Here is a 72,089-nt window from a genome sequence, read left to right as displayed (position 1 = left end):
AGCAAAAACAGAAGGGCTGTGATTCCTATTGCCCAGTTCTTAAAAACACTGCACCCCATTCTTACAATTCTCCTTAATCACATTATGCTCAAGCTCAGGAAGGTTATATCACCCTATCAAAAAAAAAGTCACTGAATTTACTCTCTATATTCTGCAAACTTCCGAAAGTGACTGATCTATACCTATATTAGTGAGATTGTGTTTACTGCTCAGACTATCCAACAAATACTAGCTATTATTAATAACACTAGATTATCCAGAGTCATGCTCCCCAGAAAATAAGCTGATTATGTTGGGGAGGGGACAAATTTCCCCTCTATCCCTCTAGGGCTCTGTGGTTGGATTCACAAGAAAGTCAACAAAAGTGAGAGATTAATGGGAGAAAAAGAAATTTTAATTTATTTGCATGGAGATCTTATGAAATGGGACATAAGAAGTGACCAAAGCAGGCAATTTTTATATTTTTTAGCCAAAGAAACAATACATTTGTGTGGAATTGATGGGAAAAAGAAACGTAGATTTGGATGCTTAATTGGCAAAGAATTTAACCATAGTTAGGACTGGGGAAGTAAATTAAAGTAGCAAGATTTTTATATAGACTTCTTGGCCCCAAATTCCTTATCTCTGCAATAATATTATTACTTTCCTACCTACAGACACAGCATGTACACCTTTCATATAAAAGATTTATTTTCTACTTTCAGGAAGAATTGGGGGGGGTGTGTTAAGGTGTCCCTCTTGCATTAGCTCTTTCTTAAGTAACTTTAAATGAAATAATCCATTTGCTATTAAGGCATATTTTGGGGTGGTCTGCCCTGGGTGCCGAGACAGTAGCATCCTGTAATAACTGCCTTGATCAAAAGGTTTGGGGTCAAAAAAATTGAGAAATGCTTAAAAATGTACCTCACCTTATGAATTTATTGCCAATAACTTTAAATTAAATGGGGAAAACTGATGACTCCTTGCTAGCATATCACTGAAGTTAAGGTATTTAAATGAGAAACTTTAACTACATATTCTATAGTGCATGCTAAATTACTTCAGTTGCATCCAACTCTGCAACCATATGTAATGTAGCCCACCAGGCTGCTCTATCCATGGGATTCTGCAGGCAGGAATACTGGAGTTCATTGCCATGCTGTTCCTTCTTCAGGGGATCTTCCCAACCCAGGGATTGAGCCCATGTCTCTTATGTCTTCTGCATTGGCAAGCGGGTTCTTTACAACTAGCCACCTGGATGAAGTCACTCTTATTTAAATACGTTTTTCAGAAACCACATTAGTTGCAATTCTATCCAGGCATCAAAATATGAATTTTTTTAAAAGGAGAAGTGGAACCTAAAATAATACTTAATGGAATAAGTTTATTATATCACTGCCCAAGTTACTATTTCAAAATAAAATAAACAATGCATAAAAGCAGAGTAACTTCTGGAACATATTCTCACAGTTTTCACTCCTTTAAAGTTGCTTTCCTCTAATAATTTCATTTAAGCAACATAATTATATATTATTTATATTTGATAGTGTGTATGTATGTGTGGGTATGTCAGTTCAGTTCAGTCACTCAGTCATGTCCGATTCTTTGTAACCACATGGACTGCAGCTTGCCAGGTTTCCCTGGCTATCACTAACTCCCAGAGCCTACTCAAGCTCACGTGCATTGACTCAGTTACGCCTTCCAACCATTTCATTCTCTGTTGTACCCTTCTCCTTCCACCTTCAATCTTTCCCAGCATCAGGGTCTTCTCCAATGAGTCAGTTCTTTGCATCAGGTGGCCAAAGTATTGGAATTTCAGATTCAGCATAGTCCATCGAATGAATACTCAGGATTGATCTCCATTAAGATGGACTGGTTGGATCTCCTTACTATCCAAGGGACTATCAAGAGTCTTCTCAACACCACAGTTCAAAAGCATCAATTCTTTGGTGCTCAGTTTTCTCTATGGTCCAACTCTCACATCCATACATGACTACTGGAAAAACCATAGTTATGACTAGATGGACCTTTGTTGGCAAAGTAATGTCTCTGCTTTTTAATATGCTGTCTAGGTTGGTCATAACTTCCTTTCCAAGGAGCAAGCGTATTTTAATTTCATGGCTGCAGTAAACATCTGCAGTGACTTTGGAGTCCCAAAACATAAAGTCTATCACTGTTTCCACTGTTTCCCCATCTATTTGCCATGAAGCGATGGGACTGGATGCCATGATCTTAGTTTTCTGAATGTTGAGTTTTAAGCCAACTTTTTCACGCTCCTCTTGCACTTTCATCAAGAGGCTCTTTAGTTCATCTTCACTTTCTGCCATAAAGGTGGTGTTATCTGCATATCTGAGGTTATTGATATTTCTCCCGGCAATCTTGATTCCAGCTTATGCTTCATCCAGTCCAGCGTTTCTCATGATATACTCTGCATAAAAGTTGAATAAGCAGGGTGGCAATATACAGTCTTTTTTTTTTTAGGTAATTAATTTATTTTTTATTGGAGGCAAATTATTTTACAATATTATATTGGTTGGTTTTGCCATGCATTGATATGAATTTGCCCCGGGTTTACATAGGTTCCCCCTCCTGAACCCCCCTCCCACCTCCCTCCTCCCTTTATCCTCCCTCTGGGTCATCCCCGCATGCCAGCCCCGAGCATCCTATAACATGCATTGACCCTGAACTAATGATTCGTTTCACATATGACAACATACGTGTTTTAATGCCATTCTCCCAAATCATCCCACCCTCACCCTCTCCCATAGAGTCCCAAAGACTGTTCTATACATCTGTGTCTCTTTTGCTGTCTCGTATACAGGGTTATCATTTGCATCTTTCTAAATTCCATATATATGCGTTAGTATACTGTATTGGTGTTTTTCTTTCTGGCTTACTTCACTCTGTATAATAGGCTCCAGTTTCATCCACCTCATTAGAACTGATTCAAATGTATTCTTTTTAATGGCTGAATAATACTCCATTGTGTATATGTACCAAAGCTTTCTTATCCATTCGTCTGCAGATGGACATCTAGGTTGCTTCCATGTCCTGGCTATTATAGACAGTGCTGCAATGAACATTGGAGTACATGTGTCTCTTTCAATTCTGGTTTCCTCGGTGTGTATGCCCAGGAGTGCGATTGATGGATCATATGGCAGTTCTATTTCCAATTTTTTGAGGAATCTCCACACTGTTCTCCATAGTGGCTGTACTAGTTTGCATTCCCACCAACAGTGTAAGAGGGTTCCTTTCTCTCCACACCCTCTCCAGCATTTATTGCATGTAGACTTTTGGATAGCAGCCATTCTGACAGGTGTGAAATGGTATCTCATTGTGGTTTTGATTTGCATCTCTCTGATTATGAGGGATGTTGAGCATTTTTTCATGTGTTTGTTAGCCATCTTTATGTCTTCTTTGGAGAAATGTCTGTTTAGTTCTTTGGCCCATTTTTTGATTGGGTCATTTATTTTTCTGGAATTGAGCTGCAGGAGCTGCTTGTATATTTTGGAGATTAATCCTTTATCAGTTGCTTCATTTGCTATTATTTTCTCCCATTCTGAAGGCTGTCTTTTCACCTTACTTATAGTTTCCTTTGCTGTGCAGAAGCTTTTGATTTTAATTAGGTCCCATTTGTTTATTTTTGCTTTTATTTCCAATATTCTGGGAGGTGGGTCATGGCGGATCCTGCTGTGATTTATGTCGGAGAGTGTTTTGCCTACGTTCTCCTCTAGGAGTTTTATAGTTTCTGGTCTTACATTTAGCTCTCTAATCCATTTTGAGTTTATTTTGGTGTATGGTGTTAGGAAGTGTTCTAGTTTCATTCTTTTACAAGTGGCTGACCAGTTTTCCCAGCACCACTTGTTAAAGAGACTGTTTTTTCTCCATTTTATATTCTTGCCTCCTTTGTCAAAGATGAGGTGTCCATAAGTGCGTGAATTTATCTCTGGGCTTTCTATTTTGTTCCATTGATCTATATTTCTGTCTTTATGCCAGTACCATACTGTCTTGATGACTGTGGCTTTGTAGTAGAGCCTGAAGTCCGGCAGGTTAATTCCCCCAGTTCCATTCTTCTTCCTCAAGATTGCTTTGGCTATTCGAGGTTTTTTGTATTTCCATACAAATTGTGAGATTATTTGTTCTAGTTCTGTGAAAAATATCGTTGGTAGCTTGATAGGGATTGCATTGAATGTATAAATTACTTTGGGTAGTATACTCATTTTTACAATATTTATTCTTCCAATCCATGAGCATGGTATATTTCTCCATCTATTAGTGTCCTCTTTGATTGCTTTCAGTAGTGTTTTATAGTTTTCTATGTACAAGTCTTTTGTTTCCTTAGGTAGATATATTCCTAAGTATTTAATTCTTTTCGTTGCAACAGTGAATGGAATAGTTTCCTTAATTTCTCTTTCTATTTTCTCATTATTAGTGTATAGGAATGCAAGGGATTTCTGTGTGTTGATTTTATATCCTGCAACGTTACTGTAATCATTGATTAGCTCTAGTAGTTTTCTGGTAGAGTCTCTAGGGTTTTCTGTGTAGAGGATCATGTCATCAGCGAACAGTGAAAGTTTTACTTCTTCTTTTCCAATTTGTATTCCTTTTATGTCTTTGTCTGCTCTGATTGCTGTAGCCAAAACTTCCAGAACTATGTTGAATAGTAGTGGTGAGAGTGGGCACCCTTGTCTTGTTCCTGACTTTAGGGGAAATGCTTTCAGTTTTTCACCATTGAGGATAATGTTTGCTGTGGGTTTGTCATATATAGCTTTTATTATGTTGAGGTATGTCCCTTCTATTCCCACTTTCTGGAGGGTTTTTATCATAAATGGATGTTGAATTTTGTCGAAGGCTTTCGCTGCATCTATTGAGATAATCATATGATTTTTATTTTTCAGTTTGTTAATGTGGTGTATTACGTTGACTGATTTGCGGATATTGAAGAATCCTTGCATTCCTGAGTTAAAGTCCACTTGGTCATGATGTATGATCTTCTTAATATGCTGTTGGATTCTGACTGCTAGAATTTTGTTAAGGATTTTTGCATCTATGTTCATCAGTGATATTGGCCTGTAGTTTTCTTTTTCTGTGGGGTCTTTACCAGGTTTTGGGATTAGGGTGATGGTGGCCTCATAGAATGAGTTTGGAAGTTTCCCTTCCTCAGCAATTTTCTGGAAGAGTTTGAGTAGAACAGGTGTTAGCTCTTCTCTAAATTTTTGGTAGAATTCAGCTGTGAAGCCGTCTGGACCTGGGCTTTTGTTTGCTGGGAGATTTTTGATTACAGTTTCAATTTCCGTGCTTGTGATGGGTCTGTTCAGATTTTCTATTTCTTCCTGGCTCAGTTTTTGAAAGTTGTATTTTTCTAGGAATTTGTCCATTTCTTCCAGGTTATTCATTTTATTGCCATATAATTCCTGATAGTATTCTCTAATAATCCTTTGTATTTCTGTGTTGTCAGTTGTGATCTCTCCAATTTCATTTCTAATTTTATTGATTTGGTTCTTCTCCCTTTGTTTCTTGATAAGTCTGGCTAGTGGTTTGTCAATTTTATTTACATTCTCAAAGAACCAGCTTTTGGCTTTGTTGATTTTTGCTGTAGTCTCTTTTGTTTCTTTTGCATTTATCTCTGCCCTAATTTTTACAATTTCTTTCCTTCTACTGACCCTGGGGTTCTTCATTTCTTCCTTTTCTAGTTGCTTTAGATGTAGAGTTAGGTTATTTAGTTGACTTTTTTCTTGTTTCTTGAGGTGTGCCTGTATTGCTATGAACTTCCCCCTTAGCACTGCTTTTACAGTGTCCCAGAGGTTTTGGGTTGTTGTGTTTTCATTTTCATTCATTTCTATGCATATTTTGATTTCTCTTTTTATTTCTTCTATGATTTGTTCGTTGTTCAGCAGCGTGTTGTTCAGCCTCCATATGTTGGCATGTTTAATAGTTTTTCCCCCGTAATTGAGATCTAATCTTACTGCATTGTGGTCAGAAAAGATGCATGGAATGATTTCAACTTTTTTGAATTTACCAAGGCTAGATTTATGGCCCAGGATGTGATCTATCCTGGAAAAGGTTCCATGTGCACTTGAGAAAAAGGTGAAATTCATTGTTTTGGGGTGAAATGTCCTATAGATATCAATTAGGTCTAACTGGTCTATTGTATCATTTAAAGATTGTGTTTCCTTGTTAATTTTCTGTTTAGTTGATCTATCCATAGATGTAAGTGGGGTATTAAAATCTCCCACTATTATTGCATTATTGTTAATTTCCCCTTCCATACTTGTTAGTAATTGTCTTACATATTGCGGTGCTCCTATGTTGGGTGCATAAATATTTATAATTGTTATATCTTCATCTTGGATTGATCCTTTGATCATTATGTAGTTTCCTTCTTTGTCTCTTTTCACAGCCTTTGTTTTAAAGTCTATTTTATCTGATATGAGTATTGCTACCCCTGCTTTCTTTTGGTCTCTATTTGCATGGAATATCTTTTTCCAGCCCTTCACTTTCAGTCTGTATGTGTCCCTCGTTTTGAGGTGGGTCTCTTGCAGACAACATATATGGGGGTCTTGTTTTGTATCCATTCAGCCAGCCTTTGTCTTTTGGTTGGGGCATTCAACCCATTTACGTTTAAGGTAATTATTGATAAGTACGATCCCGTAGCCATTTTCTTTATTGCTTTGGGTTCAAGTTTATACACCATTTCTGTGTTTCCTGTCTAGAAAAGATCCTTTAGCATTTGTTGGAGAGCTGGTTTGGTAATGCTGAATTCTCTCAGCTTTTGCTTGTCTGTAAAGCTTTTGATTTCTCCTTCATATTTGAATGAGATCCTTGCTGGGTACAGTAGTCTGGGCTGTAGGTTATTTTCTTTCATCACTTTAAGTATGTCTTGCCATTCCCTCCTGGCCTGAAGAGTTTCTGTTGAAAGATCAGCTGTTATCCTTATGGGAATCCCCTTGTGTGTTATTTGCTGTTTTTCCCTTGCTGCTTTTAATATTTGTTCTTTGTGTTTGATCTTTGTTAATTTGATTAATATGTGTCTAGGAGTATTTTACCTTGGGTTTATCCTGTTGGGGACTCTCTGGGTTTCTTGGACTTGGGTGATTATTTCTTTCCCCATTTTAGGGAAGTTTTCAACTATTATCTCCTCAAGTATTCTTTCATGGTCTTTCTTTTTGTCTTCTTCTTCTGGGATTCCTATGATTCGAATGTTGGAGCGTTTAACATTGTCCCAGAGGTCTCTAATATTGTTCTCATTTCTTTTAATTTATTTTTCTTTTTTCCTCTCTGTTTCATTTATTTCTACAATTCTATCTTCTAGCTCGCTTATCCTGTCTTCTGCCTCTGTTATTCTACTGTTTGTTCCCTCCAGAGTGTTTCTGATCTCATCTATTGTATTATTCATTGTATATTGACTCTTTTTTATTTCCTCTAAGTCCTTATTAAACCTTTCTTCCATCTTCTCAATCCTTTTCTCCAGGTTATTTATCTGTAACTCCATTTTGCTTTCAAGATTTTGAATCATTTTCACCACCAAATTTCGAAATTCTTTTTCATGTAGATTCCCTATATCTTCCTCTTTTGTTTGTGTTGGTGGGCATTTATCTTGTTCCTTTACTTGCTGGGTATTTCTCTGCTTCTTCATCTTGCTTATAATGCTTTGCTTGGGGTGGCCTTTCCCTCTTCTGGCCGTTTGTGGAGTTCTCTTTATTATGTAGTTTCCTTGCTGTGTGTGGGGTTGGACAGGTGACTTGTCAAGGTTCCCTGGTTATGGAAGCCTGTGTCCGTGTTCTGGTGGGTGGAGCTGGATTTGTTCTCTCTGGAGTGCAATGAAGTGTCCAGTAATGAGTTATGAGATGTCAGTGGGTTTGGAGTGACTTTGGGCAGCCTGTATATTGAAGCTCAGGGCTAGTTTCCTGTGTTACTGGAGAATTTGCGTGGTATGTCTTGCTCTGGAATTTGTTGACCCTTGGGTTTAGCATAGGTATGGAGACGTTTGATGAGCTCCTATCGATTAATGTTCCCTGGAGTCAGGACTTCTCTGGTGTTCTCAGGATTCGGCCTTAAGCCTCTTGCCTCTGGTTTTTGGTCTTATTCTTGGAGTAGTCTCTAGACGTCTCTATCTGTCATTTCCAAGGTGGTTCCCTCTGTTTTAGCTTCTGTCTGCTGGTCTCTTCAGTGTCTAATTTCCGCCCTGATACTAGGGGGTGGGTGGACACTTTTTAAGGCTCAGTTGTTCAGTCCTGTTCTGGGAAGGGAGGAACGTTGCAGTTGAATATCTCTGGCGTCTGTGGGGAGTGCTCGCAGCGTCTCGGCCACACTGTGTTTGCCCCCGCTCACAGCACGTATGCTGTCCCAGTCTACACTGCACAGGCTCTAGGTTGCTCTGCCGGGAACTGTCCGAGGCCAGCACCAGGTTGTATGCACTTCCCAGGTCTGAGCGGCTCAAGTTCAGGTTCTCAGTTACTCCACAAAGGCGCAGACTTGGTTGGGTCTGCGTTTTGTGCCTTCCCCGGTCCGAGCAGCTCAGGGGACCAGGTGTTTGGCGAGCGCGGTCTCTGAGACTTATCACCTCCCCAGTCCCCGCCACTCAGTTTTCTGGGTGTACAACCGGTGCACCTTCTCAGGGGGATATCGACAGGCCGGAGCCCAAGAAGTCCTGATTAGCAACAAGCCTGTCTGTAGTTTGTATCAGATGCCTTTCTGGGGCCGCGGTTGCCCGCTCCGGCTCTGGCTGCGCTCCCTGCCTGTCTCGGCAGGGGATGGGTGATGGGCCAACCGCAGCCGGCTCGCTCTGCTCAGTCCTTTATTCTGTGAGCGGGGCTGGCCGAGTCATAGGTTAGAGCTTTCTGCCTTTTCGTGGGGAAGCTATCCCACAGTCTGCTTTGCTCTCCCCAGTTCTCTCAAATTGTTCTCGCGGCATTCAAGCCAAAAAAAAAAGAGGGTTATGTGGCCCTCTGAGCTTCCAAGGCTCGCCACAGATTCGCCAGTGAGAGTGTTTCCTGGTGTTTGGAAACTTCTCTCTTTTTAAAGCCTCCCTTCCTGGGACGGAGCTCCGTCCTTACTTCTTTTGTCTCGCTTTTTATCTTTTATGTTTTTTCCTACCTCCTTTCGAAGACAATGGGCTGCTTTTCTGGGTGCCTGACGTCCTCTGCCAGGATTCAGAAGTTGTTTTGTGGACTTTACTCGCGTTCAAATGTTCTTTTGATGAATTTGTGGGGGAGAGAGTGGTCTCGCCGTCCTATTCCTCTGCCATCTTGTTCCTTTCTGTCTATACAGTCTTGATATATATTCCTTTCCCTATCTGGAACCATTCTACTGTTCCATGTCCAGTTCTGTTGCTTCCTGACCTGCATACAGATTTTTCAGGAGGCAGGTCAGGTGGTCTGGTATTCTTCTCTCTTTCAGAATTTCCATAGTTTGTTGTGATCCACACAGTCAAAGGCTTTGGCATAGTCAATGAAGCAGAAATAGATGTTTTTCTGGAACCCTTGATTTTTCGATGATCCAGCAGATGTTAGCAATTTGATCTTTGGTTCCTCTGCCTTTTCTAAATCCAGGTTGAACATCTGGAAGTTCACTTCACATATTGTTGAAGCCTGGCTTAGAGAATTTTGAGCATTACTTTACTAGCATGTGAGATGAGTTTGAACATTCTCTGGCATTGCCTTTCTTAGGTATTAGAATGAAAACTGACCTTTTCCATTCCTGTGGCCACTGCTGAGTTTTCCAAATTTGCTGGCTTATTGAGTGCAGTACTTTCACAGCATCATCTTTTAGGATTTGAAATGGCTCAATTGAATTGTCATCACCTCCACTAGCTTTGTTTAGAGTGATGCTTCCTAAAAGCCACTTGACCCTGCATTCCAGGAGGTCTGGTTCTAGGTGAGTGATCAAACCTTCATGATTATCTGGGTCATGAAGATCTTTTTTTATAGTTCTTCTGTGTATTGTCACCTCTTCTTAGTATCTTCTGCTTCTGTTAGGTCCATAACATTTTTATCTTTTGCATGAAATAATATCTTAATATCTCTAATTTTCTTGAAGAGATCTCTAGTTTTTCCATTCTACTGTTTTCCTCTATTTCTTTGCATTGATCACTGAGGAATGTTTTCTTATCTCTCCTTGCTATTCGTTGGAACTCTGCATCCAAATGGATATATCTTTTCTCCTTTATCTTTTGCTTCTTTTCACAGCTATTTGTAAGTTCTCCTCAGACAGCCATTTTGCTTTTTTGCATTTCTTTTCCTTGGGGATGGTCTTCATCCCTGTCTCCTGTACAATGTCATGAACCTCTGTCCATAGTTCTCTAGGCATTCTATCAGATCTAATCCCTTGAATCTATTTCTCACTTCCACTGTATAATCATAAGGGATTTGATTTAGGTCATACCTGAATGGTCTAGTGGTTTTCCCTACTGTCTTCGATTTAAGCCTGAATTTGCCAATAAGGAGTTCATGATCTGAGCCACAGTCAACTCCCGGTCTTGTTTTTGCTGACTGTATAGAGCTTCTCCACCTTTGACTGCAAAGAATACAATCTATCTGATTTCAGTATTGACCATCTGGTGAGGTACATGTGTAGAGTCTTCTCTTGTGTTGTGAAAGAGGATATTTGCTATGACCAGTGTGTTCTATTGGCAAAACTCCATGAGCCTTTGCCCTGCTTCTTTCTGTACTCCAAGACTAAATTTGCCAGTTACTCCCTACCACAAATGCAATAAGCATCAATAAAAGGTTCATTTTATTTTTATTTTTTGTAATTAATTTATTTTTTATTGGAGGCAAATTATTTTACAATATTATATTGGTTGGTTTTGCCATACATTGACATGAATTCACCCCGGGTTTACATAAGTTCCCCCTTCTGAACCCCCCTCCCACCTCCCTCCTCCCTTTATCCTCCCTCTGGGTCATCCCCGCATGCCAGCCCCGAGCATCCTATAACATGCATTAACCCTGAACTAGTGATTTGTTTCACATATGACAACATACGTGTTTCAATGCCATTCTCCCAAATCATCCCACCCTCACCCTCTCCCACAGAGTCCCAAAGACTGATCTATACATCTGTGTCTCTTTTGCTGTCTCGTATACAAGGTTATCATTTGCATCTTTCTAAATTCCATATATATGTGTTAGTATGCTGTATTGGTGTTTTTCTTTCTGGCTTACTTCACTCTGTATAATAGGCTCCAGTTTCATCCACCTCATTAGAACTGATTCAAATGTATTCTTTTTAATGGCTGAATAATACTCCATTGTGTATATGCCAAAGAACTAAACAGACATTTCTCCAAAGAAGACATACAGATGGCTAACAAACACATGAAAAAATGCTCAACATCAGACGCCCGGCTCCGGCGGCGCAGGCGCAGACGCGGGAGACGCCCGGCTCCGGCGCAACCGACCACGTGCACAATCGTGGCTGAGATGAGCTACCCTGCGCCCAGGGTTAGGGCGGTGGCCGAGAGGAGCTGTACCACGTTCAGGAGGCGGTGGCTGCTTGGGCACCGGAGGGCCGAGAGGAGCTGATCTACATTCAAAGCAGGAGGCGCGGCCTTGAGGATATACCCCTCGTCCAAGAGGACATCAGGCTCCCAGAAAAGCAGCCCATTGTCTTCTAAAGGAGAGAGAAGAAATCCAGCTCCACCCACCAGAACACCGACACATGCTTCCCTAACCAGGGAACCCAGACAAGTCACCCATCCAACCCCACACACAGTGAAGAAACTACGTAATAAAGAGAACTCCACAAACTGCAAGAAGAGGGAAAGGCCACCCCAAGCAAAGCAATATAAGCAAGATGAAGAGGCAGAGAAATACCCAGCAAGTAAAGGAACAAGATAATTGCCCACCAACACAAACGAAAGAAGAAGATATAGGGAATTTACCTGATAAAGAATTTCAAATTTTGATGGTGAAAATGATTCAAAATCTTGAAAGCAAAATGGAGTTACAGATAAATAACCTGGAGAAAAGGATTGAGAAGATGGAAGAAAGATTTAATAAGGACTTAGAAGAAATAAAAAAGAGTCAATATACAATGAATAATGCAATAGATGAGATCAGAAACACTCTGGAGGGAACAAACAGTAGAATAACAGAGGCAGAAGACAAGATAAGCGAACTAGAAGATAGAATTGTAGAAATAAATGAAACAGAGAGGAAAAAAGAAAAACAAAAGAAATGAGGACAATATTAGAGACCTCTGGGACAATGTTAAACGCTCCAACATTCGAGTCATAGGAGTCCCAGAAGAAGAAGACAAAAAGAAAGACCATGAGAGAATACTTGAGGAGATAATAGTTGAAAACTTCCCTAAAATGGGGAAAGAAATAATCACCCAAGTCCAAGAAACCCAGAGAGTCCCCAACAGGATAAACCCAAGGCGAAATACTCCAAGACACATATTAATCAAATTAACAAAGATCAAACACAAAGAACAGATATTAAAAGCAGCAAGGGAAAAGCAGCAAATAACACATAAGGGGATTCCCATAAGGATAACAGCTGATCTTTCAACAGAAACTCTTCAGGCCAGAAGGGAGTTTCAAGACATACTTAAAGTGATGAAAGAAAATACCCTACAGCCCAGATTACTATACCCAGCAAGGATCTCATTCAAATATGAAGGAGAAATCAAAAGCTTTACAGACAAGCAAAAGCTGAGGGAATTCAGCATCACCAAACCAGCTCTCCAACAAATGCTAAAGGATCGTCTATAGACAGGATACACAGAAAGAGTGTATAAACTTGAACCCAAAGCAATAAAGAAAATGGCTACGGGATCGTACTTATCAATAATTACCTTAAACGTAAATGGGTTGAAATTTTCAAAAAGACTAGGAAACAATTCTCATAGCCATCAATAGTTCAGTGTTGAGTTCATGAATAGTTTTTAAAGTTTGGGACAAACTGTAGTATTTGCTATTTGAAGTACTATTTGTAATTGGCATATTACGATGTAACATTGGTCTTCATTTCCATCTTAAAACGCCTAAAAATGCCTAACAGGTTTTTAGATTTGTGAATTTTAGTTGAAATGTATTTTACGATGTTACTAAACCTGCAGAAATATTGAAATATTTCAGAGAACTTATTCACTGTACATTTAATTTATTTTATTTATAAAAGTTATGAACTGTAGAAAGTTTTACTTGTTGGGTCAAATGCTTGTTGCTTCAAATGCTTGTTGCATTTGAAGTGCTAGTTACAAGAAAATCAAATACCTTCAATGTATAAATACTATTAAGTTTTTAAAGGACTCTGGAGTATAAGTAAGTTTGTTTAAAGAAATTTAGTCTGTTCAACTTGAAAAAAATAAATAAATAAAATTGGGAAAAAAAAATGCTCAACATCCCTCATAATCAGAGAGATGCAAATCAAAACCACAATGAGATACCATTTCACACCTGTCAGAATGGCTGCTATCCAAAAGTCTACATGCAATAAATGCTGGAGAGGATGTGGAGAGAAAGGAACCCTCTTACACTGTTGGTGGGAATGCAAACTAGTACAGCCACTATGGAGAACAGTGTGGAGATTCCTCAAAAAACTGGAAATAGAACTGCCATATGATCCAGCAATCGCACTCCTGGGCATACACACCGAGGAAACCAGAATTGAAAGAGACACATGTACTCCAATGTTCATTGCAGCACTGTTTATAATAGCCAGGACATGGAAGCAACCTAGATGTCCATCTGCAGATGAATGGATAAAAAGGTTCATTTTAATAGACAAAGGGGTTCACTATCAATCTTGAGATTCAATTTTTGATAAAACTTTTGATCTCAGTCCAAATTTTCTCTGGAAGTAGTAAAAGATTATAATTTCAGAGAGACCATGTCTTCTAGTATGTGTGTAAGGGAGTAGGAAATTTATGAATGCAAAACTGGTATAATTAAAAGCATACTGACAAAGTGGCCATGTATAAAAACCTTACCAAAATTCCTTTTATGAAATTATTTCCATGGAAAATGTGTGTATTTTTGTATTTTTGAAAAATTCATATTTTTTACTGGCTTTCTTAATGTTTAGTGCTGACCCATCCACTAAAATATATTTTTTTACTTTATTTTATATTGGAGCATAGTTGATTAACAATGTTGTAATATTTTCAAGTGTACAGCAAAATGATTCAGTCATACCTACGCATGTATTTATTTTTTGTCAAGTTATTTTCCCATTTAGGTTGTTACATAATATTGAACAGAGTCCCCTGTGCTATATATTAGGACTTCTTGGTTAATCATTTTAATTACAGCAGTGTGTATATGACAGTCCCAAACTCTCAGTCTTTCCTTCTCCCCTATCCTTTCCCACTGAAACTGTATCTCTAGATTAATGAATATGTTCTCTAAGTCTATAAGTCTGTTTCTATTTAGCAAATGAGTTCATTTATATCATTTCTTTTCATTGTTCAGTCACTAAGTCGTGTCCCACTCTTTGTGACCCCATGAACTACAGCCCAGTAGGCTCCTCTGTCCATGGGATTTCCCAGGCAAGAATATTGGAGTAGGTTGCCATTTCTTTTGCCTCATTTCTTTTTAGATTCTGCATATAAGGGATATCATATGATATTTATTTCTCTGTCTGACTTAATTCACTCAGTATGACAATCTCTATGTGCATCCAAGTTGTAAAATATTGTGTCTCCAAGGATATACAAAAGCTAAGCTGATACTATTAAATACCAAGATGATTACAAATGTATATGCATATATTCATTTATAACACCCTACTATTCTGTAAGTATAAAAGGTTGTCTAAATTTATCTAACTTATTTGGTGTGTTGAAAAATTTGATCACATATTTATCATATCAAAATGAATGTATGCATGGAAGAAATATCAGATTGTAAAAAAGTGTATGAGATATAGAGAAAGATACTACTGTTTCCATAGTAATAGAACGTTCAATCAGTTGCTATAGGATGATACTAACTGAAGAATAAATTATATGGAGTTCATACAAAACATAAAATGCACAAGATTAAGAGATTCATATTGGCAAAGTTGGCATCAAACTATGAGAATCCACCTTTCCTCAATTATATTTTGGATCAGGACTCTGCTTGGTCTTAAAGAGTTTGGCTTATGAAGAGAGGCCTATTGTCACAATTTTTATAAGCGCTGCTGTGGTTAATTGTTGAAATATGCTTGGCTGGTCTCCCTGAATGTTGTCATAAAAGTTAGATAAAATGAGATAGTGTATGAGAAAGTGCTCCTTAGATTGTAAAGAACTCCACTAATTCATCATTAAAATTCTTCTGAATCTTGATAATAAAATTCCGTCACTTCTCTCCTTAGTAATACCACTAGTTAATAAATTATTTTGCTCATTTTATCTTGCACAGGAACTTTATTTCTTTCAAGTTTTTCCCTAAATATTTAACTCTAAGTTTCCCATTTACTAGGAACACTGGAAAATAATACATAGTCTACATGAGGTACATAATAGAGGGAGCTTATGGCCTGTGGCCAATTTTCCTAGAACAGAACAAAAATTAATTGAATCAGACGGTCCAGCACCACGACAGATAATTTCTTGGCATTTTACTTGCAGATCTAATCTAAATGGAATATATTTGAGACTAACAATTTCTTAACATAATGGTTAAATTTAAATAAGAAAATAATGTTTTGTCCACTGCTTTGCATCTCTAGTTTCAGAAAATTATTTTAAGTACAGTGTTTCATTATACTATTTCTACTAGTCTACAGAAAGCATAAAAAATTTTATGTGAGTCAGTGACATGGTAAAATATACTTTTTATCTGTAGTCCCTTTGCTATTCATGGTGAAGTAAAGAAGGCTGAGTTAATGTTCTCAAAACAACAGAAAGAATTATGTTAAAACCATCCAATTAGTTTTTATGGCATGAAAGCAGAAAGTAGTGTTTAAGCATTTAGATTTTTTTTTTTTTTTTTTTTTTTGGAGGCTGATTATTTTACAATATTACATTGGTTGGTTTTGCCATACATTGACATGAATCCGCCCCGGGTGTACATGAGTTCCCCTTCCTGAACCCCCCTCCCACCTACCTCCTCCCTTTATCCTCCCTCTGGGTCATCCCCGCACACCAGCCCCGAGCATCCTATAACATGCATTGACCCTGAACTGGAGATTCGTTTCACATATGACAACATACATGTTTCAGTGCCATTCTCCCAAATCATCCCACCCTCACCCTCTCCCACAGAATCCCAAAGACTGTTCTATACATCTGTGAACTAAGCCAGAAAGAAAAACACCAATACAGTATACTAACGCATATATATGGAATTTAGAAAGATGCAAATGATAACCCTGTATATGAGACAGCAAAAGAGACACAGATGTACAAGCATTTAGAGTTTAAGATGCATTGCCTGGCTGCCAATCCAGCTCTGGTGCTTACCATTTCTAACATAGGGTAAATTACTTATGCTCTTTGCCTCATTTTACCATCTGTAAAGATAGCAGATGATAAAGATAACAGATAAAAGCTATGACAAACATAGACAGCATATTAAAAAGCAGAGACATTACTTTGCCAACAAAGGTCTGTCAAGTCAGAGCTATGGTTTTTCCAGTAGTCATGTATGGATATGAGAGTTGGACCATAAAGAAAGATGCAGGGGGAGTGGGGTTAGTCGCTAAGTTGGGTCTGACTCTTGCTACCTCATGGACTGTAGCCTGCCAGGCTCCTCTGTCCATGGGATTCTCCAGGCAAGAATACTGGAGTGGGTTGCTATTTCCTTCTCCAGGGGATCTTCCTGACCCAGGAATTGAACCCAGGTCTCCTGCACAGAAGGCAGAGTCTTTACCAACCGAACTACAAGGGAAGTCCCAGAAAGATGAGCGCCAAAGATTTGATGCTTTTGAACTGTGGTGTTCGAGAAGACTCTTGAGAATCCCTTGAACAGCAAAGAGATCAAACCAGTCCATCCTAAAGGAAATCAGTCCTAATTATTCATTGGCAGGACTGATGCTGAAGCTGAAGCTCTAATACTTTGGTTACCTGATGCAAAGAACTGACTTACTGGAAAAGACCCTTATTGGTGCGGGGAAAGATTGAAGGCAGGAGGAGAAGGGGATAGCAGGGGATGAGATGGTTGGATTTCATCATTGATTCAATGGACATGAGTTTGAGCAAGCTCTGGGACACAGTGAAGGACAGGGAAGCCTGGTGCTGCAGTCCATAGGGTCGCAAAGAGTCAGACAAGACTGACTGACTGAACTGACTGAAAGATAACAGTATTCAAATCACAGTTGATCTGAAGATTAAATAAGTTAAATTATGAAAAATAATTTAAAAGTTGCCCAGCATAAGAAAGCACACAATAAATGTAATTATTAATATTAAGAAAACATTTATCTTAATATTTCAGTTGTACTGGTCAAGAAAATGCAGCACTAAAAATGAAGAATACAAATAGAAATAATAAAAATATAAATTTCTATAATATGTCCATTTTCTCTATATACAAATATAGGGATGAGTTACTTCTCAGACAAAGATAGATATAACAAGTTACACAAATAAACATCTATTTCAGCCAAATATTTACTCTCTTTTATACTGGTGAAATTTTGAATCAACAACTTTAATTTGATTTTGATAGTATTTTTCCACAGAGCACAGAGTTTATTCATATCTATTTCCCTACACTTTAATGTCTAGTATTTATTCTTCCTTAAATTATTTTGCATATTTTAGAACACTGTTATCTACAGGTAAAGACTAGAAGTCTTTTTGATTCTTTAAGGGATTACTAATCTTTAAGCAGGAAATTTAGGTTTTACCAAATATAGTATTACATTGTATAATTTTTCTGTGCTTTAAGTTACTGGCTACATGTAAGTTATTACTTCAGGTAAGATAGAGAGGATATTGAAAATATTAGAATAATCAGGCAAATAGTATGATCATGAATAGTAAATTATATAATGTCTCTTAAATCTAGTTTCTAAGTTCTGCTTTTGCCTACTAGTAAAATAAATATGAGCAATCACCTGAAAAGCTTCATCCATAAAATTGTCATAATTAAGTCTAAATTTCAGGAAAATTTAGAAATAATGATTTTAAAGTGGATAAGGGATATAAATGCTAGAGATATAACAGAAATTCACTTAGTTACAACATCAAGACAATAGATATTTATGCTTTTATAGAGCTTTGAAATGGCAACCCACTCCAGTGTTCTTGCCTGGAGAATCCCAGGGACGGGGGATCCTGGTGGGCTGCTGTCTATGGGGTCACACAGAGTCAGACACAACTGAAGTGACTTAGCAGCATTAGCAGCAGCAGAGCTTTGAATGACTTTTTTCTTGGTAGTTACATCAAGATTCTCAAGCTAAAGAGTCAACAAATGGTTATTAAATTCTCAAAAAGTACATTATAGTCTTAGAAAGCAAGACTTCAAAAATATACATTAAGACTTCATTTTTAATCCCTGTTTTAATAACTTGACTACACCAGGCCTTGTGAATTAATCTCTCGAGCCAGGGTGCCAATCTTTGATTGGCAGGTGCATGGCAACATGGGTGCTTTCTGATCTAACAGAAAGTATCTTAAGTTCCACCATAGCCTATAAAGAGTGGGTCTGCTGTAGTAAAGACAGGTTCTGTTACTAAATATAGTGAAAGTGATGTTAATTGATTTTAGTGGAATAATGACTCTCCCTTAAAATTTCCCAATAAAGCATAAAGTTGAAAGAAAACCGATGATGCTAAAGCTGAAGGTCCAGTACTTTGGCTACCTGATTTGAAGAGTCAATTCACTGGAAAAGCCCCTGATGCTGGAAAGACTGAAAGCAAAAGGAGAAGAGGGCATCATAGGATGAGATGGTTGCACAGTATCACCAATTCAATGGACATGAACTTGGGCAAACCCCTGGAGATAGTGAGGGGCAGGGAGGGCTGGCCTGCTGCAGTCCATGGGGTTGCAAAGAGTCGGACATACCTTAGCAACTGAACAACAAGAAATCATTGTTACTTACTACCTGCCATATTGTAGGGCTTGAATTATGGTAGCAGAGTAATGAATTTGCCTTAAAATTGCCCAATAAAGCCTGAAGTTAAAAGAAAACCAAATGAACTACCCACCTCCTGAGCAGTAAATCAGTATTTGCACACAGACACTCTGCCCCAGACACCCAATGTTTTGTTGCACTTGAAAGAAAGAAAGATAGCGTTAAGTTGTGCCCTACTCTTGTGATCCCATAAACTGTAGCCTGCCAGGCTCAGTTCATTGGATTTTCCAGGCAAGAATACTAGAATGGGTTGCCATTTCCTTCTCCAGGGGAACTTCCCAACCCAGGAACTGAACCCAAGTCTCCCATATTGTGGGCAGATGCTTTACCAACTGAGCTATACAGGAAGCACCTTTGTTGCACTTAAGAAACCATAAAATGTGAAATGTAGCCTGTCAGGCTCCTCTGTTCATGGGATTCTCCAGGTAAGGATACTGGAGTGAGTTGCCATTCTCTTCTCCAGGGAATCTTCCTAACCCAGGGATCAAACCCAGGTCTCCTGCCTTGTAGGCAGATTCTTTACTGTCTGAGCCACCAGGGAAGTCCCCTCAGATAAGATGCCAAAAGCTGAAAATATTTAAGTCCCACAGTCTGCCCTCCATATCCATGATTCTGCACCAGCTGAATCAATTGGTCATGGTTTTATAGTACTGAAGTTATTACTGAAAAAGATCTGTGTATAAGTGGTTTGAGGCAGTTCAAGTCTGTGTTATTCAAGGGGGAGTCTCCTACAATTATATGCAGTAGTAAATATACAGTTTTCCTTGTGAAACATTCCAGTATATATGAGGGTCCAGGGAGACACAGAGACGGCAACATTAGCCTAAGGTTCACAGCTGGCATGTGGTGGAAGTAGGACTCCAGTCCCTGGAATACGACCCAGAGTTTCACAGCTGCTGCAGTCCATAACTCTAACCCACATGCTATTCTTCCCACTATACTTACAGAGATCTGGGCTGGGAGAGAGAGAGCAAGAGAGACAGAGTGAGAATAGTCATTTGTCATAGAATTCATTTGCTGAGGCATCTGGGGAAATGTATACACTGATGTGTTCATAAACATTTTTATCTCACTGTGTTGTATTTGTCAAGGCATTGCAGGCAAGTATCAGAAAATAATTATCCACTCTGCAAGCACTGAACGAAAGAAATAGAGAGAGTCCAAAATTTCGAACTTTAAGTGTTCGTGGAGATAGCTTTCTCATTTTTCTCATCCCCAATCAGTTAAAAATAAAACTAAGAAAGCCTTTGATCAATAAGAACAGATTAAAATCCATACTTGGGTTAAGAATCAAATTAAGAGGATGATCAATATACCTGATATCAAAAGCTTTAAAGTGTCTCTGAGTAAAAGTTCACCTAAGTGTGTAGAATCAAGTAAATCCTTTCAACTCAAAGAAATTGCTCAGTTAAAAGGAAATAAATGTGTGGTTATCCCACAAAGTCTGGTAAGTTGAAAATACCCTCAATTAATTTGAGGAGGGAGTAAAAGTTATTAGTTTAAACTGACAGTTCCAGGAAGGAGTAACTCCAGCATTCAGACAGGCAGTCTGAATAACATGTGTTCTTGAGCAGTTTTAAACAAAAAATATGTTAACAACATGCTACCAGAAAAATAGTAAGAATTGTATTATATATAATTTATATCTAATCCTATCAACAACACAATTAGACACAAGAAAATAAAATAATGGCTATAAAATTCTGAGCAAAAACAATCTTGGGTCGAGAAATTAATAGTTCATAAAAATATCCACCAAGAATAAAGACATTTTCAGATACACAAAGACTCAGAAAGTTTGCTTCTTTCACAATATTGCTTAACAAAAATTCACATGAGAATACATTCTCACAGAAAAAAATCAAGAAGGAAGAAATAAAATATGGCATTCTAAAAGTCTTAGTACAATACATGGATATCCAGTAGACACATGAGAAGATGTTCAACATGACTAATTATTAATATTAGAGAAATGCAAATAAACACTACAATGCGGTACCACCCAACAATCAGAATGGCCATCATTTAACAGCATAAAATAATAAGTGCTGGAGAGGGTATGAGGAAAGAGAACCCTCCTACACTGTTGGTGGGCATGCAAATTGGTGCCGCCACCATGGAGAGAGTTTGGAGGCTCTTCAAGAGAACTGAACATAGAGTTGTCATATGATACAGAAATCCCATTCCTGGCCTGGGAGTGTGTCTGCACAAAGGTATAATTTGAAAAGATACATGTACCTTTATGTTCATAGCAGCACTATTTACAATAGCCAAGACGTGTATAGAAGGTCCTTCAACAGATGAATGGATAAAGATGTGAATAAAGGTATATACAATGGAATAATAGTCATAAAAATAATGAAATAATGCTGTTTGCAGCTACATGGATGGACCGAGAGATTATCATACTAAGTGAAGTAGGTCAGGAAGAGAAAGACAAACACCATATAATACCACTAATATGTGGAATCCAAAATGTGACCAAATGAACTTATCTACAAAACAGAAACAGACTCATAGACATAGGGAAGTGACTTGTTCTGTTGCCAAGGTGGAAGGAAAGCAGGGGAGGGTTACATTGGGAGTTTGGGACAGGCAGATGCAAACTATTATGTATAGAATGGATAAACAACAAAGTCCTATTTTATAGCACAGGGAATTATATTCAAAATTATGTAATAAACCATAATGGAAAATTTTTTAAAAATGAAAAATGACATGTATGTATATGTGTATACATGTGTATATATATGTATGTGTGTGTATATATGTATACATGTAAGTATATATGTATGTGTGTATATATATATATGTATATGTGTATATATATACAAATATATGACAAATCACTTTGTTATATACCAGAAACTAAAACAATATTGTAAATCAACTATATTTCAGTTAAAGAAAAATTTTAAATGTCCTAGTACCAAAAGAACATTTCAGAAATTTTTCCTTTTAGGGGATTTATATCACAATTTTAGACCTTCCTGTTTTGGTTATAGTTTAACCTCATTTTCAGTAATACCGGTCAATTAGTAAAACATCAAGTTTAAACAATTTGAATTCAATAGCACACAATTAAACATTTACCCTGCTCTTCTATTTATTACTATATTCATTCTCATAAAAGATATTTTTCATGAATTATCTGGATACTAATGTAAAACATTACTTTTGCTTCTTTTACTATGAAAAACAACCAACTACTGTAATGTCAAAATTTGAAGCATCACTTCATTCTGTTCCATTCCATTCAGTTGCTCAGTCGTGTCCGACTATTTGCGACCCCGTGGACTGTAGCCTACCAGGCTTCTCCATCCATGGGATTCTCCAGGCAAGAATACTGGAGTGGGTTACCATTTCCTTTTCCAGGGGATCTTCCCAACCTAGGGAACGAACCCGGGTCTCCCTCATTGGAGGCAGACGCTTTAACCTCTGAGCCACCAGGGAAGCCAATTATCATTCCTTATTTCTCCACAGTTTTACAGGTAGCACTAATATCTTCAACAAATGCTTTACCTCAAACAGAAACAATAAAACGGCATGCCTTATTGGATCCCTAAACAATTATACCTATATACATGATTAGTAAATTTTCTATCAGCTTATCATGATCAATGCATTGAGTTTTAACATTATTAATATGAATTTAAGATTCTTATAAACTCTATATTATAGGACAGATTGAAACTTCATATTGCCCTGTGTTTGAATAAACACAAAACACTGAGGGTGCTTCTTCTTTTCTGTTTCTTTTGCATTCATTTTAATGGTGGATTTAATTCAAGTTATGCCCTTATCCTAAGGATACTTATTCCAATGAGACTCGATGTTGTTTTCAAGCGACCATCTCAAAACTTCAGAAAAGGTAACCAGGTAGATGATGTGTATCTATCTCTATAGGTATTAGCTTGATGAAAGCATTGCTTAAATCTGTCGCTAGGTTATCCTCCAATGTTGAAAGCCATTCAGTTCAGTTCAGTCGCTCAGTCGTGTCCGACTCTCCGCGACCCCATGAACCACAGCACGCCAGGCCTCCCTGTCCATCACCAACTCCCGGAGTTCACTCAAACTCATGTCCATAGAGTCGGTGATGCCATCCAGCCATCTCATTCTCTGTCGTCCCCTTCTCCTCCCGCCCCCAACCTTTCCCAGCATCAGTCTTTTCCAATGAGCCAACTGGTCACATGAGGTGGCCAAAGTATTGGAGTTTCAGCCTCAGCATCAGTCCTTCCAATGAACACCGAGGATTGATCTCCCTTAGAATGGACTGGTTGGATCTCCTTGCAGTCCAAGGGACTCTCAAGAGTCTTCTCCAGCACCACAGTTCAAAAGCATCAGTTCTTCGGCGATCAGCTTTCTTCACAGTCCAACTCTCACACCCATACATGACCACAGGAAAAACCATAGCCTTGACTAGACGGACCTTTGTTGGCAAAGTAATGTCTCTGCTTTTTAATATACTATCAAGGTTGGTCATAACTTTCCTTCCAACGAGCAAGCGTCTTTTAATTTCATGGCTGCAATCAGCATCTGCAGTGATTTTGGAGCCCAAAAAAATAAAGTCTGACACTGTTTCCACTGTTTTTCCATCTATTTCCCATGAAGTGATGGGACTAGATGCCATGATCTTTGTTTTCTGAATGTTGAGCTTCAAGCCAACATTTTCACTCTCCTCTTTCACTTTCATCAAGAGGCTTTTCAGTTCCTCTTCACTTTCTGCCATAAGGGTAGTGTCATCTGCGTATCTGAGGTTATTGATATATCTCCCAGAAATCTTGATTCCAGCTCGTGCTTCTTCCAGCCCAGCGTTCTTCATGATGTACTCTGCATATAAGTTAAATAAACAAAGTGACAATATACAGCCTTGACGTACTGCTTTCCTATTTGGAACCAGTCTGTTGTTCCATGTCCAGTTCTGACTGTTGCTTTCTGACCTGCATACAAGTTTCTCAAGAGGCAGGTCAGGTGGTCTGGGATTCCGATCTCTTTCAGAATTTTTCACAGTTTCTTGTGATCCACACAGTCAAAGGCTTTGGCACTCCAAAATACCACCTGTGGTATAACCATTAATATTTTACTCATACAATGGATTACAGTGGAGAGATTATATTTAAATTATCATAGTGCCATTGTATGTGCTGTTGATAAAATGTCTCCAAACCTGAATCCACTCACTGAAGAAACAGTCAACCTTTGGGGAATACATTAAAGACTGTTTTAATTTAAATTATTTTCACTGAAAATTCTGAGCTCTTTTCACCACCCTTAACTGCTGCATTATCTTCTCCCTCCCCTTGCCTTACCTATACTCCCTTGCTTTCAAGTTACATGCTTATGTATCTTTCTCAGTATCTAATCAGTGTGATATTTGAGGGCAGAAAACATATTTGTAGTATTTGTAAATTCAGCACTCAGCAAATTTCCTGGCACACAGTAGGTGCCAAGTGAATATTTATTATTCTGACCTAGAAAAAGACTATTTGTCAAGAAGAACTGCCCTATTTAATCTGGGCAAGTGTCTTTTGCTTTTTCCGAAGACTTTACAAGAAATAAATTACTTTTGAATGCACACATTATTCCACATTGGCATGCTTGGAAGGATTATTTGAAGCCCTGTAACTAATACAATCAAGGTAGGGTGACTTACACTATGAACAGACTGGTAGGGCTCTAAACAAGCATTTGGTAATGTTAACTTAGCTCACTGACATGAACTAATAGGTTTAATAATTTTGTCAGAATACTGAGGAGCTTCTGTGAGAAAGGCTACAATTCGTTTTGCACATAAATAGTGACAGATACAATTTATTGTTTCTATCATGTCTTAGGAAGTCTGATCTACAGATATTCTTATCAGCTGTCTTCAAAGGTTATTCCCATGTAAACAGGAAATGCAAAAAGAGCATCATCGAGTATACTTGAACTCCACTGTTAGCTGCATATCAAGTTATTTACACTTTTTGGCAGCTTCCTGGAGTATAGCAATGTTGTATCCTGCCATTAACAGATGGAGTCTCCATGTGAAAACAGCTACTGTAAAACCTGCAATATGTCAGGTTAAAGACTGAGTGAAATCAATGTTAGAAGGTGCTATTATATCATATATTACAATTGTATATACTTTGCCAATTATAAGCTTCATGAATTTACTTATTAAATATCAAGATTTATGACAAAAAACTTCAGTAGAGATAAGGTGCTCTATGGAGACAAAGTCATGTCCCTAATGTGAGTGACAGATGCTATAGAAGCTGCAGAACATCATGCTACTCTGCTTTCCAAATTAAAGATGTCCAAAACAAGAACATTTTTATTGGTTGCTGTTAAGGTTGATGGACCAAGAAGCTGACAGCTTCAAAAATGTTTTAAGTGCATTAATTGCATAATCAAAATCAAGAATTTTTCTTCCTTATTTTTCCAGATAAATTGTTTAATAATATCAAAGAGCACTGACTTGAAGTTGATAAATTTTACTGGGTAAATTGCTTTAAATGCTTGGTTTTTGAGATGCTCATTTTATGTTTAAACTCAAACATCTATTTAATAACACAAAGGATTGCATTGCCAAACTAGACACAAACAAAACAGAGACTTTACCCATTATCAAACTTTAGTAATAGTTTTAATGATCCAGTCAGTAAGGAGGTACAAGTAAAACAGAGAGGCCTGAGCCATTTCTTCCTTCACATATAAGACACGGGATCCTTAGCCCAAGGTAATAAATAGGGTCTCTGTCTAACAAGGTGTACTGGTTATTACCTCACACAGCAGGGAGTATATAGGTTAGGAAACAGCTCCATCTTTTTGTAACAGATGTTGTACAACTTACGTGATATTTTACAGAAAGCTATACATCATAAATCCATTGTTCCTAGGTTTTCTTGACATAAGCAATTCTAAACCAGGAACATCCTGCTCAAAGCATTTCATAACAAGGTCTCTTCAGCTAAAAAGTATCCTTACCTATTTATAGGAGGATGATCATTAGCAAGTTTGCAAAGAAACTGGGTTATTCATCTACATTCCTTTCCCCCACAGAGTAATCAAAGAAAAATGAAACAGAAACCATGTACATTACTTCTTTCTCCAACTATCAGTAAGTCAATTTTTCAAGAATTTTGCAATCATGGAGAAAAGAAAATTATCATCTCTGACAAGTGATCCCATATGCTATGCATGTTTAAACAACCAAAAAAGGAAAATTGAATAAAATCACATTTGATTGCTGTTTATTTAAATTTAAATGCAATAAAATTATTTAAAGCATGTTCAGTATTTAATACATTAATAAATATTTATGATGCAAACTTCTGTGGAAGCATCATTTACTTATAAAATCCTTACAATTTTAAGAAAACAGAAAACTACAATTCGTAAAACAGTTCTGCGACTGAGTCAGATATTTTGAGGAATGGATTCTGTTTCTTCTGGGGAAAAATTACCTATTACAAGACAGGCATTTAATTTATAGAAACAATTAGAAAGTTAATCAAACCTCATCCTCTCATTCATATTCCACAGAACATGAAAATGCAAAATCTGATTTCCTTATTAATTAATAGTAAAGAGTTTTCAATTACTTTGTCACTCTATAGTCAGCATCCCATGTATGCCACTATTTGTTGCTGTTTTAGTTGCCAAGTCATTTATTATAGGTCGCCTTACATGTGCTCACAACAAGATGGCGCCTGACCGATGTCAGGAGGGCGTGGCCCCAGATGACCATAAAAAATTCTGATTGGCTCCTGAACACCTCCCCTTGCATGCTTTAATGTGATTGGAAAGCCTCTTTCAAAAACCCCAGGGCTTGCCCGGCGCTTGACTATATATAGGAGAAGCTTACACCAATAAAAGGGAACTGCCTTGACAGAACCCCCGCTGCCTCTTGAGTGTCTCTCTCCCAGCGAGGGAGGCTGTGGGGCGGGCCGTCCACTCACCTCTTCTTTGGGACTTTCTCCTTCAGACCTAGACCCCCGGAGGGGCTAATCCCTGGCAGCTCCCTTGGCGAGACCGAGGCTCCCCTCAATCTCTGGCTTCCATCTTGGAGTGCTTCGGGGCGGGAGAAGGAAAAGGGAGAGAGGGGATCCCAAGCCTGGCGCTGGAAGGACCCACAATTTATGATCCTTTTGAGACCCCATGACCTGTAGCCCACCAGGCTACTCTGTCAATGGAATTTTCCAGACAAGAATACTAGAGTGGGTTGCCATTTCCTTCTCCAGAGGTTCTTCCCAACCCAGGGATCAATCCTGTGTCTCCTGCCTTGGCAGGTAGATTCTTTACCACTTAGCCACCAGGTAGAGTTGTATGTCACCAGTAGAGTTGTACAAAATCCCAGGTAGAAGGAGTTTAAGCTCTGTGGTTACCATCTTAAAATTCTTAATACTTTTATCTTTGAAATTGTGCTCTAAATGTGATGTCAGATGGAAAAATGACTCATATGCCTGGGTTTGGGTCCTCAGTTCATCCACGGACCTGCTCCCTACTGCCTCCCTGATGGCCTGAATCTGGTTTTCAGCTATGAATCTGCTGACCCCTTGTGCTGGAATACCTGTCCAGCTCCTTTTCCCTATCAGCACCTCACGAACTCTTCTGCTCTCTGTCCCAGTGAGAGTCTGCATGATCCAGGGAAGGATGGCACGATCACCATGATACCTCTCGTGGAAAAGCCAGTGTCTGGTAGTACCATAACACACTTGGCACGTGAATAAGTGAGGGCCCTTTGTGCATGTGTGCTAAATCGCTTCAGTCGTGTCTGACTCTTTGTGGCCCTATGGACTGTAGCCAGCCAGGCTCCTCTGTCCATAGAATTCTCCAGGCAAGAATACTGGAGTGGGTTGCCATGCCCTTCTGCAGGGGATCTTCCTGATTCAAGGATTGAATCCGTTTCTCTTACATCTCCTGTATTGGCAAGAGGGTCCTTTAGCACTAGCGCCACCTGGTAAGCCTGCGAGTCTCTCACCCCCATCCAGTACTGGTACCAATTGTATTGCATAATAAACAATTGTTCTTTATAATTTTTAAGCTGTCAAATTTAAATTCAATCTGAAGGCTGTACAGCAACAACAAGCTGAGGTTATCTGAAATTTGGAAGAGAGGTAACAAATTTGTAGGATCCATGTCTCTGAGAAATGGTGCCATTCAGATGGTGATGGTATCTGTGGAGCCTGGAGGAACAGAGTTACAAAAGTGAACTCTCAGGAGGTGAAGGAAGTTTCAAGGAATAATGAGTCAACCAGAAGAAGTAAACCCCTTCTCCTATGTTGGCCTTCAAGTCTCCATCTAAAGCCAGGAGAATACAAAGTATAATGGGGAGTTCTCTGGCAAAGGAAGAGAATGGTGTAAGTTTGGGGGTGCACAATAGTTTCTAAAAAGTCTGTAGCCTCAGTGAGCCTGCTCACATTTTCATTGATCCATATCATGTTTCATTAACTTTTGCTAATGGACATGGTATTTACAGGTGTCTCATTCCAAATGTATAGATGCAAACTAATCCCTCAAAAATAATTAGGATCAATCACCCCAACCAATACAATAACCTCCTTCTTAGCCTCTGGTCAATGGGATAAGGGCACTCAAAGCTACAAGTGGTTCTCCTGGCTTCAGGTTCAATGGCACCAAGTTGCATCCTCTGGTAGACATATTCTGCCACTGGGAACCAAGTCTCCAAGTGTATGAAGTTCAAAGATTCATAAAGAGAAATCAACACTTACTCGGTGAAAAACAGCCACTCCTACATCTGTTTTTTCATTCCCATACTTGTACAGTATGACAGTAAGAAAACTAAAAGAAGCATGCATAGATTTGTCACTGTATTTGTCATATGCATTACCTCTATTTAGCATATCCTATACCTGGTGTCCTAAATAAATCTTCAGTTATCTTCTCCATTGGGTGCAGATACACAGCAAACCACCTGAACAGCAAGGATTCAAGTCCATTAATACTTCTTTTATTTTTTAAATAATATTTAAATCAAGTTGGGGTGTTGCACTGTTGTTTTATGCTTCAGGAAATTTTTTAGGTAGAATTTTATCAGTTAAAATTTTCTAATTCTTATGTCATTATTATAGTAGCTTGGCTAGCTCCTTAACTGTATTTTTTTCCATTCACTTTAAAATGTTTTAACTTTTCCTCAACCAGAAAGTTAGAATGGAAGTTAGAATAAGCATTCTGTGGTTCTTAGTTCATGGGTATATTTTGCTTTTAATAAAGTTAATACAGAGCCTTTAAATAATGCTGTTTTTGAAGCAGAGAGGGATAGGATATCCTTTTAATTTTAAAATTCATTTTTGTTTCTGCAGTGTCCTTGTTTCTGCTTTGCTCTTTCCTTCTGAGTTCCAAAGTATATCTCCTCATTCCAAATTGCTTTTTGCAACTTTCTTCTTCAGTAATAATTCATTTCTAAATTATCACATCTCCGTCTAACATTTTTGCTTTCATTATTTAAACATTATGGTGTTTTTGAGGAAAGTTTGAGAGATTAAGATTTAGGCAACCACTATTATCCTATAGGAACCCAAAAATCTTACATGTATTTTGAATCCTATAAAATCGAACAACTATGATTATATTTTTGCTTTTATTTTCAGTCAGTTATTTAGAACGAAGAAACTATTTTGGTATAAGTTTTACTGTAGTTCCACAGGTGACATATTTCTTTTTATTTGTCTTGAGAATGTCTTTATTTAACTTTAACTTTGAGGAGTATTCTCATTAAATTTAATTTCTATGTTGCAATAGATTCTTTCAATACTCTGAAGTATCATTACAGTGTCCTCCGAATTCTATTGTTTCTTTTGAAAAATCCCTTCCTAATGTCAGTGTTGATACTCTAAAGTAATAGTCCTAACATACAATTAAGATTTTCTTTTTCTCAATATTTAAAATGCTTAATTAATTTTATATAATATATCTAGATATGAGTTCCCTTTATCACACCTAAGATTTTTAAGGTATGTTATATCTCTGGTTGATATCACTCAATAGTCTTAGAAAATTCTCAACCATTATGATTCTCTCCTTTTACATGCAATTACATGTATTTCAGAGCTTTTCACTGCTTCCCATAGGTCTCATATGTTCCTGCCATTTTATTCTCTATTTGGATATTTTCTACCGATATTATTTCCTGTTCACATATCCTCTGCAGAGAGTAGTCTTCTGTTAAGTCCATCTATTGCATGTTTAATTGGGTCATTGTATTTTACAACCTTTGAGTTTAAAGTTAATAGCTGAACTGATTCTAATTTCTGGTTAAATCTTCCATCTTCTTATCTATTTCTTAAACAGATAAATTATAGCTACTTAAATATCATGTATGATAACTTTAATACTCAAATTATCTATAATTATTTTCTCTTTGTTGCTTTTTAGTTAACCTTTTGAACATCTGGACTTGTGCCCAGGAATATCTGGTACTTTTAATAGCAGACATTATTCATGAAAAAGAAATACTTAATTTAAACTTCTAGCAGATGTTATCTTTATTAAAAGAATATTGATTTTGCTTTATGGAATACTATTAGGATTAAGGTAGATCTTTTTTTTCAGCTTTAATGAGCTAAAATTGACATATAGCATGTATAATTTAAGTGGACAGTGGGATGACTTGAAACACATATATTGCAATATAAGTACCACTGTAGATAAAACCTCCATCATGTCACATAATTACCATCTTAAAAACTTTATGGTAAGAAAATTAAAGATCTGCTCTCTTAGCAACTTTCAAGTATACAATGTAGTACTGTTAACTGTAATTGCCAACGGTGAGCATCAGATACCCAGAACTTATTCATCTTCTAACTGGAGGTTTATACTGTTTGGCCAGCATCTCTTTTTCTCCGCACCCTCCACTCCTTGTAGCCACAGTTCTACTCTCCGCTTTTGCAAGTTTGGCTTTTTTAGATTCCACTTATAAATAATATTATACAATACTTGTTTTTTTCTTTCTGACTTACTTCATTTAGCATAACGCTGTCAAGATCCATCCATGTGATCAAAAATGGCATAATTTCCTTTCTTGTGGCTAATTCAGATCAGATAAGATCAGATCAGTCGCTCAGTCGTGTCCGACTCTCCGCGACCCCATGAATCACAGCACGCCAGGCCTCCCTGTCCATCACCAACTCCCGGAGTACACTCAAACTCATGTCCACAGAGTCGGTGATGCCATCCAGCCATCTCATTCTCCGTCGTCCCCTTCTCCTCCTGCCCCCAAACATTCCCAGCATCAGAGTCTTTTCCAGTGAGTCAACTCGTCGCATGAGGTGGCCAAAGTATTGCAGTTTCAGCTTTAGCATCAGTCCCTCCAATGAACATCCAGGATTGATCTCCTTTAGAATGGACTGGTTGGATCTCCTTGCAGTATAAGGGACTCTCAAGAGTCTTCTCCAACACCACAGTTCAAAAGCATCGATTCTTCGGCGATCAGCCTTCTTCACAGTCCAACTCTCACATCCATACATGACCACAGGAAAAACCATTGCCTTGACTAGACGGACCTTGGTTGGCAAAGTAATGTCTCTGCTTTTCAATATACTATCAAGGTTGGTCATAACTTTCCTTCCAAGGAGCAAGCGTCTTTTAATTTCATGGCTGCAATCAGCATCTGCAGTGATTTTGGAGCCCCAAAAAATAAACTCTCACACTGTTTCCACTGTTTTTCCATCTATTTCCCATGAAGTGATGGGACCAGATGCCATGATCTTTGTTTTCTGAATGTTGAGCTTCAAGCCAACCTTTTCACTCTCCTCTTTCACTTTCATCAAGAGGCTTTTGAGTTCCTCTTCACTTTCTGCCATAAGGGTGGTGTCATCTGCATATCTGAGGTTATTGATATTTCTCCCAGCAGTCTTGATTCCAGCTTGTGCTTCTTCCAGCCCAGCCTTCCTCATGATGTACTCTGCATATAAGTTAAATAAGCAAGGTGACAATATACAACCTTGACGTACACCTTTTCCTATTTGGAACCAGTCTGTTGTTCCATGTCCAGTTCTAACTGTTGCTTCCTGACCTGCATACAGGTTTCTCAAAAGACAGGTCAGGTGGTCTGGGATTCCCATCTCTTTCAGAATTTTCCACAGTTTATTGTGATCCACACAGTCAAAGGCTTTGGCATAGTCAATGAAGCAGAAATAGATGTTTTTCTGAAACTCTCTTGCTTTCTCCATGATCCAGTGGATGTTGGCAATTTGATCTCTAGTGCCTCTGCCTTTTCTAAAACCTGCTTGAACATCTGGGAGTTCACGGTTTACATACTGCTGAAGCCTGGCTTGGAGAATTTTGAGCATGACTTTACTAGCGTGTGAGATGAGTGCAATTGTGCGGTAGTTAGAGCATTCTTTGGCATTGCCTTTCTTTGGGATTGGAATGAAGACTGACCTCTTCCAGTCCTGTGGCCACTGCTGAGTTTTCCAAATCTGCTGGCATATTGAGTGCAACACTTTCACAGCATCATCTTTCAAGACTTGAAATAGCTCAACTGGAATTCCATCACCTCCACTAACTTTGTTAGTAGTGATGCTTTCTAAGGCCCACTAGACTTCACATTCCAAGATGTCTGGCTCTAGGTCAGTGATCACGTTATCGTGACTATCTTGGTCGTGAAGATCTTTTTTTGTACAGTCCTTCTGTGTATTCCTGCCACCTCTTTTTAATATCTTCTGCTTCTGTTAGGTCCATACCATTTCTGTCCTTTATCAAGCCCATCTTTACATGAAATGTTCCCTTGGAATCTCTAATTTTCTTGAAGAGATCTCTTGTTTTTCCTATTCTGTTGTTTTCCTCTATTTCTTTGCATTGATCACTGAGGAAGGCTTTCTTATCTCTCCTTGCTACTCTCTGGAACTCTGCATTCAGATGCTTATATCTTTCCTTTTCTCCTTTGCTCTTCACTTCTCTTCTTTTCACAGCTATTTGTAAGGTCTCCTCAGACAGCCATTTCGCTCTTTTGCATTTTTTTTCCATGGGGATGGTCTTGGTCCCTGTCTCCTGTACAATGTCACGAACCTCCGTCCAGAGTTCATCAGGCACTCTATCAATCAGATCTAGTCCCTTAAATCTATTTCTCACTTCCACTGTATAGTCATAAGGGATTTGACTAAGGTCATATCTGAATGGTCTAGTGGTTTTCCCTACTTTCTTCAATTTAAGTCTGAATTTCGCAATAAGGAGTTCATGATGTGAGCCACAGTCAGCTCCTGGTCTTGTTTTCGCTAACTGTATACAGCTTCTCCATCTTTGGTTGCAAAGAATATAATCAATCTGATTTCGGTGTTGACCATCTGGTGATGTCCATGTGTAGAGTCTTCTCTTGTGTTGTTGGAAGAGGGTGTTTGCTATGACCAGTGCATTCTCTTGACAAAACTCTATTAGCCTTTGCCCTGCTTCATTCCGTGCTCCAAGGCCAAATTTGCCAGTTACTCCAGGTGTTTCTTGACTTCCTACTTTTGCATTCCAGTCCCCTATAATGAAAAGGACATCTTTTTTGGGTGTTAGTTCTAAAAGGTCTTATAGGTCTTCATAGAACCGATTAACTTCGGCTTCTTCAGCATTACTGGTTGGGGCATAGGCCTGGATTACTGTAATATTGAATGATTTGCCTTGGAAATGAACAGAAATCATTCTGTCATTTTTAAGATTGCATCCAAGTACTGCATTTCGGACTCTTTTGTTGACCATGATGGCTACTCCATTTCTTCTAAGGGATTCCTGCCCACAGTAGTAGATATAGTGGTCATCCGAGTTAAATTCACCCATTCCAGTCCATTTTAATTCACTGATTCCTAGAATGTCGACGTTCACTCTTGCCATCTCCTGTTTGACCACTTCCAATTTGCCTTGATTCATGGACCTAACATTCCAGGTTCCTATGCAATACTGCTCTTTACAGCACCGGACCTTGCTTCTATCACTGGTCACATCCACAAGTGGGTATTGGTTTTGCTTTTGCTCCATCCCTTTATTCCTTCTATAGTTATTTCTCCACTGAGCTCCAGTAGCATACTGGGCACCTACCGACCTGGGGAATTTCTCATTCAGTATCCTATCATTTTGCCCTTTGTTACTGTTCATGGGGTTCTCAAGGCAAGTATACTGAAGTGGTTTGCCATTCCCTTCTCCAGTGGACCACATTTGGCTGTGGTCCATGTGATCAGATCGGCTAGTTTCCTGTGATTATGATTTCAGTTTTTCTGCCCTCTGATGCCCCCTCGCAATACCTACCGTCTTATTTGGGTTTCTCTTACCTTGGCTGTGGACAATCTCTTCACAGCCGCTCCAGCAAAGTGCAGCCGCTGTACCTTACCCCTCCTGACCTTGAACGCGGAGTAGCTCCTCTCGGCCCTCCTGCGCCGGCGCAGCCACCGCCTGTTGGATGTTGGGTAGCTCCTCTCGGCCGCGGGCCCTGGCCTCAGGCGTGGGGTAGCTCCTCACGGCCGCACCTCTTTGCGTGGTTCGTTGCACCGGGGCCGGCGTCTTTCGCTTCGCGTCTGCACCGCCGGGGCCAGCGTCTCTCACGTCGCCTCTGCTAATTAATATTCACAAATCCTAAGATTGTATTTTCTATTTCTGTCAAGAATAAGGCAGATTATTTTAACAGTCATGGAGAAAGCTCACTTGACTTTTCATTTCAGGGTGTGTGTTTGTGTGTGTGTCTGTAGGTATGTGTAGTAACTAATGTATATTTTTGTTGTTTTTGTTCGGTCACTAAGTCATGTCCAACTCTTTGCGATCACATGGACTGCAGCATGATAGGCTCCTTTGTTCTCTGCTATCTTCAGTTTGCTCAAATTCATGTCCATTGAGTCAGTCATGCTATCTAACCATCACATCCTCTGCCACCTCCTTCCCATTTACCTTCAATCTTTCCCAAAATTAAGAATCTTTTCCAATGAGTCAGCTCTTAGCATCAGATGGCCAAAGTACTGGAGCTTCAGCTACAGTATTAGACCTTCCAATAAATATTTATGGTATATTTCTTTTAGGATTGATGGGTTTGAACTCCATGCAGCCCAAGAGCTTCTCGAGTCTTCTCCAACACCACAGTTTGAAAGCATCAATTCTTCAGTGTGCAGTCTTCTTTATGGTCCAGCTCTCACATCCCTACATACTGGCAAAACCATAGCTTTGACTATTTGCACCTATGTTAGCAAAGTGCTATCTCTGCTTTTTAATATACACTCTTATGTTTGTCATAGCTTTCCTTCCAAGGAGCAAGGATCTTTTAATTTCATGGAGGCAGTCACCATTCACAGTTGTTTTGCAGCCCAAGAAAATAAAATCTGTCAATGCTTCCACTTTTTCCCCTCTGTTTGCCATGAAACAATTGGATTGGATGCAATGATCTTAGTTATTTTCACGTTGAGTTTTAAGTCAGCTTTTTCACTCTCCTCTTTTACCGTCATTAAGGAGCTCTTTAGTTCCTCTTCACTGTCTGCCATCAGAGTCATATATTCTGCATATCTGAGGTTGTTGATATTTCTCATGACAATCTTGACTCCAACTTATGATTCATCTAGTCTGGCATTGTGCATGATGTACTCTGCATATAAGTTAAATAATCAGGATGAAAATATACACTTCTGTCATATCCCTTCCCCAATTTTGAACCAGTCAGTTGTTCCATGTATGGTTCTAACTGTTGCTTCTTAACCCATATACAGGTTTCTCAGGAGACAGGAAAAGTGGTCTGGCATTCCCATCTCTTTAAGAATTTTCCAGTTTGTTGTGATCCACACAAAGGCTTTAGTATAGTCAATGAAGCAGAGGTTGATTTTCTCTGGAATTCCCTTGCTTACTCCATGATCCAATGAATGTTGACAATCTGATCTCTGGTTCCTCTGCCTTTCTAAACCCAGCTTGTATATGTGGAAGTTCCCAGTTCAGGTACTGCTGAAACCTAGCTTGAAAGATTTTGAACATTACCTTGCTAGCATGTAAAATGAGCACAATCATATGGTAGTATGAATATTATTTGGCACTGCCCTTCTTTGGGATTGGAATGAAAACTGACCTTTTCTAGTCCCATGGCCACTACTGACTTTTCCAAATTTTCTGACATGTCGAGTGGATCACTTTAACAGCATCATCATTTAGAATGTGAAATAGCTCAGCTGAAATTCCATCACCTCCACTAGCTTTGTTTGTAGTGATGCTTCACATCAAAGTGAAGTACTATGGTACACTTCACACTAAAGGATGTCTGGCTCTAGATGAGTGACCACACCATCATGTTTATCTGGATCATTAAGACCTTTTCTGTACAGTTCTGTGTATTCTTGCTACTTTTTCCTTAATCTCTTCTGCTTATGTCCTTACCACTCCTGTCCTTTACCGTGCCCATATCTGCATGAAATGTTCCCTTCGTATCTACAGTTTTCTTGAAGAGATCTCTAGTCTTTCTCATCCTGTTGTTTTCCTCTATTAGTTTTAATTGTTCACTTAAGGAGGCTTTCTTATCTCTTCTTGCTATTCTCTAAAACGCTGCATTCTGTTGGGTGTATCTGTCTTTTTCTCCTTTGCTTATTTTTTTAGCTATTCTTTTTTAAGGCTTCCTCAGACAACCACTTTGCCTTCTTGCATTCTTTCTCTTTGGGATGGTTTTGGTCACTGCCTCCTGCACAATGTTTCAAGTATCCATCCATAGTTCCTCATGCACTCTACCAGATCTAATCCCTTCAATCTATTAGTCACCTCCACTCTGTACAATCATAAGGGATTTTATTGGGGTCATATCTGAATGTCCTAGTGGTTTTACCTACTTTCTTCAATTTAAGCCTGAATTTTGCAACAAGGATCCTATGGTCTGAGCCACAGTCAGCTCCAGGTCTTGTTTTTGTTGACTGTATAGGGCTTCTCCATCTTCGGCTGAAAGAACATAATATGATTTTTGTATTGACCATTTGGTGATGTCCATCTGTAGAGTTGTCCCTTGTATTGTTGAAAAAGGGTATTTGTTATGATCAGTGTGTTCTCTTGACAAAACTCTGTTAAGACTTTGCCCTGCTTCATTTTGTACTCCAAGGCCAAACTTGCCTGTTACTCCAGGTATCTCTTGCCATATTTCCTTTGCATTCCAATCCCCTATGATGCCTTGAGTCCCAACTGAAATATATTGATTGGATTTAATAATTAGATACCAAGTAGAAAGAATCTAAGTTTCTCCCACCATTTAAACTATTGTTATATATCACGTTAGCAGTAAAATATCACTTCAGGTAACTACTCATATAATTTTTTTTCCCAGTAATTTTAGAAAGTAGGGTTTCTTCCACACCATATTTATATTTCAGGAACAGAGCCTTGATGGCTCATGATACTTTTCAAAGTACCTCACAGGTGGCTCTAGTGGTAAAGAACCCACCTGCCAGTGCAGGAGACATAAGAGACATGGATTTGATCCCTGGGACAGGACGATCCCCTGGAGAAGGGAATGGCTATCCACTCCAGTATTCTTGCCTGGAGAATCCCATGGACAGAGGAGCCTGGAGGGTGACAGTCCATAGGGTCCCTCAGAGTCAGACACTGCTGAAGCAACTTAGCATGCACGTACCAACTTAGCACACACGTACCATTAATACAAGGCAGATGTTGGATTTGAATCTATTTTGGTAGGGCTTAATTTAGAGAAATGATCAGGCTGCTGAGAAATCTGTTCTGCCCCTTGGGTCATATATATAAGAGGTGATAAAAAGGACAGGAATGTTAAGTAGAATCTTTTTACAGGCCCCAAAAAGAAATTAGCAGAAAGACTCTGTGATGGTTAATTTCAATTCCCAATCCCACATAATAAATTTCTCTATATATATCTCTATCCCTACTTCTACTTCTCTCTCTACTGTTGGCTCCATTGCTCTGGGGAAATCTAACATAGACCTCTTAATCTTAATCTAATTAAATTCACCCATTCCTCTTCATTTTAGTTCACTGATTCTTAGATGTTAACATTCAGTCTTGCCATCTTCTGCTTGACCACGTCCAAATTATCCTGATTCACAGACCAAACATTCCAAGTTCCTATGCAATATGTTGTTTTTTCTCTTCCTCAGTTCAGTTCAGTTCAGTCGCTCAGTCGTGTCCGACTCTCCGCGACCCCATGAATCACAGCACGCCAGGCCTCCCTGTCCATCACCAACTCCCGGAGTACACTCAAACCCATGTCCACAGAGTCGGTGATGCCATCCAGCCATCTCATTCTCCGTCATCCCCTTTCCCCCCCCCCAACCTTTCCCAGCATCAGAGTCTTTTCCAGTGAGTCAACCCGTCACATGAGGTGGCCAAAGTATTGCAGTTTCAGCTTTAGCATCAGTCCCTCCAATGAATATCCAGGATTGATCTCCTTTAGAATGGACTGGTTGGATCTCCTTGCAGTATAAGGGACTCTCAAGAGTCTTCTCCAACAGTGGGTGGATTTGGGTTTTTTTCTTGGGGGGGGGAGGTAATAATTCTGGGCAACTCTTCTTTTTCACACATACAGAAAGAAGATATTTCCAAGGTTTCTATATGGCACCTTTTTCAAATCTCACCTATATTCTTTCACCTTGGGTAATCTATTTATGCCTAATATTTCCCTTCTCAACTGCATGCTGATGACTCACAAATGTTTCTTTCCACCCACAAGCCTTTTCCCAGTAGAACATTCACATATGTATTTCAATGTCTTTACAACATCTACCTCTCACATTCCCTCTCATATTTTACCTCAACCCACAATTACACATTTAATAATTTCCATTATATTTTCCTTGCAAATCTGATTATAAGAAAACATTTTTTCCTAAATCAAGTAATTTCTATTATCCATGGTGTAAAAAAGTAAATGTCTTTTTGAGGACTCTCTCTCTCAGACCCTGAGAAAGTGTGGAGAAAAGCAATTTGTCATACACACTCACTGAGTCCTACAGTCTCCAGGCCACACTGTGCCCTGAGGACATGTTTACTGTCTGGGGTCTCAGGTTCCTACAAAGGTGGCTACCCTGGCTATTCTTGTGTCATACTGGATACAAAGATTTTTGAAAAATTTAATAATATGCTGTCTAGTCAGGCTTCATGGGACACAGTCTGCCTCCATTCCTCTGTCGCATGTAATCTTTGCCAAGGAATGTGTCTAAAGGCTCAAACATCCACAGAATTCAAAATCACAGTCTTTTTCCCATTTTGACTCTTGAGCAGTCTCCCTGTACCCTTGTCAGCAGTTTCTGCTTAGTTCTGCCAATCATTTTCTTTAACATCTTCCAACTCTGTGAAATTCTGCATAATCTCCTTCTATAACTTTCTGAGGTGAAAGGATGAGAATAAGAAATAACATGTCATCTTTTTATTTTCTTTGTAACTCATCTTGTTTTGTCACTATATATTTCTTCTCTCTTCTCTAATAAGCAGGATGAATGCCACTTTCTTTTAAAAAGTTTTCTCAATATTAAGCTTGGCCATTGTCTCAGAATTCCAAGATGATCTCTAGGATTCTTGCCATCTGCTATATACACTACAATTCCCTCTGCTTGAGTGTGGATAGAACATCTACATCCATCCATTATATAATTCCATCCATCATATAATTCCATCCATCGTAGTAGACTAAAGGAGATTCTTCTGCTAAGTTTGATTATACAAGTTTCCATGTTTCAAGAAGAGTATATGGCTAGGACATGAGGTAAACTTTATGGACTGAAAACAACTTCTAACCTACAGCCATCAGGAAAACAGTGGAACCTCAGTTCTATAACTGAAAGGAACTCAATTTTGTCAACATCCACCTGAACCTAGATGTGGATCCATCTCATTCTAAGATGACATGGTAGTCTCTGCCAATACTGCTAATGTAACTGGAGAGACTCTGAGCAAAAAAGTCCTGGCTAACTTGTGTCTGGACTCCTGAATCATGATACTGTCATATAATAAATGCACATCCCAAGGTGGCAACCTGTTACACCACAATAGGTAATGAATGCACTGGTCTTCCCTCCTGTCAGTAATCCTATGAACATTGCTAATACAGTACTTAACTTCCACATTTCTTAGTTAGAAGTGAAACAGATTTTAGTGACATTGTATAGTTTCTCCCTTTTTCTAATGAACACTAGTTTGAAACTGAATATGCTGTCTTTTACTGGTCTCATCGGATCTCAGAGTTTTTGCTTAACAATGCTTTCCTCTGCTCCACTGACTACATACAACACTGTCTGCTTCTAACAAATTGCCACCATTTATCAGCAATTAACGGTAGACTATAATAGAAGAGAAAGAAATCTCCAAGGATTAGAGAGAAAAACTTCACTTTCTGACCTTCCAATCTGTGCGTCAAAGGCACTCTTTGGATTTGTGTTTTCCTGGAGTGTTATTAAATGGAGTGCTTAATTTGAATAATACAAATTTGTATTTGCATAGTAAGTTGATAGTTCATCTTCACAATACAATTGTGAAAAGCTATGAACAAGTTATTATCTTCATTTTGTCATTCATTTGACTTCACTAAGATTATTTAAAGGATAAGGGCAACACTGACCCTGGAGTGAAATTTCCTTTATATACCATCCCTATGCATGTTGCTCATCTGCCTTCCTGCTTCCTAAGAAAATGTAATCACCCTTATTCTGTTTTTTGTTAAATCTCAACCTTCATAGGATTCCTAAAACTCCTATTGAGTCTCTATCTTCCTTTAAAATGCTTGTTCTTTTTCCAAATATTTTATGAACATCTTCAAGAATATAACTGAGTTGAAAGAATTTCACCATATGGATCCACATACCCACCAAGATTCCACTCTTAACGTTTTACTATACTTCATGTATTATGTATCTACCTATCCTTCTATCTGTCTACCCATAATTTAATCTTATTTTTGATCACTACAAATTAAATTTTGGATGTAAGTACAGTTCCATAAGTAACATGCATATCATCAAAATTTATCACATAAAATGTATTTTATTTTGATATAAGCTTTACATACAACTGAATCCACAGATCTTAAGTGCACATTGCCTCAGTTTTGACAAAGGCATGCATCTATTTAAGGTGCCCAAAACATACTGGCAACCTCTTTAGGTCTGTGTAAAGAATAAGGTTTTATTGGGTAACTCCTCCATCTACATGCTCCAAGCTTGTGCTTGCTAAAAACAAAACTTGCTTAAACTGTCAGCTTTCCTCGTTAAATCTTAACCTGCAGAATATACTTCCCCAGTGATGCTTACCCTTAGGCCATTTACTTTCGAGAACTGCCTTTCCTGACACATCACATGCTTGTTTCCTTGTTCTTTTTACTCTGTATCTACCCTGAGTCATGTAAAAAGTTTATTTATGCCCAGAAGGCAAAGGGAATCTTGCTTTCACAATGACCCTCCTGCTAGTGGTGAGTCAAGACTCTCTCTTTGTGGTCCCACTCTGGGGCAGGGAGAAGAAGGCTTTACTCCAAGGCATTTGACAAATGAACATAAAACTCTCTGCTTTATGGCACAAAATTGTACCAAATTATTACACATTTATTTGAAGTGCCATGGTTAATTTACTAAATATATGATTGATAGAGTCTTATTTTGATACATATTTTTCTATATTACTATGTTACCTTTCCAATTTAGTTTTTTTACAGACTCTTGCAAGCAAGAAATACAGAAAGACCACCGCATCACTTTCAAACTAACAGGGGTTCATTGCAAATTGAACTTTATCCTGACACATGTTCTTTATCAGAAATTAAAATAATTCTCAAATAGGTATTTGAAGGTGAAATTGCAAGTAGTTAAAATGCATAAATATATGTAAGTGAATCCTAGGTTTTTTTTTTTTTTTTTTAGGTACCTGGATTAGTCAACATCCAGTTCAAGAAGATATTAGTCACTTTAACAAAAGAGGAATTTATTACCATAAGCTTGGTGCTTATAAAAATTATGAAAAGTTTGAAGGCCTAGATCTTTGGCTAAGCTACAAAGAATATTTCTCACAATATACAGAACTGGCTCTAGCCCACCTTTGGTGATATACTAAAATCAAGAAGTCACCCTTGTCCCTAATGCCATCAAAGCAACTACATCTTGACATTTAAGAATATGGACAAGGGACAGCCTAACTCCGCAAAGAGTGAAAGGCTCTAATAAAGAAGTTGTCACTGTAAATACTTCTGCCATTTATGCCATCATATCCATATACCAAATAAACACGGAAAATTCACACATGTTTTTCCAAATTCACATAGGAAAAAAATCAGGGTGTATAACAGTCAACTTCTGTGGCAGGCCATTAGTTAAAGAAGATGCCATTTAGATCTTCAAATGGAAGTGCAAACTATTAAAGGATTCTTAGAACACAGATATCTCCAGCTCGGAAAAAAAGCCAGAATGGGTTGAATGCTCCAATCTATGTTAACTATGGATGCCAAATATGATATACTTAAGACCAACAGTTTATTGCATAGGTAAGATTGTAAACAGAAATATTCCATTTTTAACTAAGAGTAAAGCTGAGCACCGAAGAATTGATGCTTTTGAACTGTGGTGCTGGAGAAGACTCTTGAGAATCCCTTGGACTGCAAGGAGATCCAACGAGTCCATTCTAAAGGAGATGGATCCTGGGTGTTCATTGGAAGGACTGATGCTAAAGCTGAAACTCCAATACTTTGGCCACCTCATGCGACAAGTAGACTCACTAGAAAAGACTGATGCTGGGAAGGATTGGGGGAGGGAGGAGAAGGGGACGACAGAGAATGAGATGTCTGGATGGCATCACTGACTCGATGAACATGAGTCTGAGTGAATTCCGGGAGTTGGTGATGGACAGGGAGGCCTGGCATGCTGTAATTCTTGGGGTTGCAAAGAGTTGGACACGACTGAGCAACTGAACTGAACTGAAAGTATCCTTTACAAATCAGTTTTCTTATTCTGAACAGGTCATGTTCACATAATTTAAATGAATCTGAAATTAAATTGGAAAAGTGGATGCAAGGCAGTTGATGTAGAATTAAAATGACTGCTCCTTTTGAAGTGAAAAAACATATAAATTAAAATATGCTCCCAATGAATTGGTGGAACAAGAACTTAACTAGTGCACAGAGGTGGAACCCAGATTCCACTAATTAATTAAAAAAAAAAAAGAAAGAAAGAAAGAAATGGCATAAAATGACCATGCATTTCTCTAGGAGCTTCTGTTACATTATTGAAAACCTGGTCATATGAGATGCTCTAAGCATATCCTTCTTCAATTAAGCTAGGTGATACCATTTGGCAGAAAGTAAGAACAAAGGGGTTAACTCAATCTTGAATTCATTCTTATTGCACTCCCAAACCTCTGCTGATAAATGAAAGTGAATTGCCTAAGTGGTTAAAGAGTAGAAACAGATGAGAACACTTGATCTCCAGCTCTGGTAAGAGGGTGGTTTAGCTTATTTCTTTCTTAGAACAATGTGCCTTACTTGATTGTCAGTGACTGTTTGAAACAAAAAGACCTACTGAAGCAAATTCATCTTTCAACAATTATAGTCTTCTTCAAAATAAACTACTTGTCAGAGATTATATGTTAATCACAGTGGCAAAATACTTTATGTTTACTGGAGAGGGTTCTTATAATTTAGTACTTTCTGCTTCATGTGCATTTTTATTTAATGCTAGCAGAGGCTAGAAAAGGCAACAAAATTGGCAACTTAATTATGCAAAGATATATTATAAAATACCCAGGAATATTTCACAGTAGTAAAAAAAAGTGTTTTCAAAGTGATAAATGTTGCATTTCTCATAAAGATGGTTCCCTATTAATTATGACTGGAAATGTACACAATGCCCATAGGGCCTAAGATCATTACCAAAATTCCTTTATTAAAACAGATAAATAGGACCTCTATTTATCTCAAAAGAAGTTTGAAAAGTATGAGGAGGTCATTATTTATAGCAGAGCATATTTTGATGAAACTTACCATGATGAGAATTATGGCACACTACTGTCCTAAAAGTCACTATCATACCACCTAATTTTTCACCTTTGTCCACATAACAAATAACTTCAAAGACATGCAGCAATTGGTCCAGTGATGGTAGGAAGCATCACTATTTAATTATTTAGAAAGCTCAATTGAAGATTTTTAAAGGCAGTATCAGCAGGGTAGTTATTCCATGCCCTTATATACCATCTGGAGAAGGAAATGGCAACCCACTCCAGTATTCTTGCCTAGAGAATCCTGTGGACAGAGGAGCCTGGTAGGCTGCTGTCTATGAGGTTGCATAGAGTCGGACACGACTGAAGTGACTTACCCTGCATGCATGCTTTGGAGAAGGAAATGGCAACCCACTCCAGTATTCTTGCCTGGAGAATCCTAGGGACGGAGGAGAATTTTGGGCTGCCATCTATGGGGTCGCACAGAGTCGGCCACGACTGAAGTGACTTAGCAACAGCAGCAGCAACAGCATATACCATTAGAAAGTAGAGTAGAACCAAAAGCCTACGGGTAAAAAGTACTAGTAAACTAGAAAACAAGGTTATCTCATAAACTCTTCAACATGAGTAAATGGTGACAAGTAATACCCACATGACAGCAATATCTGTTTAGGAGAAAACAGACCTAAGACAACTGGGCTTCAGTAAAAGAGGAAATTAATTCCTCTGTTTTAAAGCACTTGTATGTGAAAGTGAAAGTTGCTCAGTCATGTCTGACTAATAGACACCCCATGGACTGTAGCCTATCAGGATCCTATGTTCGTGGAATTCTCCAGGCAAGAATACTAGAGTGGGTTGCCATTTCCCTGTCCAGGAAATCTTCCCAACCCAGGGATTAAACCTATGTCTCTTGCATTGCAGGCAGATTATTCACCATCTGAGCTATAATGACCAAGTATAAATTATGTCTAAAGCGAAGAGTTCTTAATTATACTTAAACATGTTCAACTTGGAGAATGACAGGGAGCATATTTTTTTTAAAGTAATAAATAAATGACAAAAATTCTAGCATATGTTCTGCCTTCTCTGTATGAATTATACTCATGTAACCACATAGCTGATGTGTATGTGAAAGTCACTCAGTCATGTCCAACTCTTTGCAACCCCTTGGGGTGTAGCCCACCAGGCTCCTCTGTCCATGGGATTCTCCAGGCAAGAATACTGGAGTGGGTTGTCATGCCCTTCTGCAGGGGATCTTCCCAACCCATGGAAGGAACCCAGGCGTCCTGCAGACTCTGTGCCACCAGGGAGGCATACACATAGTTGATATGAGACACTTAAATTTTTATAAGTTGTCCAGCTAATGAAGGAATAAGGTATGATAGAATTATACTATTACCATTTTGCAACCACAAATGAAGAAACAAATCTATATAATAATTATTAATATTTAAGAGCAATGCAGACAGAAAGATGCTGGGGAGTGTGTAATTTTCTTGGTTCTGTCTCGTCACGACAAAAATTTGAAGCAATGAATCTTAAAGCCCTTGGCGAGCCCATGTCTCAGCTCTCTCGGAAAGACCGTGTTACAGCTCTCAGACAGATCAGTGTTACAGCTCAGAGTGAAGTAAGCCAGAAATAAAAACACCAATACAGTATACTAACACATACATACGGAATTTAGAAAGATGCAAATGATAATCCTGTATACGAGACAGCAAAAGAGACACAGATGTATAGAACAGTCTTTGGGACTCTGTGGGAGAGGGTGAGGGTGGGACGATTTGGGAGAATGGCATTGAAACATGTATGTTGTCATATGTGAAACAAATCTCCAGTTCAGGGTCGATGCATGTCACAGGATGCTCGGGGCTGGTGTGCGGGGATGACCCAGAGGGAGGATAAAGGGAGGTGGGAGGGGGATTCAGGAAGGGGAACTCATGTACACCCAGGGCGGATTCATGTCAACGTATGGCAAAACCAACCAATATAATATTGTAAAATAATCAGCCTCCAATTAAAAAAAAGAGTTTTATTTAGAAAATAAAAGGAAAATACATCGTAGAGGCTTGAGGGCATGCTGACCCAAAAGACATGGAGAGAAGAAAGGGAGCCCCAGCCCTTTGGCTCCTCTTTTTATATGATTTTCTCCTGACCCCAGGCCTGCCCTGTGTAAATTGGACTAGCCAGGAGTGCTGTTTGTTCTACCTGAGGTCCTCACTCAAGTCCTTCGATCTTTCTTTGTTCTCTTTTCGTGGGCTTTTCCCTTCCTTGTCTTTTAGCCACCACCATTCTGAACTCCTTTTTCCTATTCTAACTACCTAACATAAACAACAGAATATTATTATTTGCCTCCTGAAATATATATCACCTATTAAGTATCCGTGACCCAAAATCTCCCCTGCAAAATTCATACTTTAATTTGTTCAAGACTTTAAACTATTTACAAAATATAAAAGTAACTGAGAGAATGCTATGTCACACTGTATGCTGCTGCTGCTGCTGCTAAGTCACTTCAGTCGTGTCCGACTCTGTGTGACCCCATAGACGGAAGCCCAACAGGCTCCCCCGTCCCTGGGATTCTCCAGGCAAGAACACTGGAGTGGGTTGCCATTTCCTTCTCCAGTCACACTGTATAGATGCTATCAAAAATATCAAGATGGTGAGAAGTTCTATAGGATAAATGACTCAGAAAACTTGGTGAAAATCCTCAGTCTTCAGATCTAAGAACTACGGGTATCCACAGTAGGATAAATACAGAGGAAATCTAAATACACTCACCATGACGACATTGTCAAACTCAATGGCAAAATTTCAAAGGTAACTGGAGCAGTTAAAACCCTGTTGCACACAAAGGAAAACAATTACAGGGATGATGGCTGACTTCTCATAACCTTGGATGCCAGAAGGCAAACAAAGAACACTTTTCAAAAGTTCATGAAGAGGGTAAAAATGTTAACGGAGAATGCTATATCCAGTAAAACAATCTTACAAAAATAAGGGTGAAATACAGATCTTTTAAGGTAAAATGAGCTAAGTGACTGCATTACTAATGGATCTGATATCCCTAGAAATGTTAAAGTTCTTCAAATTTAAGGGGAAATTTACCAGATGAAAATTCACATCTAAAAGAAAGGGAAGAATGTCAGGAATGATAAAGATACAGGCAAATATAGAATTTTTTTTTTTTCTGAAAGTGAAAGTCACTCAGTCGTGTCCAATTCTTTGCTACCCCATGGAATTCCCCAGGCCAGAAGACGAGTGGGTAGCCTTTCCCTTCTCCAAGGGATCTTCCCAGCCCAGGGATCGAACCCAGGTCTCCTGCATTGCAGGCAGATTCTTTACCAGCTGAGCCACCAGGAAAGCCCTGGAATACTGGAGTGGGTAGCCTATCCCTTCTCCAGAGGATCTTCCCTACCCAGGGATCTCCTGCAGATTCTTTACCAACAGAGCTATCAGGGAACTGATGTCAATAGTCTGGTTTATTATCTTAATTATATTTTATTTTTTATTATTTAGGAGACAATATGAGGTATTTTTTTTCTCTTTCCTTCATTAAAAGCAACTGAACTCTTTAAAGAAAAAGTTGCAGCATAGGGTGCACTGTATGTTTAGAAATAAAAATAAATGACAATAAGATTAACACTTCTTAAATCAGTAACTGATAAAACAAGTACACAAAAACTCAGAAGCATTTATGCTTTTGGACAACACTGTCAACATTTATGTCATTCATAGTCATTATGTATGGTTTCATATATATGAATCTCAATATAAGACAAAATTAATTTGCAATGGAAAAATCAGAACTATGGCATGATGGTGCTTAGTTTGAAGAAGGAACAAAGGAAGTTCCTGGGATATTGGGATTGGATTTTGATTGGGGTACTGTTTACACAGATGTATACATCAGTCACAACTCACAGAACTGTCACTTAATATCTATGCATTTCATTGTATGTAAATTTTACTTGATTTAAAAAACAAATGAAGAGAGAAAATGTAGATTAAAACATCAAAAGGACACCATTTATTGAAATATATGGACATTGTTTGTATTCGGATTTAAATTTATGAAAAAATCACTTAAAGACACCATGGGACATGTGAACACTCACTGAAACCTATGAAGTTACTGTTAATTTCTGAGGGATCTTACAAAGTATAAAAAGCTGATAGAGATAGTGTCAAAGATGACAGAGAAAGAAATTCTAAGAGATGCCCAAGTCCCTAATATCACTGGAGGCTCTTGTACTAGCCTGGGATGATTTCTGAACTTTGAGATATATGGAGGAAAATGGCCAACTGTTTAAACAAGTTTATCAGGCTCTTGGTTATGAATATAATAAATAATTCATCTGACTGACTAGATTTTAAAAGCCCTTGTTACAAATTCAACTTATAGTCTCTATAAGTTCAAATAATAATCACTCTGGCCAATCTACTGGCTTGTGTTTTAGGAAACAAGATTGATAACCTTATTAATAAACAGTGGGGGGATTAAGATAGAAAGGTTTTCAATGCCTACTTCACCTTCAGCATCAGTCAGACCAGGTCAAAGGAACAAAAGACAAAATAATCTTACAGACTATTTATTCCTTTACAGGCCTTCCTGGAAGCCTTACTCTGTGAAGTCTAATTACATGTCATTGGTCCAAACAGAATCACTTGATGCTGTGAGAGTAAGGATTCCATGGTAGATAGTGCCACAGTCAGGAATGAGAAAAGCAGGTGGACATCAGCAAGGCAAATCTTGCTCGGTCTCTCCATGAGGTTTTATATAAATGCACACATAGATATGTGTGTACAAGGGGTGAGTATGTACAAGACTCTTAAGAAAATAAGTGTATAGCCACTTATCCTAATCTACCTGGTCTCCCACAGATAATTACAAATTACCCTATTTTACAAGATGCTCTTAATAATGAGTGTCAGAGTAAAAATTTTAGGCAAGGAAACCAGACATATTGGAATATCAAATTTATTCAAAACAGAATTCTAACTGAAGGCTGTGGAAGAATAATTTGGTTTATAAATGAAAGATTGTTTTTTGTTTTGTTTAAAGGAATATATTATCATTTGTTCCTATTTATCAAAAGAGCAGGTAATTAAGTGGTCAAGTATCATAGAAACAAATCTGAAAAATCTGTGGATGCCAATATGGTCCAGACATTCAAATATTTTAGAAATTCCTCTCTGTATATAATAGGCAGGAATAATTTAACACTGAAAGAAAATGCATCCTTTATCTCCCAAATACCTATCTACATTGTATTTTACCAGGTCAAGTAATTTTTTGAACTTTATTATGCATACTATATACGCTCACTCTGGACAAGGGGTAAGATACTAACATTATTAGTAATTTAACAAATTAGCATCAATAAGCTTCACAGCAATGAAATTAAAAGACGCTTACTCCTTGGAAGGAAAGTTCCAAGTTCCAAATAAACCTAGACGGCTTATTAAAAAGCAGAGACATTAATTTGTCGACAAAGGTCCATCTAGTCAAGGCTATGGTTTTTCCAGTGGTCATGTATGGATGAGAGTTGGACTGTGAAGAAAGCTGATCGTCAAAGAATTGATGCTTTTGAACTGTGGATTTGGAGAAGACTCTTGAGAGTCCCTTGGACTGCAAGGAGATCCAACCAGTCCATTCTAAAGGAGATCAGTCCTAGGTGTTCATTGGAAGGACTGATGTTGAAGCTGAAACTCCAATACTTTGGCCACCTGATGCGAAGAGCTGACTCACTGGAAAAGACCCTGATGCTGGGAAAGACTGTGAGAAGAAAAGGAGGAGAAGGGGAACAACAGAGGATGAGATGGCTGGATTGCATCATCAACTCGATGGACATGGGTTTGGGTGGACTCCGGGAGTTGGTGATGCACAGGGAGGCCTGGCGCGCTGCGGTTCATGGGGTCGCAAAGAGTAGGACACATCTGAGCAACTGAACTGAACTTATCTGAAGCTTCACACAACAGTTGTTACAAAGCCCTGAAGAGACCAAATCAAAACAGGTAGTCTTCAGAGGCTGAAAGCCCCAGGCTGCAGAGAGTTTACAGTATAACCAATGTGAGGCACACCCAAAAGGGCCAGAGAGGATGACAAAGCCAATTTCATCAGCAAAATCATACCTAAGGCTCTCAACAGGTAATTATTTAAGCAAAATTATTAACTACTCCTCTAGATTTTCATGTGGTGATGGTGAATAATATGTCTTATTTTGAAGTCTTTTTCAATATTTCTAGTGGAAGTGTTCTGAAGCTTTGTGAGATTTCTTGTTCTCTTCTAGTATACCAAAATCTCTTCAGCTCCTGGTTCTTAGGAACTGTGAACTGTCAACTGACACGCTAGAAAACAGCAGCTTTAGCTGCATGATGGTTAAAGTGCTGGTGCATCACAGAAAGCAAGAAAACTGAAAGAGACCTGCTACAAAGCATTTCCCTTCTCCCTCTACTCCCGCTTCCCCTTTCCTCCCTCTCAACACACATATTTACATAGATTATTTTTGAATGTATTGAAGGATAACCTACTGATGATTAAAATGCATAATGTGAACTATGATTTATAGTAGAGCCACTGCTTTTCAACTAGACTTACACCTATGTAACTCCCACATAAATCAAGAACTACAAAGTAAAGTAACCACTCTTTTAATAACTTGCAATGTTGACTAGGATTGCTTGCTTTTGAAAATCATATGAACACAGAATCACACGTTATGTCTTCTTTCATATCTAAGTTCTTTCATCTAACATAATACTCATAAAGTTCTTTCATGTCATTTGTGGGCATTTTATTCTTTTCTATTGATTTTGTAGACAGGTTCCTTTTGCATTATGGCTATTACTCATGTCATGACAACTTCAGTGGCATATATCCAGGCACCCTATAAGTTATAAAATCAGGCTTAGAACTATCAGAAGCATTTTCTTCCCAGAAATCATTGACTCAGCTGCTATTATTCAGGCAAATTTTGAGTTGATGTACAGTTTTATTGCTTTTCTGCCTATTCTACTTAAAATTAAAGTTAAATTTAATATTTTAAACTATTCCATGTACATAGCTGAAATCAATTACAAAGTATGGCCTAGCAAATGCTAGGGGAAATTTTTTAAAGTCGTTTTTACAAGTATTAAACTTATCTTGCACACTGAAGTCATCATACATACAGGGCAAAGTCAAAGCTCTTATATTCGAATTTATTGTTCATTTAACTTTTAAACACTACTATAGTTGAATATTAAAACAAAAGCAAGTAGTGAGCATATTATGATTATAGTCCTTCACTCAATCGCTACTGCAAATAAAACACCAGCAGTGAGTGTTATTCACAGGCCCTACTAAGAGGTCTGATACTGAACATCACCCCAAGGATGATGTTCATCACCCTCATATGCTTCTCCATTGTAATGGCGCTGTCTTTCCTGATTTGGATCAAAGTCCACTAATTCTAGTTGGTCCATTTAATCAGTCTCTTCTACTTCCTTCCTCTCAGGCAGAAGTTTTTCCAGCAAAGAGAGTTTATCAGGAGAGAGAAAGCCATTCTCAGGAAAGTTTACCTTAAATTCAATGATTAGGCGACCCTTTCATATGGCCTAGCTTAGACTGAAATGCTAGGTATATGTATTGACTTCAGTGTATGACCCTCAATTGTTAAGCTATGAAATTAAAACTGTGTTTAACTGGCAGTCCGACAAAGAAGTTAATGTACAGAAGTGTTGGTCTGTATAGTTGTAGTAAGTGGGATTCATTGTGATGCTTCTGCATTTGTTCTATTGCCTCAATTGTTACTTGAAGATGGCATGCTGTGTAATTTAATTTAGCCTGTGGTATCAGTGATAGAAATGATACCTTTGTAAAGAAGGGGTTTATCATAACATGCTGCTTCTTGAGGGCTTGCACTTGTAGAATTGCATTCCCTTCTTGTGCTGTGCCATCTTTTATTAATATATATAGCTATTGGTCCTGGTTACTTTTTTTGCCACCCACCCTTGGACCACAGTAAGCCTTAGACTAGTGACTTCTGGAGCAGGGAAACTTAGAGGTTAGAGTGATGAGACTTTTACATGGAGAAGTAATTTGCATGTATGAGATAGGAAGGTGTTTTTGTAAGTATGTTACAGGCTTACTTTAAACCATTTAACTTATGCTCCAGAGTAACTGTAATTTAATGTAGGTAGTAGAGCAAATTATGATGAATAGCTTTAATTGTATGTTTAAAGTCATATGTTCACAAGCTTAAATCTGATATCAGAATTTAAGTAATTCTTGAAATGTATGAATGTCTCTTTAATATACTGATTGCAAAGCAAAAAACATTAATATTTTAATTAAATATTAAAATAATATCCTAAAATTAATTTGAATTAAAGTTAAAATTAATTTGACTATTCCTGGATGTGAACAGTTTGTGCATTCTCTTTCAACAGTTAGTGTAAATGAGGACAAATGGGTTAATTTACTTCTAATAGTAAAGTGTATGCAGAAATTCACATTATTTAAGCATTTATTTAATTATTTTAAAAATGCACATTGAGCTCTAATAAGAGTCAGAAAATATGTTCAGTTCAGGCAATGAATGATAAAGAAAAAATGTCAACTATAATAAGAAATCTGTTTCAGGAACATTTTTCCCCTAAGGTCCACAAGTGTAAAATTTGACGACACACTGCATAAAGTGTTAGGACAGAAGCATATATTTTTTGCTAAGGTACTGATGATAAAGGATTAAGCGTGCTGGAGCTGGAAAGGAGAGATAGAAGTGGTGAATGGAACCACTAAACAATTTTCAATGGAAGGGACAAAATCTACCTCGTGTATTATAACACTAAATGTTTCCTGAGTTTATGGTTTAATAAACTTGCATTCTCAATAAGGAAATTAAAAAGCAAAATGCATGCCATATATCTCTATATATATACAGACAAGAATCATTTTTAAAATACATGTGAATTAGAAGATAATGGGGATTGATCACAATAACTTTTCTTTCAGCAATAACAATATTTGGAGTTCATTCATACTAGTTTTGGCTAGCACTTAATTTGACTGCTTTTTAATGATCTTTGTACCTGTTTGTCTTGGTACAAAGGACCAGGATATGTTATTATGTTATGACATGTTATCGTAAATAATACTGCAAAACATTTTGAATATTGGATTTAAATAGTATCATACAAAGGCACTCACATCGAAATATAATTTCCTGCATTTCCCACTTATAGATATTGATTCCTAAGTGTGAACCAGATCCTTGTTTTGTCATATCAGACTTTAGAGCAATGTTAGTTTAAAAATGAATTAGATGCAAGGGTCTACTGAAATTTGATGGTCAACTTGAAGATTTTTCTGATCTGCATTCTCATAATACATTATGTCAGTGTATTTCCTTTTGTAAAAAAAGATGTATTCTATATTAATGGAGATGTTAAATATATATATTTTAGATAGAAGAAAGATAGTACCCTTCTTAGTTATTTGTCACATTCACTTATAGAGAGCTCACGGAACTCTGTTAAAAAGGTTTAACTGATCAGTTTCAGCACTGGTAATTGGTTTCTTCCTATTTTCTATTTCTTCCTGGTAAGTCTCTGGAGATTGTTAACCAACACAATCAATACCATTGTCAATATTAATGATTCTAAGAAAACAACAATAAGAACAAGCTGCAGTAAAGTTTTCTGATAACAGACAGCCTAGTCTGAAATTATTTAGAATTAAGATTACTTAAATTTGTACTCAAAACCTCTAATAAAGAAGTAGATTTTTATGAGCTTATTGATTTTGAAGTTTAAAAAGTGTGTATTTTAGTTTCCCTGTTATGACAAGGGAAGAAAGGAAACTCGGCTATATCAGAAAGAATGTTAAAAACCATCGCTAGAGAACTTTTCTTTTTGAAGGCTTTTATAAAATATTTACCCACAAATAAATACAATGAAGGGATCACAGAGTTACAACACTTAGATCCTTCAGCTGTCAGTCTCCATCAGAGTTGCCCTCAGCCTCTCAAGAGAAAGCTACACATCAAAGGAAAGGTGATGAAGTTCTCATCAAACAGTTAAAAATTCCTGCAACTCTCCTTGACTTTCTTTCTCAAGATGGTTTAGAGGTGATTGAAGTAGGTAACATTCTGTCAAAATAGCATTATGTGAAAGGAATTTCTTAAGAAAACCTAGCTGTTTCGCATAATTTTCCCACATAGTTCCATCAGCCTTTGTACACAGCACTATTTACTCAAGTAGGGTTTACTGGATTTATGAACATGCCTAATCAGTGAGGTTCCCTGTGAGTTATAATTAACAAACTATAGCAGTTCTTATTTAAAATAAACTTTCTGAAACAAATAAGGCCCATGTTGAATTTTAGATTCTTTAACATATGTAATTTTCAATATATGTCAGGTTATTATTGTGGACTATTTGCCTTGAAGAGTTTAGTATTAAGGAAAGAAACAAATGTTTTACCATAAAATCTAATTTTTTGATATTTTCAAAAGGCTGAATAATAATGTATATTGCATGATTGACTGGCTATTTTATTCACTCAGGAAAAATACACTACAACTGTCTGTCATACACACCTCCTCCATTAGTTCAGGTAAGTTTCTACAATTTTTCTCTTTTGTAGAGAGATGCCAAAATCTTTTGATTATGGCACGGATATATTTGAATGGGAAATAAGATATTACTCTTCCATTGAAAAACACCTTTTCTCCCCATATAGCTAAACAACAATTTCAAAGATAGGAATATTGTTGTTATTGAGTTTGGAATGAAAGAACTGCAGAGACTCAGAATTACATAACCTTTACCTTTGTAATTCTTATGGTACTTTTTCTACAGGTGAAATCAGAGAAGCAAAACAGCCTACAGACAGTCATATTCTTTTAGTACCTTTGTTCAAACACATTAGTTTTTTATTAGAGTACCCAACACTCTAGTATCTCTTCCTTTTAAATAAATAAATAAAACTTCTATTAATATAGAGACTTTAGAACGAGAAGCTCCATAAAGTTGGATTTTAGAATAGAATACAGAATTATATTCAGAATTGCATGGTACTGAATAACATGTACCAATACCCTTCCTGTTAGACCACAAGTTATCCCAGTGAGAAATGCTTCTTTGAGAAACAGGTTCTCATGGTAGCAAACACATGTTTTTACTTCATAGGACTGTGAAATCTGAAAATGCTAATTTTAATCATGCTGTGGTTCAGAAATATATAAATGAAGACAAAATTTAATTTTTTATATCAGTAGGAGTTTAGGGAGTAAAAGGAGAAGGCAATGGCAACCCACTCCAGTATTCTTGCCTGGAAAATCCCATGGGCAGAGGAGCCCAGTAGGCTGCGGTCCATGGGGTCGCTAAGAGTCAGAAACGACTGAACAATTTCACTTTCACTTTCACTCATTGGAGAAGGAAGTGGCAACCCACTCCAGTGTTCTTGCCTGGAGAATCCCAGGGACGGGGGAGCCTGGTGGGCTGCCGTCCATGGGGTCGCACAGAGTCGGACACGACTGAAGCGACTTAGCAGCAGCAGCAGCAGGGAGTAAAAATAATTACACAACACCTTTACCAATTTTAACAAGATGATGTGTCAGATAATATTGGGTTCCATTCTCTTAGCCAGACTTCAATGAAACTGGTAAAGTTCCTACTAGGAAACTAAAGAAAAAAGTATCCTTCCATACACTCAGGAGATTTACTTGGCTGCTACCAAGACTCCTTTCTATGCTGTGCTGGCAGCTAATAGAAGCAGCTATTTCTGTATGTTGAAATTCAATAATTTACCTAGACGCCATGTCGTTAATCAACAGTATTAAAGGCTTGCAAGCATCTTGTATATATTTAATGGGAAGCAAAAGAAGCAGAGGGCTAAGATAAGTCAGAGGTTGTCCTCCAAAAAAACTATGATTTTTTAAAAGCACCATCATGAGAGTTACCTTTCAGAGATACTTATATTCATTATGATTTCCTGTTCTCTTCCTTTCTCTTGAAAGTGCCTGGATTAATTGCAAGAAGAGAACCTCACTTAAGCTATCTTACAAAAAAGGTATTTCCTGTGATTAGGTAGGCCTTTTCCATCTCTTTCTCTCTTGATTGCTGGGTCTCTCACGTCTGTTCAGTCTTCTATATTTTTCATCTTTTTCTCAATACCAGGTTTTCAACAATAATCTTAGCTGTAATTCATTCACAACTTTTACAGATATTTTTTTCCATTTTCATGTCTCCAGCCATGGCTTTATTTGTAAATGAACTTTAAAGGTATTGAGTTCAGTTCAGTCGCTCAGTCGTGTCTGACTCTTTGTGACCCCATTGACTGCAGCATGCCAGGCCTCTCTGTCCATCACCAACTCCCAGAGTTTAATCAAACTCATGCCCATTGAGTTGATGATGCCATCCAACCATCTCATCCTCTGTTGTCCCCTTCTCCTCCCACCTTCAATCTTTCCCAGCATCAGGGTCTTTCCCAATGTCTCAGTTCTAATACTAATCCAGTTTAGTACATTAGATACAAACTCCACAAATGCCTCACTTCACTTTTCACTGAAGTCCTCACCAGAAATCCACATCTGTTTATATCAACAAAATTCTAATGCTTTATAAACACCAACTGTAAAACATTTGGGCCTATCATAAGCAACTCCCTTTAAGCTTTGTTTAGCTCTCTACATGCTCATATTCATTCTTTCCCTAAGGTATTGAGTTTCTGTTGAAAATAACAGGTTTCTCTGCAGCTCTCTTAAGCAGAGACTCTTTTTTTCTCTTCCCCCAACTTCCCCTATTCAGGTCTTCCAAGATTCACACTGTTTCCCATTACCCCTTCCAAAATATTTTTCTATCCTCTTTCTTCAAAATTCAAGGTCATTTGACAGTGAAGTCAAAATATTATAGTATCCAATATTTCTCCATGTAGTTGTCATTTACTTCCTGGGCACTCTTCATTATTTTTTTTTGTTTATGTTTTTTTTTTTCTTTTACCTAGCCCTCCTTCTGTGATTAATCTTGGTGATTTTTATCTTCATTCACATGAAAGATATATCCCCAAACCAGCCTTCTGAGTTCCTTAACTTCTTGGATCCAATAGCATTCTTCTAACTGATCCTAGCTATAAACTCCCATGGTCACCCATGATTTTATTAGTAATACTGCATACAATCCAATACCTCAAGTTTTCTGACTCTAGTATTACCACCTCAACAACTCCACAAACTTTCTGAAGCCACCAAACTTTTAATTCCACATCATTTAAAAAATTTTAAATACATTTTTCATGATGCCTTAAGAAAGCACATAGACAGCAATGTAACAAACTTTTAAGCTCCTCCTAAATGATTCCCCTTAGATGGATCAGTTTTGATTCATTTACCTATTCTGTTTTCATTTTCTGCTACTATTAAAAATACTGTTGTTTGCTTTCTACTTTAGATATGGTATATAACTATGATTACAGAAACTGAGACTTTAACACTAACAGTTTCTCAAACACATAGGCTAATCCTCCACAAATCAAATATAACATTTTCAGTAAATCATTATTCATTGTTAATATTTTATGAGCATGTAAATATCACCGAGATTTCAGCAATGGAGTGTATAATTTACATAACAATATATGTATACCCCTTTCTTCTACAACACTGTTTTTCTTCAGAATTAAGCCATTTCATTTTAAATGAATTCATGGTGATTGCCTCCCTTGCAATTAGATTTGGCCATAGGATTCCAATCAAGCTGGCTAAGAGTTAAGAGTGGTCAACAACTTTCAGAGAAATACAGTTCCGTGGAAGTAGCTGTGAACCCCTGCACTCAAATTCCTTTATTCTTCCTAAATGCCTGGAATCTGAAAATGACTGTTGGAGCCTCAGAAGCTAATTTTGTTTTTACTATTGCTTTAACTTGATTTTGGCTCTTTTTCTTTGATAAATGTGGCCATCATTTTAATCTGTCTTTGTCTTTATCTTTTGCTTTTTCCCCACTCTCAGGAGAACTCCTAACAAAGAGTTCTGATGTTCTAAGTTTAGTTCTTTTTTCTTCCTGTGTTTCCTATATTGTAAATTTGTTGTTACCGTTGTCCTATTTTCTGGAAAGTTTCCTCCATTCCATTTCCAGCCCTCTTATTAAACTTACTGAAAAAATAAATTTAATGTGTACCTCTTGAAATAGTGATTTCATAGAGTATGAACATTTAATGTTAAACTGCTATACTTAAAAATTAAAAGTACTTTTTTTCTCTCAGAAATCACAATTGCATCTTAGAGAACTTAATGGGAAAATGTGAACATTTCAATCCTCAGATGTACTCCACATATACACCTTAAAGGACTGAATGGATGGTTGTATGTTACTTGACATGTGAGCTCACCAGGTAGCTCAGTGGTAAAGAATGCTGCTGCTAAGTCACTTCAGTCGTGTCCGACTCTGTGCGACCGCATAGATAGTAGCCCACCAGGCTCCACCGTCTCTGGAATTCTCCAGGCAAGAACACTGGAGTGGGCTGCCAAATCCCACTTGCCAATTCAGGAGATGCAATTTCGAAACCTGGGTCAGGAAGATCCCCTGGAGTAGGAAATGGCAATCCACTTCAGTATTCTTGCCTAAAAAATTCCCATGGACAGAGGAGCCTGGTGGGCTACAGTCCATGAGGTTGCAAAGAGTCAGACAATACTGAGCACACATGCAAGCATGCCATCATAATAAATGAAGTTTAAAGAATATTATCTTTCAAATATATATTATCTATCAAAATATATCTATTTATTTAACATATTAATATGTTTTCTTTAAAGTTATTTTGAGTTTGAAAGCTACAATAGCTACTAAGAGCTCATTAATATTTTGAATTTGATATTAGAATTTAAAAATAGGTTTTGACACATATGAATGTATTTGTTAAAAAGAAATCGATTAACATGTTATTAAGTTTCATATGATTTTGCATTTTTAAGAAAATATTTTCTTTTAAATTGAAATCATATCATGAAATTACATATTTTCCATTTATTTCACACATAATTTATCTAAGATATCTCTCAGAAATGTTATGTTATTAATTAAAGAGAAAGCATGTGGTAATGCCAGTCTTTCTGTCTTAAAAAATACTATTGTTGTTGTTCAGTTGTTAAGTCATGTCTGACTCTTTGCTACCCCATGGACAGCAGCATGCCAGGCTTCCCTGTCCTTCACTATTTCCTGGAGTATTGTTCACTCAAACTTATGTTGACTGTGTCAGGGATGTCATTTTACCATCTCATACTCTGTTGCCCCCTTCTCCTCCTGCTTTCAATCTTTCCCAGCATTAGGGTCTTTTCCAATGAATTGGCTGTTAGCATCAGATGGCCAAAGTATGGAGCTTCAGCTTCAGCATCAGTCCTTCCAATGAATATTCAGGGTTGATTTCCTTTAGGATTGACTAGCTTGCTCTTCTTGTTGTCAAGGGTCTCTTAAGAGTCTTCTCCAGCACCACGATTTGAAAACACCAGTTCTTCAGCACTCAACCTTATTTATGGTCCAAATCTCACATCCATACATGACTACTGGAAAAACCATAGCTTTGACTATATGAACCTCTGTTGGCAAAGTGAAGTCTCTGCTTTTCAATATGCTATCTAGGTTTGCCACAGCTTTCCTTCCAAGGAGCAAGCTTTTAATTTCATGGCTACAGTCACCATCTGCAGTGATTTTGAAGCCCATGAATATAAATTCTGTCACTGCTTCCACCTTTTCCCCTTCTATTTGCCATGAAGTAATGGGGTCAGGTGCCATGATCTTGGTTTTCTGAATGCTGACTTCTAAACCAGCTTGTTCACTCTCACCTTTTGCCCTTATCAAGAGGCTCTTTAGCTCCTCTTTGCTTTCTGCCATTAGAATGGAATCATCCGCATATCTGAGGTTGTTGATGTTTCTCTTGGCAATCTTGACTCCAGCTATTCATCCAGCCCAGGATTTCACATGATGTACTATGTGTATAAGCTAAATAAGCAGGGTGAACTTGATGAAGTCCTTTTTCAATTTTCTACCAGAGCATCATTTCACGTCCAGTTCTAACTGTTGCTTCTTGACCTTCATATAGGTTTCTCAGGAGACAGGTAAGGTATTGCATTATGGTCTGGTATTATAATTTACTTTATCTTAGGCCATTTATTTAGAAGATGTCTATCAGACACTTTAATAGAGGTAAAAATTGAGCTTAAAGTCATGTAATATACTATCAAGGAAAGAGCGTTTTGTATTAAATTTTATACATTAGCATTTAACTTTTGCACTAGATATAATTTTCAGTAGTGTAAGACTGATTATCAATTTCTAAAATTTCATGAAATAATAATGTTTTAACTTCTCATTCAGGAAAACACAAAATTCTGCTTATGCAGTGCAAGAAAATAACTGGACATTTATGTTATGGTATTTATAAACATATGATAGTAGCTTTAAGCTTAGGTAGGAAGGTAAAGATTAGGATTTCTTTCATTAGCACACTTTCAGATTCTATAAGCCAGTATTAAAGTCTTAAAATGAATCCACAGTACCCAAAACAAAAATACTGACCAGGAAATATTGAGTCATTAATAACCAAAAGGAACATCTTAACAAAGTTCTAGTCTTCTATCAAAATTCCCCATTGGGGTGTGTGCATGCCAAGTCATTCAGTCATTTCCAACTCTTTGTGACTCCATGGACTGTAGGCTGCCGGGCTCCTTTGCTCATGAGATTCTCCCAGCAAGAATACTGCAATGGGTTGCCCTGCCCTCCTCCAGGGAGGAGGATCTCTTTCCCACCCAGAGATTAAACTCACATCTCAAGTCTCCTGCATTGCCAGGCAGGTTCTTTATCACTAGCACCACCTGGGGTAGTCAGAAAGTTAATAATGAAGTTAAAGGGCCCTGGTAGGGTACACTGAGCTCCCTCACTTGCCTGCTCTGACCAGCCCTCTGCTGAACACTATGCAGATCCATAATTTTCTCTAATGCAGCTCTCTCCTCTCCAACACTCTGTGTTATGAACCCAAGCCACCTTGGTATCCCTGTTTTGCTCCACCCGCTCAGCTCAGAAAATATGCCAAGCTTTACAGGATTCTCCCCCACTTCACCTTAGGGCCTAGAAGCCACCTTGTGGCTCTCTCAAGCCTGTCAGCTAGGACAACTGTGAGACTCGCCGTGTTAGTTTCCTTTCCATCAGGTCTCACTGCCCTTTGTTGCCTGATGTTCAGTGTCTTGAACACTGTTGATTTAGTGCTTTTTTGCATTTTTTTAAAAGTTGGTTCATACAATAGTATTTTCTTGTCAGAAGTAGAAGACCTGCTTGCCTAATTTTTATTTTTTTCACTCTCCAGTACAATATTTTGAGGAAAAAAAAAATTGAAAGTGCAGGGGGAACAATAGAGGAGAAAAAACCCCAATAACATTTTTGTGTAAAGACCACGTCACTCTCCTGTCACTGCCCTAACCATGGCGTTATCCAGGAAAGGGCTGGAGCATTACTTACTTCTTCAATCCAGCTCATCTCCTCTTCCTTTGGTTTTCGTTCATTCACTTACTTGTTAATTCTACAAATACTTTTTGAATCTCCACCATGTATTTGGCAATGCAATAGGAGCATTTCCTCAGGTGATTCCCCTTATAAATCTTACATACTCTCCCTGGATGATGCTGAGATCATAACCTATGCATGTATGACTCCTTTTGGGATACCAGGGGGCACTGACATATTACAACTAGAGATCTAAGCATCAAATTTCTAACACGGAAAGATAACAATGACTACAGTGGAAAGGGTGGATTAGGTTAAACGTGTTTAGCAAGGAAACCAATTAGTGGATTAATAAGGTGATCCAGGCAAGAAATGTTGAAGACCTGTAGTCAGGTAGTAATAATTTTTAAAAAATAGATATATTATGGGCCAGAAAAATATATCTAGGTGACAAAATTTAAAATGTTTGATGATTTACTGGATGTAGCATATGAAGGAGAAAAAGGTTTCAGGTGGCATTGACTGATATCTAGAAATGAACTGAATATTTACCAAGCTCTTTTCAGGAGAAAGGTCTTCCTAATACAAATATGAGTGTATTTACTAGACAACATTCTTTAGAAAGAGCCAACTGAAGTGGATACTATTAGCCAAAGAAAGGCAAATAAGGATTTCAATCACCAGTGTTATCAAATATCTAATTACACAGGAAAGTTTTTTAATCTGACTTTCCAGTTCACTTTTTCTCCAAGTGGCAATAATTACTATAAACACTATGTACATATTTGAAAGGATAAAGCAGAATAATAAACAGAAAAGCATCAGTATAGTATCTAGCCATAAAAAGTGATATAATCTTTATTTTTAATATTGTTATCATTTCTCTTGTTAACCAAGCAGTATTATTACTATAATTTTGAATATGCCTTTAAGAATTCACAACCAATATTGATGATTTAAATATTTAGGCTTCTCTTTAAGTAATATTGACCAATGTAAATTATATTAATATTTGCACTTTATATATTTCTTCAGATTTTTTTTTTTTAGATTGAAACAGTTCCTCTGAGTTGAACTATCTTTAGATACTCTGCTCAATATGGATTTTAGAACTATAAATTGAAGCTAAGATGGAGTAAGATGACCCTCCAAGGAACAATTACCCTGAAAGTTAGGTTCTGTAACATAAATAATTGCTTTTTCAAAAGATATATGTATCTACTGCTCCCTAACTGAAACTATAATAACCTCTAATTATAACCTTAATCTCTCCTAAAAAATCCTAGAAAATATGAAAGCAAGATAGATTTACTCCACTGAAGAATTAAAAGAACTTTCTCCTCATAAATATTAGTATTGTTCAATCATCTTATGCATAGTTCTGGAGTGAGAGTGTAGACCTTAGGAACTTTCTCTGTCTCTCTCTAAAACAGTGAAAACAAAAGCAAAACAACTGAAATTAACTGCTGAATAACACTAATAATTAACAAAGCTACAAAACAAATTATCCAAGAGAAACTATTGAATCAGTGACACAGAAGGGTCTGTAAGTTTTCAGTTCAGTCCAGTTCAGTCGTTCAGTCGTGTCCAACTCTTTGCGACCCCATGAATCATAGCACGCCAGGCCTCCCTGTCCATCACCAACTCCCGGAGTTCACTCAAACTCATGTCCATTGAGTCGGTGATGCCATCTAGCCATCTCATTCTCTGTCGTCCCCTTCTCCTCCTGCCCCCAATCCCTCCCAGCATCAGAGTCTTTTCCAGTGAGTCAACACGTCACTAACTTAGGGCTATTCCTATCACTTCCCCCTTCTCCAGCTCAGTGGTATAGTAGCTAAAAGTAGCAGTATTTCAGACAAGGGAGAGATTTGACCTTTTTTGGAGTTCCCTTAAAAGCACCACACCCAGAACACAGTCAACATTTTGTCTGAATTCGTAATTTCCTACAAAATTTCTATGTTCAGACTGTGTGGATTTTTTGAAAATGTAATTCAGAGAGCTGAGCTCAGCTAGGGGGTGGGCTGCATGAACAGACCATTAAACAATAATAATTAGAGACTTCAATACTCCACTTTCAATAACAAAAGGAATAAATAGGGAAAGATCAACAAAGAAATAGAAGATTTAAGCAATATTATAAACCAACTAAATTTAACAGACATTTGTAGAACACTTTCCCTTATGACAGCAAAATATACATGCTTCTCAAGAACACAAAGTCATACAAACAGAACAAATTATAGTTATCAAGTTGATATGGTACTGGTGTATAATACCAGAACATACAATAGAACAATGGACTAGAAATGAGGTTCCAGAAGTTATAATATTTACAGTCAATTGATAGCCAACAGAGTGCCAAGACTATACATTAGAGAAAAGTACAGTCTTTTCACACATAGTGATAGGACAACTGAATACCCACATTCAAAGAATGAATTTGGATCTCTTCCTCAAATCATACACAAAAATTAACTCAAAAATAGATAACAGACCTAAGCCTAAAGTTAAAATAATGTTCATAGAAGAAAACATAAAAGTAAATCTTTATGACCTTGGGTTAGGCAGATGGTATTTTAAATACTACATACACTAAAAGCACAACTAGTGCAGAAATAAAATAGATAATTTTGGACTTCCCTGGTGACTCAGTGGTAAAGAATCCACCTGTCAATGGAGAAGACATGGGTTCGATGCCTGATCTGAGAAGATCCCACATGCCATGGAGCAACAAGGCCCCTGTGCCACAAGTATGGCCTGTGCTTTAGAGTACAGGAGCCACAACTACTGAGCTCATATGCTGCAACTACAGATGTCTGTGCACCCGAGAACCTATGCTCCACAACAAGAGAGGTCACTGCAATGAGAAGCCCGCGCAACGCAAGTACAGGGGAGCCGCCACTGGCCACAACTAGAGCAAAAGCCCGAGTACAGCAACAAAGCCCCAGTTCAGTCAAATAAATAAAATGAACAAAATATTTTAAAACACAGATCATTTGGATTTAAGCAACCTTAGAAATGTTGGGCACCAAACAAACAAGAAAGTGAAAAGTCAAACTTTTTAAGTGAGAGGAAACATTTTAAAATCATGTACCTGAAATGGTATCTCATTGTGGTTTTGATTTGCATTTCTCTGATTATGAGGGATGTTGAGCATTTTTTCAAGTGTTTGCTAGCCATCTTTATGTCTTCTTTGGAGAAATGTCTGTTTAGTTCTTTGGCCCATTTTTTGAATGGATCATTTATTTTTCTGAAATTGAGCTGCAGGAGCTGCTTTATATTTTGGAGATTAATCCTTTATCAGTTGCTTTATTTGCTATTATTTTCTCCCATTCTGAAGGCTGTCTTTTCACCTTGCTTATAGTTTCCTTTGCTGTGCAGAAGCTTTTGATTTTTTTTTTAAGTAATTTATTTTTTATTGGAGGCAAATTATTTTACAATATTATATTGGTTGGTTTTGCCATACATTGACATGAATTTGCCCCGGGTTTACATTAAGTTCCCCCTCCTGAACCCCCCTCCCACCTCTCTCCTCCCTTTATCCTCCCTCTGGGTCATCCCCGCACGCCAGCCCCGAGCATCCTGTAACACGCATCAACCCTGAACTGGTGATTCATTTCACATATGACAACACACGTGTTTCAATGCCATTCTCCCAAATCATCCCACCCTCACCCTCTCCCACAGAGTCCCAAAGGCTGTTCTATACATCTGTGTCTCTTTTGCTGTCTCATATACAGGGTTATCATTTGCATCTTTCTAAATTCCATATATATGCGTTAGGTCCCATTTATTTGTTTTTGCTTTTATTTCCAATATTCTGGGAGGTGGGTCTTAGAGGATCCTGCTATGATTTATGTTGGAGAGTGTTTTGCCTACGTTCTCCTCTAGGAGTTTTATAGTTTCTGGTCTTACATTTAGCTCTCTAATCCATTTTGAGTTTATTTTGGTGTATGGTGTTAGGAAGTGTTCTAGTTTCATTCTTTTACAAGTGGCTGACCAGTTTTCCCAGCACCACTTGTTAAAGAGACTGTCTTTTCTCCATTTTATATTCTTGCCTCCTTTGTCAAAGACAAGGTGTCCATAGGTGCGTGGATTTATCTCTGGGTTTTCTATTTTGTTCCATTGATCTATATTTGTCTTTATGCCAGTACCATACTGTCAGAATGGCTGCTATCCAAAAGTCTACATGCAATAAATGCTGGAGAGGGTGTAGAGAGAAGGTACCCCTCTTACACTGTTGGTGGGAATGCAAACTAGTACAGCCACTATGGAGAACAGTGTGGAGATTCCTCAAAAAACTGGAAATAGAACTGCCATATGATCCAGCAATTGCACTCCTGGGCACACACACCGAGGAAACCAGAATTGAAAGAGACACATGTACCCCAATGTTCATTGCAGCACTGTTTATAATAGCCAGGACATGGAAGCAACCTAGATGTCCATCTGCAGACGAATGGATAAGAAAGCTTTGGTACATATAAACAATGGAGTATTCAGTTCAGTTCAGTTCAGTTTAGTCACTCAGTCATGTCCGACTCAGCGATCCCATGAACCACAGCACGCCAGGCCTCCCTGTCCATCACCAACTCCCAGAGTTCACTCAAACTCATGTCCATAGAGTCAGTGATGCCATCCAGCCACCTCATTCTCTGTCATCCCCGTCTCCTCCCACCCCCAATCGCTCCCAGCATCAGAGTCTTTTCCAGTGAGTCAACTCTTCACATGAGGTGGCCAAAGTATTGCAGTTTCAGCTTTAGCATAAGTCCTTCCAATGAACACCCAGGACTGATCTCCTTTAGGATGGACTGGTTGGATCTCTTTGCAGTCAAAGGGACTCTCAAGAGTCTTCTCCAGCATCACAGTTCAAAAGCATCAATTCTTCGGCGATCAGCTTCCTTCACAGTCCAACTCTCACATCCATACATGACCACGGGAAAAACCATAGCCTTGACTAGACGGACCTTGGTTGGCAAAGTAATGTCTCTGCTTTTTAATATGCTATCTAGGCTGGTCATAACTTTCCTTCCAAGGAGTAAACGTCTTTTAATTTCATGGCTGCAATCAGCAACTGCAGTGATTTTGGAGCCCAAAAAAATAAAGTCTGACACTGTTTCCACTGTTTTTCCATCTATTTCCCAAGAAGTGATGGGACCAGATGCCATGATCTTCGTTTTCTGAATGTTAAGCTTCAAGCCAACCTTTTCACTCTCCTCTTTCACTTTCATCAATAGGCCTTTGAGTTCCTCTTCACTTTCTGCCTTAAGGGTGGTGTCATCTGCATATCTGAGGTTATTAATATTTCTCCCAGAAATCTTGATTCCAGCTTGTGGTTCTTCCAGCCCAGCGTTCCTCATGATGTACTCTGCATATAAGTTGAATAAGCAGGGTGACAATATACAACCTTGACGTACACCTTTTCCTATTTGGAACCAGTCTGTTGTTCCATGTCCAGTTCTAACTGTTGCTTCCTGACCTGCATACAGGTTTCTCAAGAGGCAGGTCAGGTGGTCTGGGATTCCCATCTCTTTCAGAATTTTCCACAGTTTATTGTGATCCACACAGTCAAAGGCCTTGGCATAGTCAATGAAGCAGAAATAGATGTTTTTCTGGAACTCTCTTGCTTTCTCCATAATCCAGAGGATGTTGGCAATTTGATCTCTGGTGCCTCTGCCTTTTCTAAAACCTACTTGAACATCTGGAAGTTCACGATTCACATATTGCTGAACCTAGCTTGGAGAATTTTGAGCATGACTTTACTAGCATGTGAGATGAGTGCAATTGTGTGGTAGTTTGAGCATTCTTTGGCTTGCCTTTCTTTGGGATTGGAATGAAGACTGATCTTTTCCAGTCCTGTGGCCATTGCTGAGTTTTCCAAAATTGCTGGCATATTGAGTGCAGCACTTTCAGAGCATCATCTTTTAGGATTTGAAAGAGCTCAATTGGAATTCCATCACCTCCACTAGCTTTGTTTGTCATGATGCTCTCTAAGGCCCACTTGACTTCACATTCCAAGATGTCTCGTTCCAGGTGAGTGATGATGCGATCGTGATTATCTTCGTCGTGAAGATCTTTTTTGTACAGTTCTTCTGTATTCTTGCCACCTCTTCTTAATATCTTCTGCTTCTGTTAGGTCCATACCATTTCTGTCCTTTATCGAGCCCATCTTTGAATGAAATGTTCCCTTGACATCTCTAATTTTCTTGAAAAGATCTCTTGTTTTTCCTATTCTGTTGTTTTCCTCTATTTCTTTGCATTGATCGCTGAGGAAGGCTTTCTTATCTCTCCTTGCTATTCTTTGGAACTCTGCATTCAGATGCTTATATCTTTCCTTTCCTCCTTTACTTTTCACTTCTCTTCTTTTCACAGCTATTTGTAAGGCCTCCTCAGACAGCCATTTTGCTTTTTTGCATTTCTTTTCCATGGGGATGGTCTTGGTCCCTGTCTCCTGTACAATGTCACGAACCTCTGTCCAGAGTTCATCAGACATTCTATCTATCAGATATAGACCCTTAAATCTGTTTCTTACTTCCACTGTATAATCATAAGGGATTTGATTTAGGTCATATGTGAATGGTCTAGTGTTTTTCCCTACTTTCTTCAATTTAAGTCTGAATTTTGCAATAAGGAGTTCATGATCTGAGCCACAGTCAGCTCCTGGTCTTGTTTTTGCTACCTGTATACAGCTTCTCCATCTTTGGCTGCAAAGAATATAATCAATCTGATTTCGGTATTGACCATCTGATGATGTCCATGTGTAGAGTCTTCTCTTGTCTTGTTGGAAGAGGGTGTTTGCTATGACCAGCAAGAGGGTGTTTACAAGACCTTTTAGAACTAACACCCAAAAAAGATGTCCTTTTCATTATAGGGGACTGGAATGGAGTATTACTCAGCCATTAAAAAGAATACATGTGAATCAGTTCTAATGAGGTGGATGAAACTGGAGCCTATTATACAGAGTGAAGTAAGCTGGAAAGAAAAACACCAATACAGTATACTAAGGCATATATATAGAATTTAGAAAGATGCAAATGATAACCTTGTATACGAGACAGCAAAGGGACACAGATGTATGGAACAGTCTTTGGGACTCTGTGGGAGAGGGTGAGGGTGTGATGATTTGGGAGAATGACACTGAAACATTTATGTTGTCATATGTGAAACGAATCACCAGTTCAGGGTCGATGCATGTTACAGGATGCTCGGGGCTGGTGTGTGGGGATGATCCAGAGGGAGGATAAAGGGAGGAGGGAGGTGGGAGGGGGGTTCAGGAGGGGGAACTCATGTACACCCGGAGCGGATTCATGTCACTGTATGGTGAAACCAACCAATAAAATATTGTAAAATAATTAGCCTCCAATAAAAAAAAATTAATTAATTAATTTAAAAAAAAGAAAAAAATCATGTATCTGAGAAGGTCCTTATATCCAACCTTATAACTCAATAATTAGTCAAATGTTGGTTCACAACCTCAGGTGTTCTATGGATGAGATTCAAAATTGGTCCATACACAGAGGGCAAGGAAAATCCAAAGAAGGAGGCAGGTCACTTCAGATTGGAAGGCAGAAATTTTAATAAGCAAGGGAACTTACATATGAGTCTTCTATTTGGTGAGGGTAGGACGAGTCGCTCTCTACATCTCTGTGCCAGAATCTTAAATAGATTTATAGAGACCATAATGAGGTTCTAGAGGAGATCAATCCTGGGTGTTCATTGGCGGGACTGATGCTAAAGCTGAAACTCCAATACTTTGGCCACCTCATGCGAAGAGTTGACTCACTGGAAAAGACTCTGATGCTGGGAAACATTGGGGGCGGGAGGAGAAGGTTACGACAGAGAATGAGATGGCTGGATGGTGTAGCCGACTTGATGGACATGAGTTTGAGTGAAGTCCGGGAGTTGGTGATGGACAGGGAGGCCTGGCGTGCTCTGTGATTCATGGAGTCGCAAAGAGTCAGACACGACTGAGCAACTGAACTAAACTGAACTGAATGAGGTTCAGTTACTATATGGTCCAAATGATCTCAGTAACTCATTTCTCTCGCAAGGTTGAATCTTGGAAGTAGCTGCTGGTATGGGAACATTGGGCAGAAAGTACATTCCCAGGGCAAGGGACAAATAGGAAACATCCAAATGCCTGGAATAAGAGACCTCCAGTTACTGGGTCAAAGGCAGTCACACAGCCTAGATAACCTCTTTCAATGTTAAGTAAAAAAATAGGTAAAGAATATGAATAGATATTGCTAAAAAAATACACAATTAGCCAATAAACATATGAAAAGATGCTCAACATCATAGTCACCAAGAAAAGGAAAATCAAAACTACAATAGGACATTACTTTTATGCACTAGGAAGCCTAAAATAAAACAGAGGGTAATAAGTATTGATGAAACTGTGAAGATTTTGAACTCACATATTGTTGGCAGAATGTGGTATGGCGCTTTTACTTTGGAGAATTGTTGGCAATTCCTCAAAAAGTTAAAGATAGAGTCACCATATAACCCAACAACCTCACCCTTAAATATGCAGCCACGAGAAATCAAAACTAAAGTGTACAAAAAAATCTTATAAATAAATTTATTGTGAAAATATAGAAACAGTGACTACTTGTTCATGGATAAACATATATCCATAAAATAGAATATTAGTTAGCATAGAAAAAGAATAAAGTGCTAATACATGTTATAATATGGATGAACCTTGAAAGTATTATGCTAATTAGGAAGCCAGTTATGCTAATTATGCTTACAAGAAACCAGTCACACATATTGAATGACTCCATTTATGTAAAATATCAGATTAAGCAAAATATAATATAGAAAGCAGATTAGTGAGGCTGAGGTTGGGAGAGGGGCCTGGAATGGCAAAGATGCAGGATGGGAAGCTAAAATAAAGTATGTTTAGGCAATTTGGGGGTAAGGTGATGAAAATATTCCAAAACTAGATTGTGATGACGTTGCAAAGTTTGAAAATACTAAAATTCACTCAACTATGCACTTTAAATTGATGAATTGTATGATATATATATATATATATCCGTTCCGTCGCTCAGTCGTGTCCGACTCTTTGCGACCCCGTGGACTGTAGCCTACCAGGCCTCTCCGTCCATGGGATTCTCCAGGCAAGAATACTGGAGTGGGTTACCGTTTCCTTCTCCAATATATATATATAATCTCAATAAATCTGTAAAATGAAGATATTTATTAGGCAAATAATTTAGCCACGCCTTTTTATGCCTTATTTAGAAAACATAAAATTAAAAGTGCTGGCTTCAAGGTTGATACAGAGCCCCTGTTTGAGTTTCCTGCGACATACAGCAAAATCCCATTGGCTACCCATAAAAGACTCTGATGCTGGGAGAGATTGGGGGCGGGAGGAGACAAGGACGACAGAGAATGAGATGGTTGGATGGCATCACCAGCTCCATGGACATGAGTTTGCGCAAACTCCGGGAGTTGTTGATGGACAGGGAGGCCTGGCTTGCTGTGATTCATGGGATTGCAAAGAGTTGGACACGACTGAGCAACTGAACTGTACTGAATGTAAGTTTCCATGTTACTGTTTCCATACATCTCACCTTCTCCTCCCTCTCCCCATGTCCATAAATCTATTCTCTCCATTGTTGCCCTGTAAATAAATTCTCAGTACCATTTTTCCAGATTCCTTACAGAAAACAGCTAAATTCTGTAAAGCAATTATCCTTCAATAAATAACAATTTAATTAAAAACCTAAAAAAAAGTGCTAGTTTCTTTTCTGAAAAAAAGCACAGTATTATTTATGAAGCAAGTGACAGCTTTAGAGTTGCCACAACTTCAGGGGATTATATACAATTTTTCAGAAAACTTTTGATATCCTTCTTTCCTAAAACCTCTACTTCTACCCATAACCTCTGTATTCATCACAATACCTCATGCATAGTCGATGTTTTGTTTTTTTTTTTCTGATGAATGAGTACATTAGTTGATTTGAGTGGTAATTGATTTGCTTTACTTTATACCATTAGCTTTAATGTAGAACTTGAGATACAGATTTTCATACATTCATTTATTTTTCAGTATGTCTCTTCTTTTCTCATTTGACTTTCAGTTCAGTTCAGTTCTTACTTCTCCTTAAATTATTATTATTATTATCATTATTGTTTCACTGTGTGCTCAGTTGCAGAGTTATGTTCAATTCTTTGCAATGCTATGGACTCCCACCAGGTTCCTCTGTCCATAGAATTATCCAGGCAGGGATACTGGAGTGGGTTGCCATTTTCTCCTCCAGGGGATCTTCTTGTTTCATTACCATTATCATTATGATAACGATTCTGCCTCATGGATCTATTCATTAGTAGTATTTTGGGAACAAAATTTTTCAAGTTAATATATGCTTTTTAAATATGCATTACTCCTTAAGAATCTTTGTCTTTGACTAAATATGAAAGAAACATTTCCAAAAAATCCTAAGAACATTTTCAAAAGAGTATTTGTTTATTCTTTTACAATACGTGAAGCAATATCTGGTGTTTAGAGGATACTGGGGCTTCCCTGGTGGCTCCGTCTGTAAAGAATCTGCCTGCAATGCAGGAGATGTCCAACAATAAAGGAGGCCAACAATAAAGGATGGGTGGGAAAGATCCCTGGAGTCGGAAATGGAAACTCACTCCGATATACTCACCATAGGAAATCCCATGGACAGAGCCGCCTGGAGGGCTATATAGTCCTTCACGGCACAAGAGTTGGACATGACTTAGCAACTAAACCACCATC

This window comes from Moschus berezovskii, chromosome 13, assembly GCF_049115385.1.
Source record: "Moschus berezovskii isolate FMDL1 chromosome 13, NW_MosBer_1.0, whole genome shotgun sequence".
NCBI lineage: Eukaryota > Metazoa > Chordata > Mammalia > Artiodactyla > Moschidae > Moschus > Moschus berezovskii.
The sequence above is the reverse complement of the archived record's forward strand: the minus strand, read 5'-3'. Positions refer to the sequence as shown.